The following is a 71,107-nucleotide window of genomic DNA, read 5'->3' as shown; positions in this document are numbered from 1 at the left end:
TATTCCTTCAGAGAATTGCACTTCTTTGCTTATATCAGTGACCAGAATTGCTGATGGTGTACTGACAGTTGTCATGGCAAGTGGGTGACTGCGTGGGATAGCAGACATATAGCCAAGTCAACTGCTTATGCAATTTCCATGATTTCAGCAAGCACAGAAGACTTTATTATGTGCTGCCAATGATCTTCATAAAGTGCCAAAGAGAAAAATGCTCTTCTGTGTCAGGCCATGGCTGTTTCAGTATTCCCATTCATCTGTTTTCATGTCCAGATAGTAAAGAATATTCTGTGCAAGCTTTACTGCCTGCTTCCTGGCAGCCTTACACCGCTCGTCACCTTGAGGATCAACAGCATCCAGGGCTAGAAGTTGTTTTGTAAGAAGTTCTTCCAGTCTCATGTAATTTTTATCTGTTCTGTTTCCATCAAATGAAATCACCTCTTTCTGAATTTGAGACAAGTGTCCAAGTACAGTCCAAACTGCTTTATGAGACTGATGTTCAGCAGCAGTTTGCTCTGGATACATTTGCCTTTTTTCCAGTGCTTCCTTCAAATCAATATATGTTATAAGAGTCTGAACTTCAATTACTGCTCTTCTCCTGGCCTCTCTAATACAGGGATTTTTTCCTGGACTTACTTCATCTAGGTGGGCAATTAGTCCCTGCAACTCTGCTTTGGACCCCAGATACAAATCAGAAGCATTCTCTGTTTTTAGAAGTAAGGAATGAACTTCCTTCATCTTCTTACGGATCTCTTCTATTTTTAGAATGGACTGATTTTTTGCCAAATCATAAGCATGGGTAGAATTTGCTTCTTCATCCAAGTCCAGGTATTTCTGCAATTTATTGATCTCTTCTACTACTTCCTTTCTGTAGTTTCTTATTTCCGTGCGACCACAGACATCTAAAGCATCCAAATCAGCAATGAGGCCTGTGAGCACACAGGACAGATGCCTGCAGGTATCATTACTACTCACTCCCATTAGAAGCGCAATGAGAGTTCCTCTGGCTTTGTTCACATCACACATTACAGAGTTAATTTTGGAGACAGAAGGATGAGCATCATTGGAGAGTGGCAGGGACAGCTGTTGCTTTACACCACTCTCTATAATCTCCTGAACAGCACATATCTTTGTCAGAGTGCGGTATCTTGCTTTGCGTAGAGAAACTTTCCCTCCGGTTTTCACCTGGGTAAGCCTCAGCACAATGTCCTGAATTCCTTCTTCAAATTCATCACTTATACAGTTTCCTCCTTTGTAAAAAGGTGTGATCTCGCGTTCCACAAGTGACTGTGCCTCCTTGAATAAAGCCTCTATTTCCAGTCTGCGCGGATGGTTTGCATTTTGTTCCAGTTCCTTCAGCAGCCTCTCAGTTTCCTGGGCAGCTCGCTTTCTGGCTTGCTGAATATCCCCCTTCCCTTCGGTGTCTACAGAATCTATTTCAAACAGCTGTTTTGTAAGGCTTCTTTCCAATTTCTTGTAATCTCGGTCGGTAGACAGACCGCTGAAGACAGCCACTTGCTGTTCAATCTCTTTGACTTCTTTCTGTATTTCATGTAACCGTTTTATGGATGGGTGTTGGTTACCCATATCCATTCCTCTTCCCTCGTCCTGCTTCAGATGAACTACAAGGAAAACGATAACAAGACTTGCTTAAGTGCTACACGAGGACACCTCACAACTTCTACATTCTGAAGCATTTCAGCATTACAGCTATTTTAAGTACCTTCACCAATACAAATAAACCACTTGGCTGATGTTTCACAACCCTTTAATTTTTTTACACCTTTCTCCCGGTCGGGCCGCAGGGGCGACGCTTTAGTTGCCACACGCCCAGCTCTAGGATGTTCACCCCCAGCCTTCCGCCCTGCAGCTGAAGCCGCCGCAGAACAAACAGGGCACCCGCAGCCCAGGGGAGAACCCGCAGCGAGGGGGGAAGAGCGGCCGAACCCGACCGCCCTCGGGCGCCACAACCGCAGGGCAGCGCTCCTTCCCCGCACATACCTTGCTGCCCCTCAGGACTCGCCGCCCCCTCCATGGCCGCAACCTCCCGCCTCCCCCGCGATGGGGCCCGGCGCAGCGCGAAGAGGAAATGACACCGGGCCACCACCGAGGCACCTGCGGGAGGCTGGTCCCCACCGGCCCCGCAGCGAACCCGCGCGGCGCCCGCGACCCGCCCCAGTCGCTCACTCACCCGCCGCCCGGCGAGGAGCCGCTGCCCGGCCCGGCGCTGCGCCACGGGCCGAGCGCCGCGAACCGCCCGAGCCCCGCCCGGCCCGGCCGCGCAGAGGGAGAGGGAGGCGGAGGCCGAGGCGGGCCCGGGCCCGGCCCCGACCTGGCCCCGCCCCGCCCGCAGCCCCCGCGCGGCAGCGTCGTAAAGCGCCGGGCCATGGCGGCCGCCCGGGTGCTGCGGGCCGGTGGCTGTTACCGCCGCCGCCCCCTCTCCTCCGCTTCCTCCTCCGCCTCCTCCGGCAGCGGCCGCGCGGCTGAGCGCAGGGAGCGGCCGGACAGCGTGGTAAACCGGGCGGGGGGCGGCAGCTCCTGCGGGGGCCGAGGGGGAAGCCTCGGGGAGCCCCGGGGAGCCCTGAATGGGGAGCGCTCCGGCTGCCTCCCGGTAACGCCGGCGGGGCGGGGGCGGCCGGTAACAGACCGCGGTCCCCGCGGCCTCTGGTTTTGATGTGTTTGTCGAGGCTCCCGGTGTTGTTTGTTGGAGGGGCGCTGAGATCTGGGCTGTGGGCTAGCGCCAGGTGTTCCCGAACTCGGCTGGGGCAAGCACACGCCTGTGTGCTGGCACATGGATGCAGAAAGAACGCCGAACTGAGGAAAACTTAGAATCATAGAATTATAAAATATGCTGACTTTCAACGCCCCCCCAAGGATCACCGAAAGAGCAGCTCTAAGAATCGCACCATTGAGAGAGTTGTCCAAAAGCTCCTTGAGCATGTCATGCTTGGGGCCGTGATCCCATCCCTGGGGAGTCTGTTCCATTGACCATCACCTCTGGGTGAAGAGCCTTTAATATCCAGCCTAAACTTCCCCTGACACAGCTTCACCCTGTTCCCTCGGGTGCTGTCACTGGTCACCAGAGGGCAGAGATCAGCATCGTAAAAAACTTGGATACTTGCTAGTTCCATCCGTGAAATATTTTAACAGAGTATCAGTGGTAGAAAAATGATAACAAAACAAAAAAAAAATCTCACGATTCATACTCATGATAAGAGTTAACGGTATCTTCTCTGTAGTGCATTTGTAAGTAAAAGTAAATTGTAAATGTACGCCATTGTTTTTGGTCACAGTAAACAAATGTGCTTTGTTTCTGAACTCGCTATGCTTGCATGCTTTAAGGTTCCGTGGCGTTTGGGAATTTATTCCGAGCTGGAGCTCTGCAGCGGTGCTGATCCCGCGTTGTGTCCGTGTTTCGCAGGGCCCGGGTTTCCGCCCCCCCGCGCACTCGCACAGCGACTGGATCGGGCCCCCGGACAAGCTCTCCAACCTGCGCCCCGTCATCTTCTACGTGCCCCCCGAGGAGTCGGCGCTGGAGCGGCGGCTGCGGGAGGCGCGCCAGGAGGCCCAGGCCAGCAACCAGCGCTTCTGGGCACGGCACAACCGCGCCTTCCGCCAGGTGAGCGCGGCCGCGCACCCGCTGCGGCTGCTGCTGCTGCTCAGCGCCCGCCTGCCTGCCCGAAACCGGGGGGCTCGGCCTCTCTGAGGTGGGGCTCGGTTCTGCCCGCTGTTAATGCGCTCGGGGTCACGGAGGAAATTATGGTTTTGACGTTCATTTATTTAAATTGTGCACAAAACTAAAAATCCCACGTTTTATTGCTGCCTAGTGGCATAGAGTATTTGCCTTTTTCCTGTCTTGCACCGAATGTATAAAGTTGTAGCGGCCCTACGTGCAAGGCCTGTCTGTGACTAGAGCAGCTGAGGAAAATGATTTCATGGCTGGTTTTTCTCTTGTCATAAGTGAGAGAAATTTGGTGTAATTACAAAGACTAAATGAGGATAAATGATATGTCCCATTTCATTGGCAGCATATCTTAGCAAGTCTAAAGTGAGTGTCTTTCCTGATTTTAGCATCTCCCAACCAACGTGGCATTTTTTGGAAGAACAGTAACAGTTCAGTAATTCATCACTGTTTATGATGTTGTACATCATATCCTCTTAAAACTTGCAAAGATCCCAGAAAAAAATTAAGCTTTTTTTTTTTTTTTTGTTTTTAAACATAACTGTTTTTTTAGTCCGTAATACTCACACACAAATTATTATTATGCTTCCATCTAAATAGTTTTAATTTTTTTTAGGCTGCACCTTTTCCTCTATGCTCAAAATCTCAGTTATATTGTACAGCACATTTCCATAATTTGTTTTATAAACTGAAAGTTTGACTCCTGTCAAACAGCACTGAAGTTTGGCTGTAGCTTTACTCCACAAATCAGTTTTATAAGTATCAGTAGGATACTTGCATGAATTAATTGATGCATGCAGGTAGCAGGAGCTAAGTGACCAGTTTAACTAACTCCCTGGACTAAGTAAAGTGTTTAGTTGACACTTCCAAGTGTAACGAGTATTGCTAGTTATTTCAAAGGGTGTTGAACACCACATTGCTATGTAATTAAAAACAATGGTTAACTTCAAGGACTGACTACATCCCATTCTAATGTGGAAAAACGTGTTTTAGGAAAAAGAAGAATTTATTTATTCAAGACTGAAAGCCAAGGGTCTGGAAATGAGAGATGAATCAGGTTAGTGAGATCTTTGTTACTAGTTTAGGATGCATTCTGAATTTTGCTTAACTTTGAATTTTGTTAGTTTATGCTCTTTGTGTTCTGCCACAAGTAAATCTTAGGGGTAGGATTTAGAAGTGTTTTCAGAAGTATGATAATAAAAGAGACAAGAAGCTTTTCAGAGATGTGCATGTGGGGGTCAGATCATCTGTTGCACTGTTCTCCCCCTAATTCCTTCCCCGCAGCCAGAGGGAATGTGCTGAAATCCTAGCCCAGTAATATAATAATAGTGCAGCCTAAGGAGGAAAGGACTTCTTACTTTCACACCTCCTAAGCCAGTGAGCTGAATGAGATAAACATACAGAGCATTTGCCTCAAGTGCATGTTATGGTTGGCTGGATAAATTCACAGTCTTTGGCTTCAGGTCCATGGTGGGTCCATGGAATACAGTATTTTTCCTTGAGGGAGAGTAAGGCAGCTTCTGGGGAGTTGGCAGCTGCTATCTGCCTGTCTCTGCCTGGGCACAGTTGCTGTAAAATAGTTGTCCCTCTAATTCATTGTGTGAAAATGAAAGCAAAATGCCTTCATAATAATAGTGAATTGGGCGTTGTAGTATGAGGTTGAACACTTTGTTCACAGAATAATAATCTGTTTGAGTTCAGTGAAGCATCTGCTTTGACATTCTGTATGTCACAGACCATTATTTTTCTTTTCTGTTTGTATTCTGATGATCAGTGTGTGCTTGAGGAGTAATTTTAATTAAGATCTATGTTGTTTCAAAACCACTTCTTTTATATTGCTATTTTGTTGGATTTTTTGTTTTTCTTTTAATCTCTATAGAGGAAAGTGACCACATACTTCCATTAAAAATAAATCTAAATCAACTGCATGCCTTTGGTCAGCTATTCTATAATACAGCTGTGAATGTTTGTAAAAATAAAAACATACATGAAGAGTTGGAACGAAACTTACTTTCCTATGTAATGAATCAGTTTTGCTGATACCAGTATGAAGAAAGAAATTAACTATAAGTATTAAGCTGGCAGCCTTCAAATGATTTTATAGTTAATTTATCCCATAGTATACATTGTGGTATATTAGTTTTTAAAATAGTGACAAACAGAACCAATCAATAATTTACATTTCTGTGGTCAATCTCAAGAGCCTTAAAATGCATTTTGGAACAGTAACAAGTTGAATATTGCAATTCCATTTCCCTCATCATATCCATGTTCCCTGGGGCATTGAAATTTGACTGTCATTTTAGGGACATTTTGTGCCAGAAGGGTTGTGTAGGAATTGTCTGGTAGAATTGAGAATATTTGCTGGTTCGCAGGATTAGACATCTTGTGCTGTAGCCACAGGTCTTCCTGGACCTTTTATATTCTGGTTATGGGTGACATATTCAAAATCATCTTTTGTATTTGCTTCTTCTCAAAATAATTGCTTACTAGATTGTTTGGAATTTTGACATCTCAGAACATAAACTTTTTGCCTGCAGTTACTTGAAATTTATTAACAGTAATATAAAAAGAATTACATCTGAAAATACCATGTCAATTGTGGATAGTGTTCTTTTGATATTTATGGACTTGCTTTAGGGGGGGAAATTGTTACTAAATGCCCTTATTGGTGCTCTTTAGACTTCAGCCTGTGAGAAATTATTTTATTCAAAGGATAGATACTTCTAGATCTGTGTACATTTTCCTAGGGGTTCACTGGTTCCCTAAGTAGTCTAAGAGCTGATAAACTTTATCACTTCCACAAGTAATAGGGGTTTAAGAACTATACCAGCTTCAAGATGATCAGTATTTTTCATCTGCTGTGCTCTCTAGATAAGTTTTAAAAGGTTGAAAGTTAAAGGCATATTAACTTGTTCAGGTTTACACAGAAAGCTTATAGGAGCAAGGAGTTAGACCTAGCATTTGAAACCAGTGTTTTGATCCAAAGAATTGCCTTGACTTTTTTACACCAAAACCTATTTTCAGGTCAAAAAGCAACACTGAATGCAGAAGAAATGGCTGACTTTTACAAGGACTTTCTAAGTAAAAATTTAAAAAAGCATTTGCAGTACAACAGGTATGTAGAAGGTATTTATGTTGACATATATACATTACAGTCTAAGTGAAAGGTATAAGATCAAGTTTAAAATTTGAACATTTTTTCTGTAATTGGTAAAACAGCACAAACCCCTGTAATTTTGGAAATTTTTTTATGCTGTTATTAGCATTTGACAAATCTGCATTATCATTTGAGTTCTGCCGCTTATTGTTGTTTTAGTGGAAAGATAAGCTCAAGTCTGAGACTTAAAGAGACAAGATCAGGCACATTTTATTATCTTGGGGCACAGGTCTTTTCATGCTGCTAATTGAAACTGATAAATATGCAAATAGACCACTTGGAAGTTCTATATAACAGATTCTAACTGACTGTTAAATAAGGTCAAATAAATGTGATTTATCTCAAAGGAAAATCATTTAATGGGAGTAATATTTAATAATCCTGGGTCTGTTATTTTGCAAGTGTCTAGTAAAAAAGTGATCAGCTTTTGAGTTTGACAAGGCATAAACTGATCACTTGTCCTGGGTAGAACCTCAGCTACAGCTTGGTAAAAGCCTACATCCAACTCTTCACAGCATCTCCTGCATTGTTTCAGTGTTACTGTGTGTACAACAACTCAGTAAAACTGGATTTGGGATCTGAAAGGGTTGAAAAAATACTTGCAAACACACATACCTTGCAAGTAGTGGTGCACACTTGAAAAAGGGCTAGAAATGAGGGAGGAATGAGAAAGTGAAGGAAGACAGCATTTAATCCAGGAATACTGACCACTGAATGTGAAAGCACAACTGCAGTTTCCTCTCTGGACTGGATTGGGAGGCTCAAAAGTGTCAGGTGTGACTGGTTCCACAAGGGGTAATGCTGGTGAGAGTTCTGCCATCACTGCAACCGATCTGTAACAAATGGTGGCTTAAGTTTCTTCGTGTGTATTGTGCATAAACCATAAAATACTATCCTGTAAGAACAATTTAACTAACACATATTTAAATATAAGATATTATCTTATCTTGCCCATGGAAGGGCAAGGAGGAACCTCACCATAATTCAAAGTAACAGTGTGAAAAGATGCAAAGTAAGAAATTGTTTTTAGTGAAAAGACTGTCAATACATTGCCTGTAATTGATAAGTGGGAATGCAAATAGTTCATCTTAGAACTGGTTACCAGTTGCCATTGTTGCAGTGACCTCAGGATAGTGTCCCATCTTCAGGGGAAGATAATTCAGGCTTTGTGCTTAACCATGACCTTCCTTGCTGCTGACTTGTAAAGTCAGGTTGTGTCAGCTGCATTGTTGTAGTAGGACTGCACAGCCCTGAAAACAGCAGAGCTTTTTATAGGCAGTCTGATTTTGAAGGGTCATATTTATAAAAATCTGTTTATGTATTTAGCTGTATGTTCTTTTGCAGTATTGCCAGCTGGACTGAAAACTGGCAGCTGAAGTGTTGCAACTTCTAAAATGTAGTTAAAATTGAAGCAATGACTGTGCATCAATGCCTTGAATATTTAGTTTGGGGTACTTAGACTGGAAATATAATTTAATTTTGGAAAAAAATTCAAGAAGGATATAGGAAATTAAATGTGAAAGGGGAAAAGAAACAGTTGCAATGTTAGCATGATACTTTATTTAACATGACAATTGAAGAAGTAGCTCAGTGCTGCCTGCCAGTGTGAATTTGGCTGCTATCCTCACTGAGAGGTTGGTATCTCAGGCTTATGTTAGATCTGTGCATGCAAGGTTTGCCCCAGACATCTCAGGAGAAGACCTAAATCCCAGTGTTCTGGTTCCAGAATTCTTCATATCTTATTGCTTCTTGTGAGCATTTTACAACATGGGAATGAGATCCTTGTTAGAAACTAGAAAAAAAAAATGATATTACTTTAATTTGTAACAGGGGCAAAGAACTTGAAGCAAGTTTGCAGAGGTTAAGAAGGGCTGATGCTGACTATACTGTGAATAATTTTAATTGGTTCCAGAAGCCATGCATGATTCATAAATATTATTTAAAGATATAAAGAGTAACTTTGACAATATTAAGGGCATTATCTTTAAAAGATACTGCAGTAGAAGGGTAATGTTGGGTTATATAATTAGCCTTTGAAGTGTGATTTGGTTTTATTTTTTGCCACCCTTGTATGAGACCAACTCTACCCTTTTTAACACAGGCATCTTCATCCACACACAAACAAATTTTACCTGAAGCACAGCACTGGCAGGTAGTCCAGATAGCTTGGTGATCTGCTTTACTGCTGAAACATGAGACATGGTTTTAACTATTTTATCTCAACGGATTTCAAATACGGTTGCAACCCTGTAATCCAGGTGTAATCTGTTCCTGGATGTGGATATCCACATAGACTTTTTCATAGGTTATTTAACTCTTATTAGGCAGGAAAAGTGTTACCACAAAGAACAGAAAATGCAGGTCATCAATGAAATATCATTTGTCAATGTCAAAGGATATTTTAATATAATTGTGTATCTTTTTCATGTTGTTGTTCTGTGTACTGATGATTTTCTTGGCTTTGGAATCCTAGAGATTGGTATAAACGTAACTTTAGGATCACATTCCTCATGGGACAAGTAGCACTGGTGAGAGCTCTGAGGTGGCTTCGTCGGAGAAAGAAAAATGTAGAACAGTAATCACAGCTCCATGAAGAATGCAACACTATATGCTATAAACTTGTGGTTCATAGTAATGTTCAAAATCTGAATGATTGATGCAATAATTACTTGAATTTGTTTGTTAAACTATGTAAATAAAAGTCAACACTTAATTTATAATCACTATGTAGATTTCCTTTACCCTTTATTCCAAGAATATCTAAAATATTTGTCACTGAAACACAACGAAGAAAAGCTGTTCTTTGTTCCTGTCAGATGGAATAGGTAATGAATGTCCTGTTTTTACTATAGAGTTATGGCTGCTAAATAATGTGGCATTGTGTGCTGCACCTGAACTCTGGTCTCAGAATGATGTCTCCACTAACTATATTAGTATATAAAGACAAAAATGCCTCATTTTGCAGCAGCTGCCAGTCTGGGGCAGTAGCTATCTGTAAGTAATACAATATGGGTGAAGGAACAAGTTTTATTTGAGAGTATATATACAATCATTTTAGAATAATCCTTTCTTCAGTGTGATTATCTGCTATTTTTTGATAAAGATTTAAGATATGAGTTCATATAAAGTGTTAATGCAATAGGATCTTCTTGGATTTTTTTTTAATTAAGAGAAATGTGCCTCCCGTGGACAAGAGCTCCTCTGATCCATGACTTGTAAATGTTTTAGTTGCTGAGCAATTTAACAAATGTGCTGCCTGTTATTTAATCTTGATAGAAGATGAAACTGGTAACTCTTGTATGAAGAATGACACAAGTATGCACTGCTTTCTCCTGGTTCATTTCTTCCAAAAAAATGTGCTGTTCTCACCAGCTTCTCCAAGGCACTGAAAACAACTTGCCTGAGGGTTGTTTTTGTGGCCTCCAGGTAGGTAACATCAATTGGAAGGAGCTTGGTTCAAGTGAAGTCCTAAAATGCTATGCCATTTTTTAATTTAAAAGAAGTCTCATTCCTCACTATCTTCTCTCTTTAAATTACTTTTTTTTTCCAGTACCTACTAAGAGGATTCTGTTAGAAAGAATGTGTGCTGTCAGATGAAATGTTTTCCTAAAGCTGTGCTGTAGGGAAGGTTCTGCTTTTGGAAGCATCATCTCAGTAGCCATTGACCTATTTTTCATATCTAAACATGACATGGTTTACTCACAGACTTTTTCAATTGGAGCAAAAAGAGCTTTGTCCACATCAACTATAATAATTTGTCTGCAAAATGAAATAAATGTTACTGATGCAGTAGCAGATCACAGTGTTTCATACAACTATGATATTATTGGGGCTAAAGTGGCCACTGAATTGTGATTTTATGTGTTATTAATAAATGAAAACAGTCATTAATGGTGTTTGCTGAGATAATAACCAACACTTTAAAAATATTTGTGAATGTTACACTGCATCAGTACTGTAAAGGTTATATACTTATTAAATATTTACAAAATGCCATGTTTAGGAAAATAAATTTTTGAAATAGATTACTGTGGGTATGTAATATAATTCTTCAGGGCTTTATGGTAAATTATATCTTACAGTATGTAAGCTTTGACCACAATGGGAATGCACACTTTAATAGGTAGTTCTGATGTAAAAGAGTAATTGGATAATACAAGAAAATATCCCAGAAAGGGAGAGACCAGAGCCCCAGTGGACTGGTGGTTAATGGCCATATGTTCTGACAGCCTGTATATAACATCCCTAAGGTAGTTTCACATTTGCTTTAAATGGGTAGAGGTCAATCAAAAGCATTTTCATTTTCTAAGCTGCTCACTTCCATTAACACGGATATTTTTGTGTCTGCCTGCTGAACCAGATCAGGAAATTGATTCACTACTCAAACTAATCCAAGGAAAAAACTGTTCGATGTCAGATGAGTTAATGTGCCTCATCATGCAGATATGTGTTATTTGGCATGGGGGAGCTGTGGGAATTCAAATGGAAGGTTTTGATTGTGCTTCTGTAAATTCACAGTTAAAACTGTTTTCTGAACATGTAATTTTAGTGCTCATCACCCAAAAACAGTATCAGCATACACTGGACCATGCTAGCATGTGAGCTGCTTTGTCTTTTAAATACCTCCAGGGACAGTGACTCAACCACCTCCCTGAGCAGCCTGTTCAGCTGCCTGACAACCCTTCTGGTGAAGAAATTTTTCCTAGTATCTCAACTTCCCCTGGCGCAACTTCCAGCCATTTCCTCTGCTTGTGATTTGGGAGAAGAGCCCAACTCTCACCTCTCCACAACCTCCTCTGGGGTAGTTGTAGAGAGCAGTAACACTCCAGCAGTAACCTCCCTGCCCTTCCTGAATTGAGGGGCCCAGAACTGGACACAGCAGCTGAGGTACTGAGTACAGGGGAATGGTCACTGCCCTGGTCCTGCTGGCCACACTTTTGCTGACACAGGCCAGGATGCCACTGGCCTTGGCCACCTGGGCACACTCTTGCTTCATGGTCAGACACTACTGACAGGACCTGTGCTTGTCCTCGTTGACCCTCACACCATTGGCTTTGGCCCATCAATCCAGCCTGTTCAGAGCCCTCCTGCCCTCCAGCAGATCACACTCCTGCCCAGCTTGGTGTCTTCTGCAGACTGAGTGTCCTTGATCCCCTCATCCTGGTCATTGATAAAGATATTAAACAGAACTGGCCCCAACACTGCACCCTAGGGAATGCTGCTTGTGACTGGATGCTAAATGGATGCAGCACCATCCACCAGCACTCTGGGCTCAGCCATGCAGACAGTTTTTAACAGTGAAAAGTGCACCCATCCAAGCTATGAGCAGCCAGTTTCTCCAGGAGAATACTGTGGAAAACACTGTCAAAGCTTTACTGAAGTCTAGAAGGCAACATCCACAGCCTTCCCCTCATCCTCTCTGCAGGTCATCTTGTCACAGGACATTGGGTCAGTCAAGCAGGACCTTCCATGTGATCGTTCTCAGGCACTTCTGTGGTTTCCAACACATCAATATCCCTTGTGTCACTGCTGCCACATGGATCTTCATCCCCAGTGTCCGTGAGATAACAGATGGAAGGACCTCCCCAGCACACCATCTCTCTGTGTTGCTCCCAGGCTATCTCCAGGCCTGGTTTTATCCTTTTCCCCCTTCAAATTCATTAGGATTCAGTGTGGAGTGCTGAGTCCCTTCATCTAAAACCTATTGAGGGAGTGAGATATTTATCCATTAGGTAAGTGTTGAGGTCTGATTTAAATAGACTTAAAATATCTAATAGAACCACTGTGAAAAGATGTTATTAAAAATAATCTGTCTGAAATTTTGAATCTCATTACTAAAACCTACATGTATTTACTGAGATAATTACATTTTCTGAACAGCCAAAAGCCATATAATTTTCACCAGTGTTGCATTACTTTTGTTTTTTTCCTTGACTCAGAACAATTGCAATAACACCAGCTGCTTTTACATATTATTGATCATAAAACCTTTATACATCAAAGGAAAGCCAAGGAGATGCCAAAGACTACTAAAAATAAAATTTTTATGTGTACAAAAGCCTGCTACAGTAACTGAAGCTAGTAAAATAGATCAAAGAGTGACTTTTCTGTGCATGTTTTCTGAGTATAGGAAAAATACAGGGGAGTGTTCTTATCACTTAAGTATTTAGCTAATCCTGTCAGAAGGAACAGCAGTCTTTCATATTCAGTACTGTCAGCATATGCCTTTTTAGTCGCTCTCATGTGCTCAGTATGTCCACAATAAAGCATCAGTATTTTAGTAATATTCAAATAGTTTTAGTTTGTATTAACTTGAGGTAGTTTTGTTTTGATTGTCTGCGTGGCATTTTGCTATTCACTGAATTTCTCTACTGGAGCATTAATTTTGATAAAATATGAGAGGAGAAATGGGAAGTGTCAAATGGGAATTATACAGCAGACTGACTAAAGGCTGGGTTAAAGCGATTGCAGCATCTTTACATATGATTAATAAAAATTTGTACTTAAAAAAATAAGCTTTTCTCAAATTCTTTATGATATTTAATAGCAATGATAGCAGCTATGGAGGAGACAGTTTCTATTTAACTGAACATTCTTAGGGATAATATTAAAATCTAGTTCAAACCTCAGATTTGCTGTTTGGAAACTGACCCTTCCTGGCCCCATTTCAAGTGGACTGTCCTGCTTGCAATTTTTAGCTTCCACTGTCACTAAGCAAGATTGGTACCCTACAGGGTAATCATATTTAGCCAAACAAGAACTTAATTTATATCCTGTGCAGAGCCCACAGGCCAATCTTTTGCATAAAGACTTGAAAATTGAAATGTTTTCATGAAAGGATAATATATGCCTGGAACTGTAATATGCACAAGTAACATTTTCATACTAAAAATTATATCCACTGATCACTGTAAACTGATTCACAGAATAATAAACCCATAATTGAATATTCAAGTTTATTTCTCAAAAAAAATTAGTAAGGGAAACACATTTTAGTAAGGGAAGCTCATTTTATTTCTTAGCAGTTTATGTCTTCAGAAGAGTTTATAAGTGCATGGAATGTAATCATCTTGAAGCACATACTCATTAGTATTCACAATTATATATTTCACTTCTTTGTGCCTTGGCTTTGCATTCATTAATGGATTAAGATTTACCCAAGTATTGTAAGATTTACTTGACAGATATATTCAAACAGCAAATGCTGTGGAAATGCAAGGAGTAGTACATTGGGCTAGAAATAATAAAGGCAGAAAAATACATAATCCCTTTTCAAGTCTGATCTTACTCAGAAGAAGTATTACTATGTAGTGACTTATCTACAGTCCAAATCAGTTCTAGAAGCCAGGTAAATGCTCTGAAGGCATGGTCCATTTCATACATTGGCTTGTGTTTGTGGCTTGCAGTTCAAATACCCATTTAATTGAGTTTCTTATATTTTGCAGGGAAAGGCACAGTGATTTTGCTTTCTGGTGTATGCAGGTTCTCATCGTTAGGGTGATCCCAGGTGTGTTGTGACTGCTTGAGACAGCAGGAGGCAGCAAAAATGTCTCTGTGCATCTCCTGAGGCTGCCAGGAGGCAATTAGCACCAGCCTAAGGCACAGTGAAGCTACTGTGATGGACCATGTGGGGCATGATTTTCCAGCAGCCCCCCTGCCATCAAGGCTTTCTGGCATTCAGCAGTGCTCTGTTCACACCGCTGCCTCCAAAGAGCCCACTGATATGATTCAGCTGCAGACTTGGCTGTGATACTTTCATCAGCTGAGCCAAAACACATTAACAGGCAAAACACAAGTTTCGGAATCATAAGAAATTCAGGTCACTATTCATATCTCATTGTAAAAGAACTTCCTGTTGACAAATTTTAAGAAATCCTTGCCATGGAAAAATTCTTATATGATGATTGGGGTGTAGCATACATTGGCTGTTTTTAAAGGGTTCCAGAAAAGCTACAGACTTTAATTCCTGGAATGACTCAAATAATTAAATTCTTGGGAGAGAGCAGAGGGGGTATGTGTTGTTTTGCAAAACAGACTTTGTAGTTAAGGCTATTTAAGAAGACAAAATCCATGAATTTCAAATTTCAAAAGGGTCTGACTGCCTTGATTGCTTTCCAAGTGATTGTATTATCATGGAGTGTCATAGAGAAAATAGCTGGTATGACACAGCATAAATATTCTGCAACAAACCAAGTCAAGTAATTTCTGACCTTAGTAGCTCTACAATAAATACTTAGGAGAAAACACTTATTTGTTCAAGGTTTTATAAGAATGGAAGACAAAATGGAAACTAAGTTACAATGAATATGTAAGAAAATGTCTTCTGAATTTATCAATCTTCTTTTCACATTTACCAAAATAGCATTTCACTTTTACTGTCATGTCTGGAAAACCTCCATTTTCCTCAGGCCTCATGAAAAATTCCACCATGGAAAACAGAACAAAATACTAAGCTGACATATGAGTAAATAGCCACAGGTGCCAACTTGTGCCAAGGAAAAAATCCAGCTCACTTCAAAGAAAAAAAATCAGGTCTGCCATAGGATATTATAGAGCAACTTGAATTGACAAGAGATGCTCTAAATTAATTTTGTTTGCTGCCTCTTCCCTGGTGCTGCTTCTGCTGCTGGGCAAAAAGGGGTCTGTTCAGTGGGACACCTGAGGGCTTGCTGGGCATGTCTAAGTTACCACAGTATCTCAGCCCTAAATCTGAGTACCAGAGGACTGAGTAAAACTGGCTGGTGCTGGGACAATGTGACTGAAGAGCTGCCATGGTGCAGAGCACTTTTCCATCTCAGGAAGATTTTTCTCAGGATTTTAAATCATGAGGTTCACAGTTTGTCTAAAAGGAACAAAGCAGCTTCTAACTTACTGACTTGAGTCTATAATTTGCAGGTATTATCAAACAGCCACCCAGCACTCAATGTTCAATTTTGTATGTAATTAACAATGTCATTTCCATATTCATAGCTACTATATGTTTACATGTAAATCAGAAAAGCAATCTCACTTGTTTACAATATGGACTTTGGTTTTGGGCACTACCCAACAGAATTCATAACCAAAAATTCATAACCAAATTCATATGAGTGTTCATATGACTATTCATTCAGAATTCATAAATAAAAAGAGATAGAAAAAAAGTGAAATTAATTAAAAAGATGGTTAACACAGCATTCCAGCCTCTTTTGGCTGCAAAATGAGTGGGATGGGAACTGACAAATGTGTGAACCATCCTTTAAATGAGTTTAGAGTGCTTTCTGCATTGGTGCACAATAAACCTGGCAGCACCATTTTACAGTTATGTAGTTAATTACAAGGATGTGGGGCACTTTAAACTGCTGCCCACAATGGAACCATTTACAGGGTAGATTTCTGGTCAGTGTTATACACTGGGGAAGGAAGATACAGTTATTCATCAGCCTCTTCTGTGTGAGTCATGGCAGCTTTCAAACATATGGTGATGGTGTACTTTGTGGCCCTTCAGCATGTAATATGAAGTGTAACACTGTGTAGGCAGTGCATTTCACTTTCATGGCTAATTTATATTTATCAGTTGTTTCCAGCTTTGTCTTAGTTTTAACTGAGGCATGTGTCAGTTCCTGTTTGCAGCTACATTATCTTCCATAGGTGGACTTTGATAAAAACCTGCTCTATATATGTCTTTGAAACAATTTTAATACATTTCAAATTGAGCTTTCATTAAAATAATTATTTTAGATATTAAGGATTAATCTTGTGTTAAAATACATGGATTCAAAATCTAAAGTACTGCATATGGCATGTTCCAGCAATTCCCCAGAACTTTCCCAGGAGGCTGTAGTTAATTGGTGTGGCAGAGTGAACCGCTCTCTGTAATCAAAATACCTCCAACTGTCCAGGTGTTTTGGGTGACAATGCTGTCATAGATAACCATGGCAGCATGGATTTTTTCCTTCAAGGAAATTACTACAGGGTGTACTCTGTGAATTTTCCTATGCCCAGCTGGCCATCAAAGTCAAAGGCCAAGGAGTCCTGCTTTAATTTCTTATTTATAATTGTCCTCTGAAGTAAAATTGTAGCCTCAGAATATCTGTAATGACCTACAAACCAATGAAGTTGGTAGCCTTCTTAGCCAGTTGCTGCATAAATTACCTAAATTGAATCTAGTCTTTGGCACAAGGAAAACCTTCAGAATATTATGTGATGCAGCAGTGTCTTCCAAACTTGGCCGACTAATTTCATCCCCTCACTGTTTTGTTTTTTTTTTAATACCTATACTAGTCAATAAAAAACCTCTACACAGATGCAGGAGGAATTGCTTTCTTCAGAAATAGACACCTACAAGGCTACTTTCTAAGGTCTCCTTTCACATCCCCTAAATACAGAGGGTACACTGAGTGTGGGGAGGCTAGGTTGGAGATGGGCCCCATGGTGGGAGATCATCTGTCCTTATCCTGCATCTGCTCAGTTTCCCAGGAGACAGGATGAGGAACAAAATATCTAGCACAGACAGTTCTGTTTGCTATTGATTTTTAGAGTGACTCTGCCCTTCTCAGCCCCATGTCCTGTCTATCATCCATCTTGCCACAGGCACATTCAGAGAAGCCATTTTCTGTACAGACATAATTGGTCATTGGCACAGAAACGACAGAAACTATTGTCACACAGCAGAAGCATTTCCATTTCCCTTTCCCTTGGGGCAAACTCTATTACCATGAAGTCCCCAGTCCAGTGCAGCTGGGTACTGCCCCTGAAATACCCTCTTAACACAAACTTAAAGACAAACTCCAACTCCAATGAAAAGTGGATGTACAATGGCCTCCCACAAAAAATGAGAATTTCCAATCAACCTTGAATGCCAAGTGAATTTGGTATAATTCCATAAAGAGCATTAGCTAAGGAAGAGAGAAAAGCATTTAACGGAAGAAAAGGGTATAGAATTTTGGCAATTACTGTGTGCAGAAAAGGAATACATCAAATGTAAGGGAGACTTACTGGTAAATCTGACTTGGGAACAAACATTTTGGATAGTGACCATGGCACAAACAACTGCAGCTCTTTAGGCTCAAGAAAGATGAAGCAAAGAACAGCAGAGAAGGGCAAATTGAATAATCAGGGAGATGTAGAATCTCTTTTAAAGATATTAAGAGTTCAGTTTGTTTAGCCAAGCAAATTGATGGTCATGAAGGGAGAAAGGTGTGCAGATTCTGCAACACAGGTGAGTGGAGGAAGAACCAGCTAAGAGAGTTAAGCAAGAAAGACCCTTCTTTTTCTACAATAATTTAATTAAACATATAAAGAAGAAGTGTTACCTGTGAGGACTTCCTTAAAAATGCAAACACATAGAGAAATGGGGCCAATCACTAGCCAGGGAAAAGATCCAGGGAAAAAATAACACAATTTGGCACAATATCTGTATGTATATATTACCCTTGAGAATGCTCAGTGAAGGAGTCTTGGGCAGGAAGGGCAAGATGCCTGCTTGGTTTTCAGTGGACTTTGATAATTACATTTAGAAAAAGACCTGATTAGGTGGTTACCTGTAATGACTTTTAGACTTCAGAGATTTAGTTGTCTTTCTTTCAACAGTAGGTGCAAATTTCTACTTGGAAAAGGTCACATAGAGCCATACACTGGCATTAGCATTTCTTGTGATTAGCTTATGCATAAGCTTTAATAAAAGGCAGATCTGAAAAATCACAGCTTCCTTCTTCTCTAAATGTATGTAGGAACCTCAGTGAGAATAAAGAGAATAGATCTCAAATATCTGTGTGAGGAAGCACCAGTTTTCCTGGTGCTGAGGCAAGTTTATATTCTAGCCTATGCCTCTGCCTGATGTTGATTGGAAAAAAAATTAGTGATTTTCCTACATTTTCAAAGATTCACTTCACAAAATAAGAAAAATTTCATACTCCTTAATGAAATTATCCCAGATTTACACTAGTGTGTCACTGAAATTACAGCCCTCACAGCCCTCACAAGTTGGCTGTTTTGTTTTGGGTTTTTTTTAGGAAAAAGCATTTTTCATAATGAAACTCTGGAGGATTTAATGATAAAAGGTTATCAGTAGGTCTCCTTTGCTAAGGATCCTGCAATGACTACTGAAATTACCAAGGAAAGAGTCTCACCTAATCTAATTGCAAGTAATCTGGCAGCCAGACTGGATGAACTAGCAGAGCTCTAAAGGAATGCTGACAAACCATATAGGTAATTAAGAGCTGGTGTTCTAAGAAAGGGAAGGGGAAGCAGTAAGAAAGCAGACACTTAGAAATCAGTAAAGGTGATCCTTTTTCCCCCTGCTTTTACCTACATGTTCCTGGGTTTGAACAAAGACACATGATTTTGTGTTTGGAAGGGTCTGTTTGTTGTGTTTGTGGAATAAATTTTTTTCCCCATCAATACTAGGCCTTATCCTAACATAAAGGTAAAAAAGGGAGCTGAGTCATAGTTGGGAAGTAAGGATATAGGAGGGTGAACAGGAAGTACTGTACCACAGACAATGTTATTATTCCAGTAGTGGCCAAGTGTGATATTCCATCAACAGCATGTTTTTTATTTCCTCTGGGGGATCTAATACACTTCTGCAATGGTTCAGTGGCTGAGGTAGGTGAATACAGAAATAAATGTAACTTCCTGTGACTCATATGCAGAGATTAATAATCCTCATAACCTTGAATGAGCAACTGAAACCCCAGGGGGGAATAAACTCACTGAGAAGTGAAAGTATGGAGGAAGGAAAGGAGGAACCTAGATGAAATGTTATCTTTATTCATGCATAAGCACTAAAAGTCATGCAGAGTGAATATGGAGAAGAGAATATTTCCAAGCCAGAAAGGTGCTGGTAGTCAACCATCAGCTAACTATGGAGCATGGAAACAAGTGAGGAAGAAAGTTGGTTCATCTTTCAATGAAATGAGAGGTATGACAGAAGGCAGAACAGAAATTGCTGGTGGAGCATAGTGAGTGTAGTGGTGTAAATATTCCTTCGTAGAGGTGGCAACTTATTCCTTGAATGCAAGGAGTAAAAATACAAGTCTAATTATCACCACAAGCTCTCTGTAATCCTTAACCTGTTCAGAATTTTAATGTTTAAAGTAGGATCTTGGAGAACACTGATAATGTCTGTAAACTCATATAGCACAGAGTATTAGAACTTGTCAAAGGGTGGAATCCTTAGCTCCTTGATCACTTACTACTTTGAAGATAACAATGGAAGTCGGGATATATAAATATAGCTGTGTTGCTGAAACTTTCTAGTATTTTCCTCTATGTTCACATTAATATTGACATGCAAATTCTCTAGCTTTCCAGTGGTTATTTTAACTGTATTACCTGAGGTTTTCATAACAGAACTGTTTTAAAGCTAATTGAATGTGCTGCTTAAACCTTTCTTTCAGTATATTATGTTCTTTAGTAGCAGCACAACTCTGTAATGACTGAAAATTAAAAAAATATCTTGTTAACAAAATATCCAGTGCAAGTATCCTGCTCCGTTTTAAAAAATACAACAGAAATTAACTGTTAAGACTTGAATTAACACTGCATGCTTTATTTCCTTGTTATTTCTCTGTGGAGAGAAAACAGCAGGGAAAAGCAAACTGGCTTCCATGTGTTAATGCTTCCTAGAAATCCTTGTGACTCTGAAAAAGGAGAATTCACTTGCATGTAAATAAAGCTTATTGACTTGGGAAGCAGGATCATGATCAGTGTTTATTTTACTTAGAATTAATGCTTTGCCTGACAGTGGGTTCCCAATGGTAAGTTCAGGCATTTGACAATGAGTCAAGCAAAGCAAAATACACTCCTTTTACCCCAAAGTGCCTGAATTTTCTGACAAAAGGTAGCTCTGCATGCAGTAATTGTACATACGAACAAAAGAGTTGGGCTAAAATTGTGCCTAGGACTGGGTACTTGACATTTCTGAGTCTTGAGCACTGGTTTTTATGTCTCCTCTTTTCCATAAAGGATGTTCTTGTAGGAAATACAAACTAAAACATATGCAAGTGTCAAGTGGTTGTGATGAAAAACCAGACAGGTTGCTGAATCTGGCCTTTCAATATTTATTATTGCCAAGATGCTTTTAAATAGCACTTTAGCAGCAGTTGAAATTACTCCAATATAGTACTTTATTGTGGCCATATTTCTAAAATGATGTCATAGATTTTATAAACTATAAGATTAGATTGAAAAAAAATTAAGTTCTCTTTTGGTGGGAAGATCTCTAAGAAAGAAGGATGTATTTTTTTAGTACAATGGTGTGCTGGTGGCATTTGGCCACTGTCAACCCATCACAAACTGTAAAATAAAATGACCCACACTTCTTAAATGAAGTGAACCTGAATTTCTTTAGAGGCTTGCCCCATTTGTGGATGTCAGTTAAGCTGACCTCAGTTCACTGTGTGTATTTCTCACACTGCTGCACTTCAAAAACCACAGAGCTTTGTGCTGCATTAGTTGAACTGTTTGCTTTTTGCTCTCCCACTGTGAATTACAAACCTCTCTCTCTCTTCTGGGGGTAGAGGGAAATTGGTATATTGAGACTAAAGAATCCAGCATTGTAAATAAATTTGTTTTGGGGTTTTGTTTTGGTATGCACTCAGGAGTCTGCAGAAAACCATGGTGACTTTGCTGGTGATAGGCAAAGGATCATAGGAGTCACCACCCTTGGAGGTGTTTAAGCAAAGACTGGCACTTAGTGCCATGGTCTAGTTGACATGGTGGTGTTAGGTCATAGGTTGGACTTGATAATCTCAGAGGTCTTTTCCAACCTAATTGACTCTGTGATTTTGTAATATACTAGAGACAGCATGTCTCGATAATTTAATAAAAAAATCAGGGCTTGCAGCATAACTAGTTCCTTAAGAGAAAATGGAAATGTGGGCAGTGAATAGTTTTTACTGCTAGATGAACCTGGATAATTCTCATGTAGATGAGACAGGAAAAACAAGATCGAAATGAAGAGGAACTCTTCGGATATTTCAGGTCAGGCAGTAGCTTGAGGAAAAATCATCTTCACCAAGTCTCTCCTGTGTCTAACTTCTGCTGTGTGCCATAAACAGAGAGGAGTAACACTGCACTATAGCTCCATTGAGCTAATCAACCTTCCTGCAGGAGGGAGCTTATAGTGTGTGCTGTTTATGTGGGAAATTGCCAGGATGCATATACTTGATTAGCCAGCATATTATGAATCAGGGTCATAGCTGGAGTAGTTGCTTCGTTCAGAGATGTTCACATCCCTGGGGTAAGCAGCTAATTGCAGGAAATCTTTTAAAGCAAATGTGTGATAGGAAGAAAGCAATGAATATTGTTTATTCAAAAGGCAGGAGTGGTTCCTTTGAATCAGTTCTCTTGCATAATTATGTAATTAGGGCATGTTCTATTTTTAATTAAATCTCTTGCATATTCATGAGAATAATCTGAACCTGTGAACCAATTGGCATAACTCTTTAAAATGTAGTTTCTGTAAAGGAATGCCCTTCAATCTTTTTTCTCCTTTCATATTACTGTGCAAAGAGATATTTCACATTGTTATAATTAGATTGTATTGCCTGTTAAAACTAGAATGTGGTTAATTAAACCATTAATATAAAAATGACAGAGAAAAGTTTTAAATGGAGATGAAGAATGCAAGAAAGTGCTGCTTGGAAATACTTGTATCAAAACTGGGTTTTGCTGGACAGCTTGATCTGTGTAAGATATCAATCGGAGAGTGGAATTCAGTAAGTATACTTTATTTCCCTCAGCTTTTCCAATCCAGCAATGATTCTCTGTATTTACAGTCTGAAGACTATCCATGTTCCCCTAACTTTGCTTTGTTTCTTATGGGCTTCTGTGACTCTTCCTGTTCTTCTGCCTCTTTGACAACATGAGCTTTGATTCCTCTTCCGACTTTCTGCTTATTCTTAGGAGCCTTGCTTTCTCACCCGACTCTTGTTCTCACATCTGCTATTCTGTAGACTTGCTCAGCATTGTACATGAGGGCAAACATATATAGGCTCTGCTTTCCTTGAATATTTTAAACATTACCACCTATGTGAGGCTGCATATATTGATTTACCACTATACCTCTATGTTCTTCTATTAGGTTATGATTCATACCCTGTATGTAGTGCAGGGGCTAAATGGTCATTGCAGGTCCCCTCCCACTGAACAATGCTATTCTATTCTATGTGGAGCTCAGGTGATAATGCATCACAATACAACTCTTTCATAAAGTTAGGTTGTCACTAATCCCCAATGATTTACAGTGTACATTTTACAGCTTTGCAATATTTAATGTTTTGGGTGTTTGGTTTCTTTGGGTTTTTGGTTTTGTTGTGTTGCTTGTTTGGTTTTTTTTAAATTGTTCTTTTAATTTTTTTTCTATCTTATACCTCAGTTCCTTCCATCTTTCATTTCTGGGCTTAACTTCTACCTAATGGAAAATAACACAAAGAAAATACTGTGGCTGTTCCTTCCTCTCTAGCAAGAGTGGGAATGAAATTGGAAGCTGCAAAGTAATAGTTCTTGTGACAAGTGTCACTGAGTTCTCACAGAAGTCTTACTTTTCATGTATAAACCTGTGTAAGAGCAGGGATCTTTCACTTCCACGCAGAACAAAGACAAGAGCGTTGAAATATATTGGCAACACTCACTGAGCTCTATGTGGTGGGCAACCTTCAACACAGAACTTGTCCTTCAGCTTATTTCTCTGTGGATTGCTCCATGAGCCACTGCACACTGCAGAGATTTTCAAGCGCATTTCATGAAGTCATGGTTGGAAGAGACCCTCAAGATTATCCAGTCCAACCATCCACCCAGCACTGCCCCTGTGCCCCCATGACCACTAAACCACATTGCCCAGTGCCACATCCCGGTGCCTCTTAACTCCTCTGGGCTGGTGGCTCCACCACCTCCCTGGGCAACCTACTCCAGAGAGTGATGAGGTTCCTCCTGAGCCTCCTCTTCTTGAAACTAAACCAACTCAGGTCCCTCAGCCATTCCTCATAAGACACATTTTCTAGACCTTTCACGAGCCTTGCTGCCCTTTGCTGGACACTCTCCAGCACCCTAATGTCCTTTTCAAAGGGAGAGGAAGATTTTCCCAGTGGCATCCAACTGAGATGGGGGCATCAGTTTCACGAGTCCTGCAGTCACCATAACCCTGAACATCTTTCCACAGTGGGTCAAACCAGCGCCAAGAGCATCAGCAGTGGAGCGAAACCGCCCCAGTGTCACCGAGGCGCCCTGAGGAAACGCCGGGATCCGCTCTCCACTGACATCCACTTGAGGCGGACGAGGCAAATCTTAGCAAGGTTTAGCGTGGCCCGCACTGGCAGCCTCGGGGATGCACCTGAAGCCCTGAGCTCCTCCAGAGCATCCAGCGCGGCGCTTCCCCGCTCCCGGGGAGGGACGGCGCCATGAGGGGGGGCGCTGGGAGAGAAGGGCGCGCGGGCGCTTGTGGGAGAAGGGGGGGCGCCGCCATGTCAGGCGGGGCGGGAGGGGAGGAGGGAGGGGAGCGCGGGGCGGGACAGGGGCGGCGGCCGCAGCCGCAGCAGCAGCAGCCGGGGCGGTGGTGGCGGCTGCCGGCAGCTGTCAGCGCCCGCTCCGCCGGCGCCGACCACCGCGGCCCTGCCAGCGCCTTGCGGGGAGCACTGGGTGCGCCGTGGTGCTGACTCGCTTCTTTCTCGCCTTCCCTCCCTCTCTCCGGTCCTCTCTCCCCCCAAAAAAACCCTTTTCCTTCCTCCCTTTCGCCCGCCCATCGCTGACATCCTCCTCCGGCCGCCTCCCCGCCCCGGGCTGCGCGGCCCCCGCCGCCCCAGCGAGCGCTGCGCACATCGCCCGAGCTGCAGCACCGAGCGGTGAGCGGGGGGAGCCGGCGGGGCCCGGCGGGCCGGGACCCGGGGTGTGTGTGTTTGGGTGCGGGTGTGTGGGGTGTTCAGTTCCTCTCCTTTTCATCCGCCGCTGCGCAAACAACAAAAGGCTGCGCGGGCCGCCCGGTCCCCCCGCAGCGCCGCCGCTGACAGCCGGCCCCGTCCTTTCCGCGCCCAGGGCGGGGTGGCTTTTTGGGGAGGCTGTTTTTGGGCGTTTTGTCAGTTCTGCTCAGCGCCCGGCTGCGGGTAGGGGTACGTGCCTCGGGATGGAGATCGGCTCGGCTTTGTCCCCGTTTCCTCTCCCGGCTCCCCTCGGTGCTGCGGCGGGCGCCGCCCTGGGAGGGAGCGGGCAGAGAGGGCTGGGGAGGCTTCGGCCTGCGGCTCGGGGCGTGCGGCGCTTTGTCTGCGCTGCCCCCGGCTTTGGGGCTGTGCCGCTGCCAGGTCGGAACTGGTGGAAGGCGAGGCTAGGACAGGTCTTCTTTGGGCTTTGTACATAGTTACCGGATTTATACATTGTAGGTCACCTGCCGTGCCGTAGTCGGAGGCGATTCATATAGACTTAGGTCTTGCCTGGATTTCTGCACCTCCAAAATAAGGCAAGCATTGGTTAGAAACACGTTAGTCTTAGCAAAAATATAGAATTTATTTAATTGATAAGTAACTGTATCTTTAGAGCAGAGATTGATTAGAAGGACACTTTAAAACCTTACCCATTTTGCTTTCGTCTTTCTGATATTTCTAAGTAACGAGATGCCAGATTTGTAGATCTGCATAGCAGTTGTATGTAATCAGAATAAGGAAACTTCTTGACACTTTATTGAATTCTGTGTTCTAGGCATATTGAAGCACATTTTAATGACCAAGGTGGCATCACCTAGTGTAATTCTCCTGTGTGGCTTTTGAAGGTGGCTAATCAATGATGGAGCTCTTAATCCTTTTTTTTTTTTTTTCTATTAAGTGATTTCTATTAATGGATATGATGTAAAAGTAGTATCAGTACTCAAGATAATGGTCATGAAGTCAGAATACAGACTCAGAAAACAAAACTGGCTAGGAAAAAGCAAAAGTCTGTTTTTATAGCTTGCTTTTAACAGCAAAATTGTGAGCCAGTGTCATTCATCTAACATGCTTTCATGTTTAGACATAAAACTACAGGAAACTAAAACAGTTAAAATTCATTTTTAGCTGTGTTGTGCTTGACAGAAGGTTTAACGAAAATTGCTCTGCAAAGTAATTGTCTCTTTCACTTCCACTTTTGCATTTGCTCATCACTTAAATAGGAAACTTAGGCACAAAAGGTGTCCATTGGAAGTTAAAGAGGAGCTGTTGAGATTTTAGACAGCTTAGTATTTTGATAAAAAAAAAGTCCTACAAAACTGAAAGCAGCACCTTTTAGAGTGCACAGTTGATTCAAAACTCTTTTGGAAGATAGCTTTATCTTAATTGAATATAAATTCCAAAGCTTCAGCGAAACATGATAGAGGATGTATAACCCTAGGATTACAGATACAATTGGAAGTTACACATTCAGCATTTACTGGCAGCAGAGAGAAAGCTGATCCATCTGGTGAGGCTGAGCAGAAGACCTTGTAAGTCACTTGCACAATTATTTTTGTGACCACATGGTTTAGGAAGACCTTTTCCATGAAATTAGAACAGCTATGGAGAACTCTGACTGTTGCATTTAGGTAGACATTTCACATAATGGAGAAGCATGTGGGTAAATGCAGGGAATTTAAATTGTCTGTTCCTGAAACTCGCTCATCAATGCAGTATTGCTTCTGCATCATGTTGCAGTTCAAGTTTGGCAACCTTCATGTTTCTGAAGGATGATGATGGAGCTGGAGAATTCCAGTCATCAGAAATTCTAACAGCAATTACAGCACAGATTCCCTTTACTTGCTACCATATATAGCTAAAACAGGGAATAAAGTTACCCCCCAAAGGTCCTGTGAAGTAGCCTCATGGTTTGTCAAATTCCTATGATATGGTTAGTAATGCCTTATTAATGGAAATGGATTCTTTTAAAAGGTCTCTAATATACAACAGAGGACTCACATACATAATTTGTAATTAAATATGCAGGAGTCCCAAACACAATCTGAATGTTTTTGACATAGAACAAAATACACTGTACAGATGTTTAAGGCATATAAGGATAATTGCTGCTTCCTATGTTTATGGAGAACTTGCCATGCTAATGTCAGAAACCTCTCACTCATGTGCTGCTCATACAGTACACACATCTCTCTCTCTCTGTCTTTTTGTGTATGCATACATACCTGCATATGTCTCTTATTTAATTGGGACTTTGGGGAAATACTGTAGCCTTATATTCAGTTCTGAGTCCATTTAATGCATCTTCTGTTTCTCTTGAAATGTGGGCTTGTGCAGCCACTCTTTCATCTCTTCTTCTGTTTGACTTCTCTGGCAGACATGCAGTTGAATTTACTCTGGGATTAATAGCATCTCTCCAGCTGCATAGCTCATGATTATTTTAAAACTCAATTCAGTGTACAAATACTTGTAAAATAAAGTTTCTATAAGAGGAGTAAAAAATACAGAAATTTGGGTAAATTCATAAATAAGCAAAGTGTATTTTTGTATTCAGTGTTGAAGAGCAGAGTCACAGATCGTGATGGGGACAAGCATGGTAGGTCTAGTTAAATTAACATTCTTAGTAGTCAGTGTGCCTCCAGGGTGCTGTTCAGTATGACACAACTGTTGTAAAAATGCACCAATTCCATCATCATCACAATAAAGTGGGTAGCCACAAGCTTTCTCTTAATTCAGCCTTCATAATATTTCATATTTCCAAAGTATTTCTAATTGTTTTACAAGAACACAGTATTTACCTTGACCAAAGTTGAGGAAAACATTTCTTTTCAGTGTTAACTCTGATTTTCCTTTAAGCAAAAGCATGATGAACATAATGCCTAAGATATATTTGTTGTACCCAAGTACCAGTCAGAGACACCTTGTTCACTCTAAAAAGAAATCCTATTTGACTTCAAAATAGAATTGGTTCTAGTAGTTATCCTGAGTCAGGGCCAGTTTCAGGTGTTTTTGAGGTAATAAAGTCTTCCCAGTGTTTTATTTAGTGAAACATTTTCCTTTCTGAAAGGAGGATGTAGAAGAAAGTGTGGTTCCTTTGAACAGTTACTAAATAAATGCCTGACCAGAGAAAGGTGCCCTTTTTCTGACTTGGATTTGCTGAGATATTTGTTGTCGTCATCTTCCGGGATTTAAATTGGGCACTTCATTACGAGGATTAGAGCCAGAATTGCAGATGCTTTCAGTGATACAGGAATTACTTCCAGAGGGTTCTATATGAGATGTTTTGTAGTCATGAGGCATGAAATGACACTACACATGGGGCTTTTTTGTGCTAGACAGTTAACATACTTTATAATAAGAGGCCATACTAAAGGGCAAGCATGAGGACTGAAGGTTGTATGTATGCTTCTAGTACCCATAATACATTTGGGAGTGTGAACAAAGGATGAACACTAAAGCACAGTTAACATTAGAGATGCTAATTTCTCTAAATGTATAAAGACAGTCTCTGATAGTTGACAGTTTCTTCAGATTCAGCTATGAAAACAGATGCAAGTAATAGTATCTGTGTGTTGATTTAATCACTGTTTGTTTCTTTGAATCCAGCTTATCTCCCAGGGATGCTGCTATTTAACTGCAATAAGAAACAATCTTTACTCTGGAAGCTGTATTTTGGCATTCGGCATGTATGTAGAGTTAAAATGAATTTAGTTTGTCAAATACTTATTATTGGTAGTGTTTCTTGCTGAAAATGAGGAAACATGGGATCATGCCATCTTGTATTTCCAATATGCTTTCCCTCTGTTGTCTGCTTAAATGGGTATATTTTGTACGTGGTTTCTCAGTATCAAGTCTTCCTTAGAAGTGAAAGCAATAGAATATCTTTTGTGGGTACACTTAAAAGTGAGCAGTTTCATATTTTAATTACTTTGTAAATACCCACCATAAACCAAATTCATCGTGTTTAGATTTTCTTTCTGGGATTATGTCAGAAACCTAGCTGATTTTATTAAATTTTAGAGTGATTAGAACAAAGGATGTTGCCAATCTAGTGGGTAGTATTGGCTTCCTTACATATCTGTAGGGTTGGGGTGGTGGCTAATTATATTGCATTTACTATGGGATATACCCCAGCAAACCATTTGAAAAGTTAACACTGCACTTACTAATGTTCAGAAGTTCAAGAAATGTCTGCCATAAACCAACTTTCTGATGCTACTTAAAAAGTTATATCTACAAGTTAGTCTTTTTAAAGGACAATACATATATTTTTCAGGATTACCAGATAAATTATCATCTTCATTCTTATCTGTGTTTGTATGTAGTAGTTAATGTTAACAAAAAATTAAGATTACTGGCAGTGTGCTATGGTTCGAACTTGTGAGCCATTCCTCAGTGCAGAGGGTGGTGGTTTTAAGCTTTGTAAAGGATTGCAGTAACTGCATTCCTGCACTGTATCTTGAGTTTGCTCCTTCCAGTTGACAGTAGCTGAATGATTTGCAAACCATGTCATACAGATTAGGGACTGGCAGGGAGGAGCAGAGTGTGTGTTGGTGTGGTTCTGCTGCTTTCTTTTTGTTTTTCTAAACAGAATATTGTTTTAAGATTAAGTGCTTTTATGGATGTTCCTTTATCAAACAATGTCAGCCTGAATAGTGTGGGAAAGCCAGAGTTTGTCTTTCTCTTTTGGCTTGAGCAGCTTCCATTTCTGTTGTTGGCTGCTGTTACTCTATGGTCCTTCCTCTCTTTGCCTTGAGTGGATTTTAGTATATCCCCACCTTCAATGTTTCATTTGTTCATGTGCTTAAACTGGATGTTCCACCCTGCTCTCCCCCAGCTCCCAGTCACATTTAGTGTGTGTTTAAAGGGAGGAGGGTTGATGAAAGAAGTGGTTTCATCTCTCCCTCACAGTGGCCGAGTAGTCAGATTAATCCATCTAGTGGGCTGGTAATATGTGAGGACATAGGGGAGGTTATAGTTTTGAGCTAGGAGGGGGACTACAACCTCCTATAATGTTTCTGTTGACAGAATAGGACTCTAAGGATGTAGATGAAATGTTCTTCAATCTCAGTACTGGTTTATGTAGTTCCACTGTCCAGCTCCTTTTACCCTTGTCCTCATTCCATCAACACAGCTTGCTGTATGGCAGCCTGGGGAAATAAGTGTATTTTGGTTGTGTTTATGGCCTGAATTGAAAAGAAACTTCTTTTCTGTCCCCTCACTTCTGACAGTAAAATAATCCAGTAAAAGGCACATACCTTTGTTCTGATTTATTATGGACAGGGATGCGAATGAAATGTGTGGCTGGGTGAGGAGCATCACCAGGTTATGATGTCTAGCCATAGCCTTGCTGAGTGAAAGTGTGCTCATGCTCTGGTGTTTGCAGGAAGCCAGACCAGATGATTCAGTGGCTGTTTCTGTCTCTCAATTCCTCTGGACATAGAAGGTGTGTGGAAAATAAAAGAATGTGCTGTTGTTTATATTCACCATTTTCCTGGATGTAGTGGCCCAATTCAGTATAGTAGCATTCAGTATAATGAGTATTACTGTATTGAAACACGGAGGGGTGCAGAAGTCATGATGATGACTGGCAGTGTGTTAGCTTACATGATAGTGACTTAGAGGTCTTATTAGAGGTATAAGGGAATGAATCCCCAGAAAGGCATGTTAATTTTGAGTAATGATGTGTATTGGGAAGATCAGATGTGTGAACCTGAGGACTATGGCTGTGGTAAGGCAGAATTGTGTTTAACAGAGAGGATGTAACAAAACTGCTTAATAAGATTCTGGTCTGGGAGCATTCTGGAGGCACTCCCAAGGGCTTAAGAAATTGTACAGAGATGATATGTAATGTTTTCTTATGGTATTTATAGGTGTCATAGCCAGATGTCCGAATTTTAAAGAATATGTTACCCATTCTATACCTTTTGAAAAAGACAAGAGGCACCACAGCGTGACTTTGTCTCAGTAATTTGCTGTTACTTAAATACATCTCCTTTCCATTGTTCAGAAAACAGATAAAGGCTGATTAATGAATCAATTACTTTTCTTTCAAATACTTTTTATTCACCCAGTATCTATTTCTCTCCGAGGAGTTTTAAGAAAAAATCATACTCTGGATGTTGATTTTAGCCCACACTTAAAATACTGCTATTGGAATACATTGTTTAACTAAGGAAAAATATCTTGGGTTTGGAATTTGTGCTGAATGCAGGTGGAGAGCAAAGATGCACAGCCCATTTTTGAAGGCAGCAGTTGGTGGGGTTTGAATTACAGTGACTGCTTGTACTTTGTGTGGCCATTGAATCTTGATCCACACCCATTTGTTAGGATAACAAATAGCTTGAAAATATGCTTGCTGGGTTCTGTTTTTTCTTTTCCTTTTTTGTTTTGCAGCCTGTAGTCTGGCTGCACATGGAGCAATGCTTGCAAGCGCATGATACGGTGCTTTTAATGGCATGGTTGTTTTAGGAGGCCACTGTTCTGCCATCCTCGGGAGGGGGATGCTTTCAAAACAGATTATCCAAGTGAGATGGTTTAAAAAATAATATTCAAATGAAACTCTGAGCTTCTGTGTTTGTTTCAGTTAGTATGTGCTCTTGTTCTGTGTCAGTCCACCAGAAGAGCGGTGTGCTGCAGTAGGGTGGGGGGAACTGTCACGGGAGTGGTGTAGCCACAGTGAGGATTTCAGGGACACTCTGTGCCCAGCACTAGCTAAGGTAAATCAGGAAGGTGAAAGATCACTAGAGAAGGGGTTGGAGCTATGGTTTGGTCCTCAGGTGTGAGTGCACAGAATGTTAAGGTGCCTTTGTGAAGTGTTGGGTTAGGGCCTGCTCTATTGCTCAGCACCTCCTGGCCCAAGAGAGTTCAGAACATCAGAATAAAACCTCCAGGTTATGGAGTACTTAACAAGGAAATGATTTCCAACCTTACAGCTAAGTCATCTCTCTGCAGTCGTAGGTAAGAAACAGTGAGTGATATGTGGTTGTTTTTCTGTAGATGGTTGTATCCTTTGCTGTGCTTTCTATGAACTTAAATGTGTTAGATACAAAAAAAAAAATTCTCATAACTGGTAGGTGGCATTGAAAGTACTGATTTTGATGTAATATTGAATGGCTTAGCATTAATTCTTTCTCAATATTAAGGATTATGCCTGAACAGTTTAATTGTGAAACTTTTTCTGTGGTCTTTTTGCAAGAATTGGGTTAGTGGTTTTGCATTTTTTTTAATTATTTGAAGGATAAGTAGGAGGAAGACTTTTCCTTAAAGCTTGAAGAAGGACACTGCACAGTTTGTGCATCTTAATGCAAACTATTAAATAGCTTCAAAACCCAATGTAAGGATTTGTTAAACCTAAAGGCTGCTGTGTGCTGAAACAATGTAGTGGATGTTCCTTTTTTGTCTGCAGAAGAAATTGCTTTTTTTCTTGTTTCAGTCCAAATAACCCTTTTCTTCAATGTCATCAAGCATGTAAGATCATTGTAGTCAGTACTCACAGCAAATTGTCAGCAGAGCTTCCCACATAGATCCAGTGAAATGAGGCAAGTTGTGGCCTTCTCTGCCCTTCCTGGATGCATTTTCTAGAGCTTTATGGGTATGCTATAAAAGGTAGATTTGGTTAAGATAATAGAATTGATGTTAGTAAGTGGAAGCTGATGGCGTTTCTAATGTATTCTGGAAGACTGATTTGATGGGAACATTCCTGTGCTTCTACTTAAGTGCTGTTTAGAGATTAGATAAATAGATAACATAAATGGATGCTTACTTTGATTAGTCAATAAAGTCCAAAAATAACAATGCAAAATGAAAGAACTAGAGTCAAGCTGAAAAAATGTTTTGTCTACACTATAGGCAGCTTCAAATTGTAAGACAGATAGATTTTTACTGTATTTCCTCTCTTATCCTATGTGCTCTAACCCTATTCCAGTATCAAAGTCTCTCACACCAGCAAGAACCAGCCATATCAAGACACTTATCAAAATTCATTGAAGACCTGTTTGCACAAGGTGGCCAGTCCATGAAGAGCTAAGTGCTATTTTCACACAGAAATCAATGCAGATTCTTGGAATATTGAGGAAAAAAACTTTGTAATTTGATAGTGATGATGGATCTGTTACTCAGACTTTCTTGACAGTGTTTATTTTAAAATACAGTCAAAGTTTCCTTTCAATCTACTTAAAGTTGATATTTTATGAAGCATTTCTTTGTAGCTACAAAATGCTAAACTAACAATACAATTTTTGAACAATTAGCCTAGATTTTTCCTGATGTATCTTTGATTCTTGTGACAAGACTTCTTAATAATTAAAGGTAATTATAACTACTTTTTAAGTGGTTACATCTCTGCCTTCTGATAAATTTAAGTAAGTTTATTCTGTCTTTATGTAACTGCTCTTAATACAGTCATGATCTCTTTTGTTAAAGTGAACCAGCAAGGTGGGCTTTGCTGTCCTATGCAGAAGGCAAATCTCCTGTGGCCTAAACTGGTATGTTGTGTCAGTGTTTTAGGGAAGGCAGAAAGCTCTCCTTCTTCAAGATGCATTGGTGGCTGAAAGTGTTTATTAGTGCTCACAGAAGCTAAGGAAGTGCTTGCTTTGCAGACGCTGCTTCTGTTGACACAACAGTGGTACAGAAGGGAGACAACTCCCTTGCTCCAAGGGGTAGGAGGCCTGGAGATTTGCAGTCTGCCTGCCTTCAGAGATTCCATGAACATAACTAAAATTAAGAAAAAACGGCATTAGATTTTGCCCAACAGTACCAAATGGCAGAAGAAGGTTGTGTTCAATTTTATTATTCTGGAAAAGAATGGGGTTTGGATCTTGCCACAGGGCTGTTTCAGATTTTGAGTAAGGAAGTTATGTACCACCAGCATGTAACAGATGATAGCAGCCTCGATTAACAAAGGGTTTATAAGCTGTACCTTCTTGAAAGTTTGGGTTTTAGTGTAGTTCCTCTGGACTCCTGACTGGGTCTGTGAACTGCCTTAGGCACACACACCTGTCAGATTTCTTTTGCACTTGTTTCAGCTTTGACAAAGAGTAAACTTTGATGTGATAACAAATGCATAGAAGGGTCTTAATATCCATCCAGTTTAATTTGAAATCTGAGATATTGGAAGGGCTTGGGAATGTATACAGAGAATGAAATTTTCTCTTACATGCTTGTAATACATCCAGACCAGTTGTAGTATCTAACACTTCTCAGAGAATCTACAGTGATTTTAGGATATGTTGCTAGTCTGTGTTTCAATCACTATACTTTTAGGCCTTTGGAAAGGTAAAATGCAGTTGATGAGATATGCAAAAAAGAGGATACTTTCCCTTGATTCCTTTCACACAAATAATTGGAATAGGTATAATAATGTGTAAGGGGCAGTCACGTCATCTGAGGGTCTCAGTCTGCTGCAGTATGTGAACAGGAAAAGCAAGATGGGATTTGGCCTGCAGCATTATGGAATTCCAGATATGTTTGAGTCTAAAAGAGATTTTGGAATTAGATGGACAGGTCATCTGGATTGTCTGCAATTAAAAGGATACAGATTTGCTGTATCATGATAATTGAAATGCTAGCTAGTAGCCAGTGTTTATTCAGTGCAGTACGGTCAAGGGATTGACACCATAATCTTTTCTTTAAGAGGAAGAATAATCCATGTAGTTAAAGAAAGCTTTTGTGTTACTGAATACTTTTATACTGTATACAGATTTTTAACTCAATTAACTATTTCAGCAGGAAGTAATAAATTTCATGAAAAGAGTTTGCTTGCTACAGAAGAAAGAAGGCTGAGGGTTGAAATAACTCTCAAGGCATTTTTGCCAGTTGTCTTTGAAATATGCAAAAGTATTTTTTCAAAATAGCGTTAAATTTGTTATCTTTAAGAATCCAGGTATGATTTCTAAGAAAGTATTCATTAGTGTTGAAGTAGCATGCTTCAGAAATCTAAATCAAAGGACTCTGCAGCAGAGCAAATCTTCCTAGCTTGTACTTTCTCAGCAGTGCAAATCATCTTAGCTTGTGCTTTCTCAAAGAGAATTGTCAGCATCACCCTTGCTTAGGAGCTATTTTTGCTATCATATCTTTTTTTTTTTTTTGCAAATATGGTTTGTTAGTCTGCGTTTCTCCATAATAATTTTTTCATTTTCCAAAGAATCTGAAGATTTCCCCTGAAAGGTATGATTTTTAATTCTTTTAATAGCAGGCCCTAACATTAAAGCATTTGAAGATTTATAAAGGTAGATGTACAGTGGCTGTATTCTTCAGCTAAACAAGTACATAATCCTCTTCACTTAAACATAGTTTAATGCAGTGCATGGGCTTATTGGTAGCCATTGGGGTTTCCTAGAGGCTGACAGTGTTTTTATGCTGCTGTGATGCAGGGGTAGAACATGAGGCCACACAGCCTATTCCCACTGCTGCCATGTGGAGAGTAGGCTGCTCCTGGCAGTCATAAGGGAAAAACAGCAGCCTTGTTGGAGATGTGGAAATTTCTGCCAGTATTCAAGGCTTTTTTTTTTTGTTGTTGTTTTACTCCTTTTAGTCAATCTGTCCTTTACTTATTGTTAATGTCCCATGCATTTCTTCAAAAACCTCTGGGTTTGCCTTTAGAACTGTCAAAACTTTATAAAGGTTGAGTGTTTGTCCAGTTTACTTACCAACACAGACATTTTGTGATGTTAGGGCTGTAGGTCAAATTCCAGATGTGATTCTGAGCTTTTCTTGAGATATGTGCCCTTGACATTAAAGGACTACAAACGTCCTTTTTACACTATTTACCTAGCATACCTTCACTTTAAACCTAGCAGTAGGGCAGATTTCTACATTCAGGCCTAGCTCTGAATTGAAGGCTGGCAGGAGCACATTAAGACTTTTTTTTTTAAATTTCATATGCATACTATCTGGTAATTGGTAGAAAAAATGACTCCACTTGGGGAGGGGGAGTTTCTCTGTAGCTTAATACTGGTTGCTAGGTTGTGTGCAACCCCATGCTCTTACCTGCATGTGGTCAGTGATTTACAGCCTCCAGAATGTGCTGCTAATTGTCCTCACCGAGTTATTTTTTAAGGTAGCTCGTGTACCTGTGTGTTAAATGCTGAAGGTGCTTTCTGAGCTCACGCATTTGGAAACCCGAGGCAGTGCAGAAGTGCAGCAGTGTTCTGTTTATAGAACTGGGTCAGCCAGTGTGCCTTAAGTCTGACCTCCACCAGGACACTGTTTGCAGGTGCAGTTCCAGATTTTCTATTTTATGCAGATTCAAATATAGATGATGGGAAGAGTGATGACTAGCGCTGGCAGGAAAGCTGCAGTCCTGAATATGTCAAGAGGGAAAAGCTACTTTCTTCTGGGAGTTTAGAGATCATGTTGGAACAAAATTCCTCACTGTAAGGGATAATTTTAAGTAAAAGGAAGGGAAATCAGACAAAAAGGGAAAGATAATAAATATTCCTTATGAGGATATGACTTGTGACAGCAGAAACAGTCTCACAGGTAAAGAGAAATTTAACATCTTAAATTTGAATAAAACAACAGGTAATCATTGTTCTTTCAGACTTGGAGATTCTGACTGAAAACCATAACAGCAATATAGTCCAAATTGAGTGTTTGTTATCTGAGTGCTTTACAAATACCTTTCTCAGCGTATGAAAGGCATCTGTGAGTGATTCATCCTTGTCATTTCTGCTGTTGCTGAGCTGCCGGCAGGAGGGGTGCGGCTAATACAGTGTTTGACACACTGCTCAGTCCTTCCCAAACTGTTTTTCATCTCTTGCCTTTGTTGCTCAGTTTCTTTTTGTGCTTGGAACAGCCTGTAATATTTTGAGGGTTGTTTGAGCAGGCAGTTTTCCACATTATGAAGATTAGCTCGTAGTATTTGAAGATGGTGCCTTCCATGATGTAATGAGATGTGTTCTTGCTCTGAGCAGGGAATTAATGACTTGTAATTTGCAGCTCATACAAAATTGAAACAAGTACATGGCAGATGTAGGATGCTGAACCTTGCTATTTAATTAGGAGGAACTAAGAGTGAAATTAGGGTTAAAAGCCTTGAATAGACTGATTATTGTTAGGAAACAGTGAACTGTTAGGTCCCTATTAGAGATACAAAAAGATCAAATTAGTTTAACTTTTCACTGTAACTTCGTGGAATTTGCAGTGCATGTAGGTGACAGAGCCCCTAGGTATGGCTTGAGCCAGTCTTGCAGCAGCTTTTACTGTTGGGAAGATGATTTACTCTTTTATATATGCAAGCACATTATTGTTTCATTTTCAGCTATGTTGCCTGTTAGCTGTACATTCAGAGAAAATGTTTAGGGAGAATGTCACTTGGCAAAGCAGTTTAGACTTGGGTGTTTTATAATTTATTTATTTAAAATTGTATTTTGCAACAATTGTCATCAGATGCGAAGTACATTAAAAATTTATCTTCCAAGCTTTTAGTACTTGAAACCCATTAAATAATAAAAATATCAATACAGAGAGGGGAAGTCTTTAGGGATTCATAACAAGGAAGAAAAATTAGAATGTTTTTATTTATTTGTTTTTAGGATCCATTCTAATCTTTACTCAAGGAAAAATAAATTGTGGGTTTTTAGAATGAAATTCTTCCTTGATAAGTTTTCTCATGCATAGAGGGATTCAGACATGTTTTGGCACAAGAATATTTTGATGTGATCTGCAGGAAAACGACTCTTCTTTAAAAGCAGCTGAGTAGGAAAAGCTCTGTAAGAGATCTTTAAATATGAGGTGGAGAGCTTAGTAGCTGGCTGTAATATGCACATGTCTGTGGAAGAATTTAGGCAGAAATCTGTGATGTCAGCATTACTAGTGTAGTTGGTTTGAAAGTTTTATGGATAACAAAATACTTAAACTGATTAAAGATAACAGCCACTTAAGTTGTCTGTATATGATGAGATTATCCCAGTGGCTTTGCTTTCTTTGGTTCAGACTCTTGCTATTCTCAGTCCATTTCTTTGTTTTGAGCTTATGTTACAAAATGTTGTGGAAACCTCTTTAGTAGAAGGTGTTGCAGGGCTTCTTATGTTGATCTGTCAAAATTAACTATTTTTTGTGTGTTTTAAGGCAGTGACTTGATTTTTCTAGAAGCTGGAAAGCATTAAGTGACTTTTGGACTTCAGCATAGTCAATATTATCACAAACAAAGGAGGAGGATAATATTCAAGATTGACACAGACACATACTTAATAGGTAAATTTCTTAAGCCAGCTAGTGAGTCTGTAACTCTGGCTGCATTACATATTTATTTCCTCATCCAAAATTCTGTTTTATAAACCTTTGTACATCTTTATTTTGTTTTCAGTTGTACACTGAGCTAAAAACTAGTATTTGAATCTAGAATTCCTGCCCAGATAAAATCTGCGGTGCAGTGGAGTGCAGGACAAAGCTTACAGGAGCTTGAGAAGCCTTTGCCTACATTTTTTTCTGTAGGGAAAATGTGTAGGAAGAAAGGGTTAACATTTTTTGAGAAGTGACAATAGAAAGGCTGGCTAGGTTTTGTCTCCTTTCCTCTGTATACATCCTGCATAGAAACTTCATTTGTTTGCTTCCTGTGTGGCATTTGCTGCCTCAGGATATTCAAATCTAATTTACAGAGTCACGGAATATGCTGAGTTGGAAGGGACTCACAGGGATCATTGAATCCAAGTCCTTGCCCTTTACAAAGCCATCCCCAGCTATATGATTATGTATTCAAATATGGTGAACAGGCAATGATCTTTTTTAAAATACATTTTTAAAAAATCATGAAAGGGCCATACCTTCACTTATTACCCTTAAAGGCTATTAGATATTTATTCATGAATTTTACTCCAACAAAGAGTCAGATTTGATAGCAGGACAAATTATATGTTTGTTATCCTCCTGTTTTCTAAATTATTATACCAACCACAATCTATAAAACTGAACACCAACGGACACCCCTCAAAACTTATCCCAAAAGATTTATTCCTTTCCTGTCAGCGGGAGAGATTGGGATTCTAACAGTGTTCACTAGAGGAGACTTGAGAATCCCTCTGGCAGGCTGCAAGGACCTCCATGTCAGTCTGTGTCTTGATGCAGCTTTTGGCTTGGCTCCAGCTCCAGTAGATCCCTTGTACTGGTAGTGCAGAGGCAGTGGAAGCTTTTAGCTACATTTGGGTTGGAATGAGGCAGCTAAAAAATCTGGCACACTGGACTGGGACAGGAGGAATGTATTCATAAAGCAGGTCTGCTGCTGGGATGGGTTAAGTGTGGTTTTGCCCCATCGTGTTTAAACCTGCTTTTCCTCTCTTCAAAAGTTGCTGTGTTGGCTGAGCCATCCTTAGTTGCAGCTTCAGTTTATTCAGCCAGTACAATGGGCCTGTTAATTTATCTGTTAATTGATGGGTGTTAATTTATCTGTATTCATAACTTAGAATTAATTTTGTTTCTACTGAAGTGTTTAAAATGTGTAATTTTTAAAATACAATATCTATGTGTGCATTACATATATGTATGCAAACATCTTTTCATTTTTGCTGTAAAATGACAGAATATTGAGGCATGCAGAAGGAATTGCTGCTGTCTATGTTCACATAAGATACACAAATAGTCACTTCATTAGATGTCTCTGCTTGTTTTACTTCCTTATAATCAAAGGTTCAGTTCTGTGCATTCAGGATGGAAATTGTTAACTGAGGCTGTGAAAGTGTGCCAAGGCTACTTAGGGTTGAGTTGTGTGCTGAAGTTAATATAATCCATAACAATTTCTTATATGACTGTGTGTTAGAAGCATTTATTTGCAAATTTGGTCCATGTTAAATTGCAGTTCATTTTCCTACACAACTTCAGAGAGTCTGTACTTTAAAACTGTCTTTTTAAGCATTCTGGGTCATAGATCTCAGGTTAGAAATGGGAAATGTATAAATATCATTCTCCTCATCAGGTCTTCATGGGTTAATTTCTTATGCCATGCTAGATTAGTTGCTTTATACAGATTTATATGTTTCATATTGATATATTTTTGAATATGAAGTTACTGTATTGAATCTGGGTAAAACCAAGTTCACGATTCCCCAAATTCTGTGTTTTCAGACAATAGATTATTACAAAAAAACCCTATTGTCATCTACTGCTTTTGTTTGGTAACAAATGACTATGCCTTTTGGGTATTGTATTACAGGAGATCATCACAGAGAGGGTAATTTGAGTACATATGAACAGAAAGAACAGCCTTTGATTTTTAATATAATACAAAAGCATAAGAGCACATCCTTTGGCTGTTGTCATGATGTGTATATATGCACCTTCTTACAGCAGTTTTAATCCAAGACTCAAGTGGTTCTATTTTTTTTTTTTTTTGCTTTCTCCTAAAAATAGACTAGTTTTTGTAGTACAAAGTTTTAATACAGTTTTAATTCATTTAAAATGTTAGTTTGTCAATGCTTACCCAGATGTCTTCACATAGATGGGATAATTTATTGCTTTTGAAAAATCTTTCCTATTTTATTCTAATTTATACTTCCTGGTTCACTCAAAGATTTAAATAACTGAGGTATAGAGGAGTAATTTCTCAAGTCTTTATTTTCATTATAGAACATTTTCTGGTGACATTTAAAAATGGTCAAATGGTTTGTGTGTCTTCTCTCTACATTTTTACATTTATAAGCTTGTTTCTCAGTTCAGTAACAGCATGTGTGATAATTAGAGTATGTGAGTTTCTAAACTTTTTTGAGTCTTCATTTGCATTTGGTGGACATGCTGACAAACATCCAAAAAATACTATCTTTAGTGTAATGCATTAGATACTGATAAAATAGCACAGTGGAATGATTCTTGCTGCAAGGGTTGTACTATACAAACTGTTTTTTCTGGCATGAGACAGGTGTTGCATCTTCATTAAACAGCTGCATCTAGACCTGTAGGCAATTGAATATCTATGTGTTAAGTGTAGAGTTAAAATAATGAATTAAAGTTGTCCTAGGGGGTAGTTGTGATGTTCAAAATACATAGTGGCAAGAGCTTTTGTAGTCCTTGGGACAGGATGAGGCTGGTGTTACCTTTTTACAGGAGAAAGATGACTTTTCTCATGACTGACTGATGAACTCTTTCAGAAGACTGGGTGATATTTCTTCAAATTCCTCAAGCTCCATTTTGTGTTTTTTTTTTTTTTTAGAGAACTACAGTGACATCTGCAAATAGCTATATTTATTGTAGTATGTGTTTTATACACCACCTCCTTTGCTTTCTCACAAATCAGAATCCTGGAGATGCAGCCCTGTTCCTCAGCAGTTGCTACAAATTCTAATGCCACGTCATAGTCTGTGCTTCATTATGTGTTGGTTTTTTGGTTTATCTATGAGTGTTAATATTAAATCTATGAGTGTTAATATTAAATCTGGAAATAGAAACTGGAAAACTTGAAACTGTTCAAACTCAGGACATGAAACATTGTAAAAGTTGTTCACAAATATAACTGAATTCTGAGTATACATTTCAGACTTTATTCACTTACAGACTTGTATACTTATTTTATTTTTCCTTTTGTATTAACTAGCATACTCTTCCATTTCAGAATGTATGAAAACATGTCCACAATGGTGTATTTAAAGGAAGAGAAGTTGGAGAAACTTACTCAAGATGAAATCATTGCCAAAACGAAGCAAGTGATTAATGGACTAGAGGCACTGAAGAATGAACACAATTCAATTTTACAGAGCTTACTTGAAACACTGAAATGTTTGAAGAAAGATGATGAAACTAATCTGGTTGAAGAAAAATCAAACATGATTCGAAAGTCACTGGAAATGCTGGAACTTGGCCTTAGTGAAGCACAGGTAAAGTTGTGGTAAAAATGAAGCATTTCAGACATTTCTCCCCAGATATTAGTAATATGTTGGGACATTTACATTATTCTTGGATATAATGGACAAAAGATGCTGTAATTAATAGAGGTAGTTACTGTACATCGTGCTGTGTTACAGAACTAATTATGGGGTTAGTGTTACAGCACTGAAACTCATGACTGGGCTCCACTTGACATCAGTGAGACAGTAACATTTTCTGTTTAGACTTTTCCACATCAGGCATTAGGCAGGTAATGTTCGAGCAGCTCAAGAACTGAGCCGTGGCATTTTAACTCTAAAAGATGGCACAAGCACACATATAGTAAATGTATTTGCTCCAGCCTTTGAGCTTTGGTGTAGCCTTAAATGCATGTTTATATTCCCTTGACTCAGATTTTTTTATAGTAGCACATGATGCTTTTAGAGCTTAAGAATCTCTAATGTTTATTTAACATTTTACTAAACCAAAATTGAAACTAAAAGCATTTTAAATTTTAAGACCTGAGTACAGAATCTGAACAACTTTGACTGATGCATTAAAGAGAGGACTCTGAGCTAATTTCTGTGGACTTAAGTCAATGAAGATAGCATCTGCAGAAGATAAGTGAAAAGTTGTATGTTTATTGGGTTGTCAGGACTATATTTACAGTACAGCTTTATGATATTTTGTACTAAGTCAAAAACCTAAAATGATGTGATATGACAGTCATCACTGTAAAATGGCAGAGTGTTTGCAAATGAGTTGAAAATGCCAATGAGTTAGTTCTACATTAAAAGGCTTTCTGTTGGTCTGTAGCTGCTCAGACTTCTCTTCTGGATTGAGCTATTATTGTGTGGTGATCTGGAAGTTGTGTGCATTGGATCATGGTGAATTGAGACTGAGGGAATGAAATGTGGGTTATCAGACAGGGGAATGTAGAAGGCCTGGACAAACTGTCAGACCTTAGTGTATACATTGTACACACTTTGATGCCTTGTATAGGAGGAAAGTGCTAGAAGATACACGGAGTAAAATTGCAATAGTTGAGTTACCTTTAATGGTTGTTTGTAGAAGATGTGCAAGTGAATGAGTAACTTGTATGTAGTATTAGGACTCTGAGAAGCCAGTTCTGATTCTTGACTCTGTCAGGAGCCTCAGTTGCAGATGTTCCTGCCTTGTTTGCCTCCCATAGTACTTTGTGAACTGTAGTGGTGAGGAGCCAAAAAAGTCTGCATTTGCTGCCTTTGTTAGGAAGCCAATTACACTTCAAACTGCTGCTCTCAGACCTGATAAGGTTGCTCTTCCTGAATGCTTCGAGTTGTAACAGTGTAGTTTTGGGGTTTTTTTTTAATTTTTAAATTTAAGATACAGAAATAGATTTTTTTTTTGTGTTATGCATGTAGGTCTGGTGATGTGTTATTTCCATGAAAATGAAAATAAGTTTGCTGAAGAAGTAATCAGACTTTTCTTTTAGTTAATTCTAGTGAGTAAGACTACAAAATATTTTAGTTTGCCGTTGTAGCTTCTTCAGTGTTTGAATATGTTGACCCTATTATCACAATTTTCCTAAATAAGCTTTCTCATTATATAAATGCCACTGTTTGAATTGACCAAGTAATTAAAAATATGTAAATAGGTAGGTGCTGAAGTCTGGAGTTTTGGACTGGTATTAGGAAATTATACCTGGAGTTTTCCTTACCTTTATAGGAAAAATTAGTTTCTAAATATTCTAATGACTATTTTGACACCTGAAATTTCAGCTAAGGATACCATCTGTTTCCCATGAAATACTTAATTTAAAGCCACTTAAAGATAACTTTGTTTTTAAAAAAAAACATGAACTTGAGAAGATGAAATACTGGTAATTTGGGGATGTCTAACAGATCTGAAAGATTTGTACTCTCACCAGTGGTCCATTCTTGCAAGGTGGGCATTTTGGGACTGCTGCCAGCTGTCCTACATGTGTCAGTGGGAGATTGCATAAACAGTGAAGGGAGAATATCTTCTGCTGGTAGTGTTTGGCTTTCACTTAATAAGCTCCTTTTTCATTTAACTTTGCTCAGCAAAAAAAAAAAAAAAAACCCAGTCCAAGTAAGCTGCTTTTATGGGTGTTCTATTTTTTGCCATTAATGTGACTGTGTTTGAAAGTCTGCACTCTCAAGCTTATGGTTAGTAGCATAAAGTGCATCTATAAACTGTGTGTTAAGTTGCACATGCAGATCTCAGTCGAATAAATATCCCTTTGAAGTGTTACCATTATGCTGAGGTGTTCATCTTTTGGAGCTATAAGCATGTGTACAAATCCCTTTTTTGTCTGGAAGGTGCTAAATTAGAACTCTGTGTTAGTTCTTAGGTTATTTTTGTGATTCTGCAAGTTGAAAGTATTACTGCTCTATATTATGTTAATGGAACAAAGATTTCCAGTTCAGTAATCTAGTTCTAACTTTTCATGTATTTTAAGATTATATTTAATGTTCAGGGAATTCTGAAACAATTTTAACTTCTGATAGCGTCATGGAAAACAATTATTTAGTAAAGAGCTCCCCTAGGTTGGGACCCCAGCAAGGGAAGGACATGGACCTGTTGGAGCAAGTCCAGAGGAGGCACATGATGACAGTGAGGGGGCTGCAGCACCTCTGCTCTGGAGACAGGCTGAGAGAGGTGGAGAAGAGAAGGCTGCAGGGAAATCTTAGAGCCCCTTCCAGAGCTAGAAGGGGTTACAAGAGAGCTGAAGAGGGACTTTCAAAGGTCATGTAGTAAAAGGACAAGGCAGAATGGCTTCAAACTGAAAGAAAGTAGGTTTAGATTGGATTTAGGAAGAAATTCTTCCCTGTGAGGGTGGGAGGTAGTGGAACATGTGCCCTGTCCCTGGCAGTGTTCACAAGGCCAGGTTGGATGGGGCTTTGAGCAACCTGGTCTAGTGGAAAGGTGCCCCTGCCCATGGCAGGGGGCTGGAAAGAGATGATCTTAGGGGTCCCTTCCAACCCAAATCATTATAAATGGTAAAAAGGTTTAGAGGAAAATGAGAACTATATCTAAAAAGAAGAGGAATGGGAATGTTTACCAGATTTCACAGCTGACATAGGTTTAAATAATGAAAGCCTTGTATGTTATGAACAGGACTGCGTTCTAGGGGAGGTATGTCATGTGACACATTCTGCTTTTCAGGTAATGATGGCCTTGTCAAATCACTTAAATGCAGTGGAATCAGAGAAGCAGAAATTGCGGGCTCAGGTTCGCCGGCTATGCCAGGAGAATCAGTGGCTGCGGGATGAACTCGCCAATACACAGCAGAAACTACAGAAAAGTGAGCAGTCTGTGGCTCAGCTGGAGGAGGAAAAGAAACATCTAGAATTCATGAATCAATTAAAAAAATACGACGATGATATTTCACCATCAGTAAGTACCTCCATAGTAAAACAGTAAAAGCACCTTACATTTACATGTGTTGTAATCTGCCTGTTTAACAAGAAATAACAGATACATTTTATTTGTCCGTTAGATATATTTGTCATGAAAATACTACCTTCTACTAGTGTCACATAGTTTGCAGAATGATTCTGAGAGCTCATTCTTATTTTAAGAGAGTATGTATTTTACTGTCTGCAGATAATAAAATACATGAGGAACAGAATTGATAAATACTCACTTAGTAGCTTAAAAATGTGAAGAACTGGACTAAAGCAAAAATATCACTTCTATAAACTCAGCAGTTAAAATAAGTGAGAAATCTAAGCTGTGAGACATTTTAAATACCTAGAGGACTTAGCTTATTTTGACTGCAGGAAAAATACTTAATTTTTGTCTTGTGAAATCACTGTATAGCTTTTGTATTTGTTGAGAATTTACACAAGGGTAAGATGTTATTGAATCTCCTTTCAGGACCATCTACTGTGATCATCTGCCTGTATACAAGCCCATTGTGTTACGTATTCTTAGGTTCAGAGAGAAAATGGACACAACCTTAATTTACAGAAGGAACTTGCTACTTAAAAAGACTTCTGATTTATTTGCCTTTCATTTTATAATTTAATTTTGCTTCCTTAGGTTAGGTGGCACTGTAGAGAAGGATCTAATTTTGAGTCTTCAGATCTTCTCAGTGGTCTTGGAAAGTGCAGTTTTTCATAACTAATTATTTCAGCAATTTTAATGGTTGAAAATGGGTGTGATTTAGTCATGCTTAACTGACTGCTTGACTAATTCTTTTTAACATATTGTATGTGGTGAGAGTGGTTTTGGTCAGTTGCACCTGGAATTTTCAGTGCTGTTCTATGACTTGGTATTTGTAGATGGATTTGCCAGTGAAGCCTGTTCAGAAAAGGGGCAGAGGAGGGAATATTGGGCTTGTGATGTGCTGTATTGTCAGACTGTACTCTGCAGATTAATTAAATTGCTCCATTATTTGAAGTTTAATAACAAATAGAGTCAAAGTAAGCCAAGCATCTCTTATAGTTTTACTAACCATATGGACAGTCTCTGTTTCTAGCCTTTGAAATAGTTAGTTGTATAGGCTCAGTATGAGGTTGGAATCAACATTTAAAATTATGAATGTCTCATCTGAGATGTAGTCCCATCAATTTGCTGGTTTTACAGTGCCCTTGCTCTGCCATCATTGAATTTGAATGCCAGCAGCAGCAGTTGGCTTTTTGGAGCAGTTGGAAAAAGTTGTTGAATGGAGAGCCAGAAAAGTAAGAACATGTTCTGGCTCTTGAGTTTTCTCTTTACTGAGCTCATGATTTCTAGGAACTTCAACTATTTGTATTTTGCAGGCTCAACATTTAGGCAACAGGACTAAGAGATGGTCTGTCTCTTTGTTTTACATTTGAAATGATCTTTGGATGCTTAAAATAATTTTTAAGTGATGGATTGTGTAGAAATTAATATGGTTCCAGATGGAAACTATTGGAAATGAGCTTCCTTTCAAGTGTTCTTGTTTTGGGTTTTTATTTTTTTTTTTTGTTTTTGAACCTTCCAGATTATAATTGCAAGATCTTATTATTTGTACAGAAGTTGAGTACTCAGAAATTGAGATCTCTATTCCTCTCCCTTACCCAACTATAACTGTGTATGACTAAAACAGGTACCATGGACAGTGCTTACTCTTCTGTAGGTACTTTCATGAGACCTAGTGCTTTTGTGAGAATGGCAAATGTGTTCTTGTGTGCTTAAACTGAGACTGAAATCTAGGAGACCTCATTTCTATTCCTGGCCTTTCTGAAGGTTTCCTGTATTGTTTTGGCACAGAGTGTGTAAATACATGAAAATACAAGACTTATAAAACTTCAGTGAGAAATGTTGTTATTGTTAATTCTGAATGTGGGGTTTTCCTTTAACATTGCTGATTAACTGGACTGTCCTCTTATGCCTTAGATTTAATTTGTTGGGTTTGGGGTTGTTCTGTAGGAGGATAAAGATACGGATTCCACCAAAGAGCCTTTGGATGATCTATTTCCCAATGATGAAGATGACCAAGGACAAGGAAGTAAGTGTACTTCAGATTACATTGTTGGTGTGTTTCTGCAGTGCAGAATATAAAGATGCACTTTACAAAAATGTGTCCATGCTTGGGGATCTCTGCAACACAGCTGGGGTGGTGAATGCCTCTGCTAGAATAAGGAATCCAGTCATTGATATACATTCTGTACATTGCTATGTACAGAACTGGGGCCTAGGTTTTTTAAGAGTTTACTAGCTGCTGTGAAGTTCAGACTGATTTAAATTCAGAATTTCTCCCATTATCCTTCTTTGGGGCCTCAGAATGGTTAGTTGCAAGTGACTGAGGCAGATTCTGACCAGATAGTGAATTCTGTTAATGACCTTTTTAATTATCTGATTTGAGATTTTTGTGGCAGGTTTCAGTATGAAATCTTTTTCATATAGTCTTCTGTCCTTTGCTAAGGTTGTCTGCATTAGTTTTAATACTAATTGTGGAAGCATTGTTTGTCTTCAGGTGAGCAGGAGTGAGGAATATGCTGTGGAACTTGAGGTAGATGTTTGGTAGTGTGATTGAAAAAAGCTTTTGGTAGATAAGTAAGCTCTGCCTAGTGGGATGTGTTTTTTGTATGTTTGTAAACATAGAGCATGTTGATGTTGTGGAGTCAGTGCAGTGTGGTGGGAGCAGAATGGTTCTTACCGGACAAATGACTTGAGGGAAAATGTCTGAAGGGACCTACCTTTGCAATCAGCAGTTTCAGATTTCCTTTATGGGCATGCATACAAGGTACACTGCATTCTTGTCAGCATAGTGAAGCTATCCACAGCCAGCACTGAAGGGAAGGCTTGAAGAGTTTGCAGTGGGTCAGTGTTGATCATGAGCTCCTTCCTAGCTCATCCTTGCTTCCCTAGAATTTTGTAGTAGGAAGGTTGAGAGGCAAAGCTTCCTTACTTTGCTTTACCAAAGACAAACTTGACATGTCATTGATTTCTCTGACCATCCAAAAAATGCTGAAATTCTTCAGTGCTTTGGCAGGCAGTGACAGGATAGACTTGGACTTGTGTGATCCCACTGACATAAAAATGCTTCCACTTTCTGTGAGAGAAATTTTTGCTTAATAGAAAGGAGAGAATAAAGTCAGGCTCAGAGAATGATAAACTTGTTCTCTAGAGTTTAATGAAAATGAGCAAGACAGAATAGTCTAAATCTTGGAAATTGGTCAGGTGAAGAGAAAAGGAGCAGTACATTTTTGGAGGCAGTGGGAGAGTGAGGGTTGCAACAACCAAAGGTTAGGAGCTACTGGAAAATAAGTAGCTAAGCTTAAGGGTTAGTGAGTGAAACTTAAAGGTTGGCTTTGACTCAGGGCTTTTTGTCTTGCAGCTGTTATTTCTGGCATCCAAGGTGTTTCAGTCTTTTATGTGCTAACCTTGAATGTTCCTTGGCAAACAAAGGGAAACAAAAAAAAATTGTATGTTTAGAGAAGAAGAATAAGGGAAAAAGCTTTTCTGCAGGTATTCAGCTTATGAATGTTAGTGTTCCTTTCCATATGAAAACAGCAATATTTGTAAATGCAAAATTATTATATAATCTTGAGAACGGTTTGCTGAGCCAAAATGGTTTCCTGCTTTCTTTGTTAGTTTATTACATTTAGCCCTTTGAGCTATGAGAATTGTAAAAATAATCGTAATACAATACTGGACAGGATATGAAGACTAAAACAGTCATACTTCCACTGTCACTGTTGAAAACAGCCTGACTGCTGTGAAGTATGTTCTAATGCTAATTCTGTGTATTGAAGAAATAAAATTCAGTTAGTCTCATTTTGTGCCACTGAGCACTCATGTGAGATGTTTTATTTAGAGTCATCTTTTATACACATTGAAATTTTTTGGATTTTTTTCAGTTCAACAGCAGCACAGCAGTGCAGCAGCTGCTGCCCAACAAGGTGGCTATGAAATTCCAGCAAGATTACGGACCCTACATAATCTTGTTATCCAGTATGCTTCCCAGGGTAGATATGAGGTTGCTGTACCTCTCTGTAAACAAGCTCTTGAAGATCTGGAGAAGACTTCGGGTCATGACCATCCTGATGTTGCCACTATGTTGAACATACTTGCTTTGGTGTACAGGTTTGTATACTGACATAGATAAATACCAGTGAAATAGAAACTTAGTATTTGGCTCCAACCTTTTAACGTTCACACTAGGATTTTTTTCCCTGTTCTATTTTCCTTTTAAAATTATTATTAGAACCCTCAAGAAGTTCCTAAAATATTTGTATGTCTCCTTAGTCTTAAAAGTCAAACAAGTTGTTGTATTTTTGCCTATACCTTTGCTTTGGGAATGAAGCTGGTTTTGATACTTGGGTTTTTTTGTCTACTGAGGGGGCATGTCTTGATTATGCACTTCAGGGTAATCTAGGGGTAGAAATTGGACATCACTGTAGAAATAGTACATGCTCAGTACAGTCCTCAACTGCTAAACTGTTTACAGTTACAGGCTTCAGGGTTCTGCTTCCTAATTTATGAATATATTCTCAATTATTCTTTTGTAGTAGCATCTTTAGGTCAATAGTGAACTCAGCTTAATATTTATGATTTTTCATTCCTGAATCCCCAGTGTTAATTACATCTCTTTACAATTCAGAGACCAGAACAAATACAAAGATGCAGCAAATCTCCTGAATGATGCCTTGGCCATCCGTGAAAAGACTTTGGGCAAAGATCATCCAGCGGTTTGTATACATGCGATATCCTAATTTTAGTTTGGTTTTCACTCAACTTTTTTTCAACTAATTCTAATATCAAACTCAACAGGAAAGGTTTTAAGACCTGTCTTGTGTTTAAACAATACAGGTAGGAGGCCACATTCTGTTCAGTGCTGTTTCACCATAAATAATTTGCCCATAGTTGATTTTGGATTGCCTGTATTTGTTGTGGGAAATCAATTTGTGAAGAAAGATTGCTTACTCAAATCACTTTATTGTACTCAGATTGAAGGGGCACTTCAATGGTTTCATTTACTACTGCTTGTAAATGAAATGTAAATTAAGCATTTGGTAAATTCATGTGATACTTTCGTGGCCTGTGGGATGCAGGGCAGCTCAAAGTGTAGATGTGAGAGGTACCTTTGTAAGAGAAGAACATGTGAAGATGTGTGCACTAAATGACATTTCCACAAAGGAAGCAAAATTATTTAATGATTTAGGTTTTTCTTTCCTCTGTTGTGTATGTATGCATTTAATAATAATTACTTCTTCACTTGTAAATTTCAAGAGGTCTATCCTGCGCATGGAAAATTTGATCAGTGCTTTGCAGATGTGCTCATTTGTAAAGTATGTATATCAGCAGATTTCAGTGCACTTAATGTTTCTCTGCTGTTGACAGGTGGCAGCAACTCTTAATAATCTTGCAGTACTCTATGGTAAAAGGGGAAAGTACAAAGAAGCAGAACCGTTGTGTAAGCGAGCTCTGGAAATCAGAGAAAAGGTATGAGTGACAAATACAGAGCTTCTAAAGGGACTTTGTGAAGGAGAAAGCAAGGTTAAATGCTTACTTTTTTATGCTTTGGTTGGGTAGATCTGTCAGATAAACCCCAGAGTTAACAATGCCTGGTAGTTAGGAGTGTCTGAAATTCCAAACAGTAGGAAATTCCAGTAGTGCTACGGAATTGCTGGAGCACTCTGGGTATATGCTAAATTTTGTATTCTGTGAGAAACCTTCTTTAACTTTTTCCTTCCCCTTTGATAGCTAAATAGTCTTTGATTTGACAAGAGCATTGGAATTAAAAAATGAAACTTAGCTAAAATTTTTAAGTTGATTATTCTCTATGTGGATATTTATTTTAGCCCATGAGACTGCATCTTCTGGTTTATATAACACTCTCCATATAATACTGTTTTACTACATACTTTGTTCCTATTCCAGATTGTTCTGCATCATTCTCAGTTTGTGATAGAATTGAGTCATATTCATATCTTTGAAATGCAGCTTTTGCTTTTGTTGAACTGAGGAGGAATAAAACCAGCAGGATGTTTCTAAATGGTTTATTTCTAGACCCTGATGTGATGATTAGAGACTGTTTTAATTCAGTGTATTTCATTTCCAGGTCCTGGGGAAGGATCACCCTGATGTTGCCAAGCAGTTAAATAACTTGGCTTTGCTATGCCAGAACCAGGGTAAATACGAGGAGGTTGAATATTACTATCAGAGGGCACTTGAAATCTACCAAACTAAGCTGGGACCAGATGATCCAAATGTTGCAAAAACAAAGAACAATCTGGTAAGCCTTTCCCAAAGTAGACCTGAGACAAAATTTCTCATGAATTGAAATGCACTTCTATGTGCAATGTATTGTATTTCTTGTTTATTATAAAGACAAATAAAGCAATGTGCTGATATCTTTTGGGGGGTATTTTGTTTTTAGGCATCCTGCTATCTAAAACAGGGCAAGTTTAAGCAAGCAGAAACTTTATACAAAGAGATTCTTACTCGTGCTCACGAACGGGAGTTTGGCTCTGTAGATGGTAAGAAACTGAGTCCCTATATTTGAATTTATGTTTTATTTTTGTAGTTATGGAATAAAATTTGCAAGAATTCAATAGTGTCCTGATTAAAATTGTTGTCCACTTTAGGTGGATTTAAAAGGTGAGCTGATAGATGTGTTGGAAGTAATATTCATCATAAGAAAGCAAACATTTGATTCAAAAACATGAGTAGACTTAGTGGGTTTATGTTTTATGGATTTTGTTTGTGGCCTAATTAATCTTACACCCCACTAAACCCAACTTTGGTATTTTTATAGAAGCAGAAAGATGTACATCACTTTCCAGTCACAGGAAAAAGTCAGTGCAGGATTTTAGTGACATAAATAAAGACATTGTTAATGTAAGCTCTCCATTAACATATTTAAAGAATGGGGAAAATACCGTTAAATTACACTGTACATTGAAGTAATGTGCATTTTATAAACTAAAAATCCCAGTAAAGCATTTTCACTGCATTCCGTGACAGTAGCATATGCACCACTTAGTAGATGTCAAAGTAGTTGTTAGGATAAAAGAAATAAATTCATGTTTTCTAGCACAGAACTAGACACATGACAAATGGGTGGCAGTATGTACTAACTTCAAAGCTTCTCAGAAGTAACTGTTTCTAAGTTCAGATAAGAAAAGGAGACAGAATTGTAAAACTGTAAAAGAGGTATATGTTTTATTTATCTGCTGCTTGTAGTATGGACAGTAAGGGTTTTTTGGTGGCAATAGTATAATTCCCTGGTTCTCAGCTTCATTCCAGAGTGGTGAAAATCAAACAATCAATACCTTGTAGTTTTATTCTTCTACAAAATACTTTTCTTATCTCACCAGATGAAAATAAGCCTATCTGGATGCATGCAGAAGAGAGGGAAGAATGCAAAGTAAGACCATTGTCGTAAATCTTTTTTGGAACTTGTATTTGTTTAAGTTGCAAATCAGATTTTTTTTTCAACACTACCTTTGTTCTAGGGAAAGCAAAAAGATGGCACATCTTTTGGAGAATATGGTGGCTGGTACAAAGCTTGCAAAGTTGATAGGTGAGTAACTTCTTCACAGGACAAACAACTCATTAATTCTCAGTGTCACAGATTAAAGCATTTTTAAAAATGGAACTGAAGCAACTCCTTGGTTAGGACTATAAAAACTAAAGTATTAAAAATTCCAGGCATAAGGTTTTCAGGAATACGACAGCAGTTTTCAAGTCCTGAGGCTGCTTTTACTCGAGGCTGGTTAGATCCAGTAAGTGACATAAAATTGCCCCAGTTGTGTTCTTGGCAGTCTTTCAGGTGGCAGCGTAGGTCACCTTTCCTTCTGTACCACTCCTCTGCCCTCCCTGCCCGTGCAAGGCCTCTGGAGAGGGCCAAAAATGAGACTGCAAATAACTGCACCTTTAGTTACCTAGCTGGCACAAGAAAACAAAGCTAAACTGCCACAACTAAGCATTACATGAGTTGTGTGAATGACAATGTGTATTTAAAGTGAAGGAAGAGAAACAAGGATTTCAACTTTGGATTGTAGTTGGTGAAATGTTTTTTGTTTGCTCTAAATTTGTTCCATTACTGCAGCTTTTTTAACATGTAGGTGGTGCAGTGTATGAAAAAACCTGCAACTAGTACTGATAGTCAGTGAGGATTTTTTCTTTATTCAGTATTTGAATGCTCATGTTTAACAAGAATCAGAGCCCTTGTACTGTTGAAATATCTTTCTTTCTCCATCCTGAGTTCTGTGTACAATACATTTTATTGGTTTGTTTTGCATGTACTTGTTCATTCTAATGCACGAGAAGTTCTTTTCTCTGATAGTGGAGGAAAACTTCGCTCAAAAATACTATGATTGAGCTAATTCTGTGCCATTGAAACAAAAATGTCTTTTTTGTGAGACTTGTTAATGAAATGGGCAAGTTTTTTGCTTTTGTTGTTCAAGCACATTGGAATGTGTAGAAACTGCAAATAGGTGTTAAGTAAAAGCTGATGAAAGAAGCTGTTAATTGCTTTTGTGACTAACACATGCTACATGTGGTCTCTCTAATGGTCTCTCTATGCATGAATAAGCATTTTTTTTGGAAGCAGCAATTACTCAGTTGGATATGCTCATCTAGAGCTAAATTTTCACCTTGAGGTGCAGCTGAGGAGCACAAGGTTTTGTCATTTCAGTTTCAGGGATGTTAGCTAATCACAAAGACATTGATACACTTTGAAAGGGGCCAGCAGGTTATTGTGTGTACATGAAGTACAGTATAGTGCATTTCAAGCAAGAATAAATTATTACAAAAATATGATAAGCACTATATTAATTTAAGCTTTTATTAGTTTAGAAGAGTTTGCTATGTGAGTATATGTTCCACATAGAGTTATTTTTCTTTTCTTTCAATAGTCCAACAGTAACAACTACTTTAAAGAACCTTGGGGCACTTTACAGACGACAGGGCAAATTTGAAGCTGCTGAAACATTAGAAGAGGCAGCAATGAGATCTCGTAAACAGGCAAGTATGAAAATTCACCTTAATGATGTTTCTGCATTGTGGTCATGCAGATTTTCAACTTCATGTATGCAGAATATAGAAACTTTCAGTGCCTGGTTGCCCTCTAATTTCAGACTGAACTGATGATAAACTGATACATCTTAACACTTGCAGTTTGGTTAATTGTTAGGGCAGTGGCACCATGTACTGGGGACATGATTCAAACTAGGGGTGAAATTATGTGGAAAATGAAAGACAGAAAACATTGTGTTGGCCAGCAGTCCTCAGTTAATTGGCTGCTTGTCCTGGGAAACAGACGGTAGCTGGGGGAAAATGGGGAGGTTCTGCTGGAAATCTCCTTTGCCAATTGTGCTGTTCTATTTTTAAGAAGGAGCTGTCAGAATGAAAAATGTTCAGTTGCTGCATACAACTGACTAACAGAAACCTTTTGTTACTTCTGTAAACTAATGGGGTAGATATTACAGTTTCAGTGGGGACTTCCTTTTAATGTAGTCTCTTTGTGCACTTGGATCTACTGTTCAAGTAACACTTTCTCCCTTCTCTTAAAAAGTAGAAGTTTGGATTTGTTGGAGGTTTTATTGGCTCTTTATTTTTTCTTTCCCTTTTGGATAGTTTGATAAGTGACTTATAAGACAGTTTTAAAAGTGTCTAAGACTGGACAAGAATACATGGGTTGTCAGTTGGTGTTAAAATGGAAAGCAAAGTAAGAAAATACAAGTAAAGAAGCATCATGAATGTTCAATTCTAATTTCATTTTTTAATATGAGAATAAGTAAGACTTGTATTTTTTTCTAGAAGCTTGCTGCTGCCTCTGTTTTTAAGGATGCTTCAGAATTTCACTGTGCATCCTATACCACCATTTGATGGGCAGAAAACTTGAGAATTACATTGATGGTTCATGATCTATATATTGGTTAAATATTTAGCTGGTTGCCAGATTGCTTCAGATAAGTGACACGAATGAGGCTTAAACAAGAGATGAGAAAGGAAGAAAAAAATGGCAAGTCAGTGAATTCTCAAACTATTAAACTGTTTACTTCATGCTGTTTTGATCCGTGCAATTTAGAAAGGGCAACTCAGCTGCTCTCTGAAAGCAGAATTGGAGTGATGGAATTGTGGGTCAGTTTTACTTCTTGCTCGGCGCAGTTGTCGTGTGTAAGTTGTAGATTAACAGAGCTTGTAACAAGATAAAGCCTCTTCCCATTCTATCAAATTCTCAGGGTCTTGACAATGTTCACAAACAGAGAGTGGCCGAGGTGCTGAATGACCCTGAGAGCATGGAGAAGCGGCGGAGCAGGGAGAGCCTCAACGTGGATGTGGTAAAGTACGAGAGTGGCCCTGATGGCGGCGAGGAAGTGAGTATGAGCGTAGAGTGGAACGGGGTAAGTACAGTACACAGTTGGACAGAACAGCCTAGGCAGTCATCACCTAACAACTAGGGCTGCCACTCACCAGCCTGCTGTGCTTTCAGGAGTTTCCTGCTTGATCTACCTTGTATTTTTTAATTTTGCAGATTCAGTTAAGAAATGAAGAATAACATTTTGTCTGTCATAGTGCTAAAACCCTCATAATATTTTAAAACAATATTTTAAGACATCCTTTCTGTTGCTGTCCCAAATGGTGACATTTCTGCAAGAATCCCAAGCAGTTGTATCTAAGGCTAAGTTGTGTAATGCTGATTGAGTGTCCTGGTTGTGGTCTGGTGTACAATTGCTTGTCAGTGGTTTATTTTTACTGGTAGAATATTCTTGCAATTAACTCACTTTTGCTTTTTTCCGTTTGGTGCTGTATTTGCTTACAATTTAAATGTCTATTTAAAAGATACTCCATCAGTTGGAATCACAAAAACCATTTGCTGTGGAAATATACCGAGAGTTAGCAGTTTCAGAGTAAATTAAAATGACCAGTCTAACACTAAAATAATTCTAATCTCCTCCTTACCAAGCTTACTGGAGGAAGGAACACAGCTTTCCAAGCTGCTATACAGTCCAATTGAAGAGGCACTGCCATCACATAACAGTGTGATGGTGACTTCATGACTTTCCCATATTAAAATTTGTCTGGAGCCAGGGCTTGTTCCTATTTGTTTCCCATATATTGGCTTCACTTTGTTATACTGATTGTCATAAAGTAAAAACATACTTTTTATATATATATATATATATAAAAAGTATGTTTTTACTTTATGTATAAAAAGTATGTTTTTATATATATAAAATGTGATTACATGTGCATTTTTCTAACCATTGTTTTTCTTTAATTTGAAGGACAGTGCAAGCTTTCAGTTATTACCTGGCTTATATAGTTTGCTTCTGTCACCAGCTTTCCCATGCTTTATCCCATTGCTGGCAATGGGATACATATTGCACTCTTAACTAACTCCCAGCTGCAGTTCTGCTGAAAATACTCTCTTAGATTATAAAAGTGGTGTTGCTTTTGCTGTATGGGAGGGGAAGTAGCCTACTTTGCAAGATTGAATGTTCTGAAGCTCCATTTCTCTTACAATAGCAATCTTTTTCTCCCCATCTTTTTGTAAGCCACATGAGACAAAGCTTAGCATTCCAAAGCAACCTTAAGAAAACATGTAGTGCTTTAGTCTTAAAGGAGAATGTTCTTTCCATCTTTGCTTTTGTCTCTTTATTACTGTTTTCTTGGCATTGGTGTTCTCAGTGCCAAGACAGTCAATCAGCATCTATTGTGAATTAATACTACATCATTAATAAAGCCAAAGTCAGGTTGAATAACTCTCTTTTTAATTCTCATTTTGCCCATTCAGCATTAGAACTGTGTACTGTACTCCTCCCTTAATTTTCACTACACTTTGCATGACTGTATATTCTAAATGGATTAAACTTGTTTCTGTTATAGACATTAATGCATGCAGGGTTTGGATGGAAAGGGCCTCCTGGGGAAAAGCAATAGACAGTATTTCTAGGTCAATATTTGAATCAAACTCAGTGATAAAATTTGCTGGTCTGAAAAACTAAATTTTGACATCTCAGGGTAAGCAAACTTCATTTTTAGTGTGCTGAAGTGGCATTGCTTCATTCTCATCTTCGTTATTTCTTTTTTCACCTCTCTTAAGAGAAGGTATTTTGTATTACATGTTCTACGTGAAGTGGGCAACTCTCTCTCCCTCCCCCTGCAAGTGTTTCTATCTCAGTGATGTTCTTTCCTCTTCTTTATATTCTGTAGTTTTTTTTACCCTTGTGTATTCCCTCCAGACAAAATACTCCGATTCATAAAGTGTTGTAGGATTTTTATTTGTGTCTGCAGAGCCTGAAGAGAGGCTTTTTCCATTAAAATTCTTTTGAAGTGGTCAAGCTGACTCTGAGAGAATAGGTGGATAATGCAAAGGGACAAACTCAACAAAATTCTGTCAGAAGATGTAATTAAGGGCCTTCCATATGTAATGTAATCCATAATAAGCATTGTAGGCTTTGATGTAGTATCTTACACTCTTAAAAAAGAACAGAAATATTTATTGAAGTAAATCAGCCAGTAACTATTAAAACAGACACATTTAAGTGAGGTGTTATAGTGCATCTTTACACGTCACTTTTAAAGTTCATGACTTAAAGTGAACAGAAGATACTTGAAATGCAAGGAAGTACTTGTTCTTAAAAATGTAAGGCCAGGATTGGGGAAGGCCAAGATTTGGATCTCTTACTATACTTTTATATAAAAAATAACAGTGAGTGCCTGTAACTAGCATTTTTTTAAACTGATCTGGCAGCCTGCTGCGAGACAGATGAAAATCTTTGTGTTACTTATTATGATGTTTGTAGTTTGAGGAATTATCTTCCCATAACTCTAAGCCATATGCTTCAGAGAGACAGGCTTTTGGGCATGTAAGTGCACTTCAGGTGTGAAGGGAAAACTATGGATTTCACTACTATAGAGGAGAGTTACTCTTGTTTAAATAAGTGCCAGACAGAGGGATGCTGTAGCAGACAAAGTACAGGAGATGGTGATGGTAAGCAGCAGTAATAAGGTGATTCTCATTCTAAATGACATAAAAATTGGCAATTAAACTTTGCCATAAAACCAGCTTATGAGTTTGGTTTTTGTTTACTCTGGAATCAGGAATGGAGTTTTTTAAATCCTGAGCTCATGTTTTAGAAATGTTGGGTTAATCAAGCAGTCAGTGTTTAACTTAAGAGTTTGATATTTTTATTTTAGATTGGAAGTACCCAAAACCTTGTCTGCTTATTCCTACTTTTCTAGTTAGGCTTACTGTATAGAGTTATACTCCATACCTACCAAATTTGTCTTGCCTTTGGATCCTTTTCACTGCTCTAGTATTCCTGATTGCAAACCACAGGAATAATTAGCCTTTTCACTGATCTAATACTCCTGGCTGTAATTTAGACTTCAGTTTATTCAATCCTGCAAAGCTGAAGTTTGTTTTTAAGTGTAAACAGCATACACAGTTTGGTTTGAAACATAAATACTCAGTTAGATTTAGATCTTCTAATCACTCGGTAGCAAGGCATTTTGCCATTTCCAAGGATAATTTTAATTACTGCTCATTCCAGTTGTTAGAGGTAAAGGCTCTCAAGACAGGTATCATGAACTTTTCAGTAATAGTCTCTGTACCTGCACAAAGAATGAAAAGTGTGCAAGTTGAGCTACAGTTTATTTTAAAGGTGCATTTTTTTCAGCTGCCCCTCACTGCATTAGAGAAAATCCCACTTGGATTATATATATAGACACAAACACAGATATGTTCTAAAAATACTTGTGAAAGTGAACTGACCCAGGCCAGTTGGATTCGAGTTCCTTAAGGGAATGATGAGAATTTTGTCTGGAGGTTAGGTGAAGACCTCTTTCTTCTTGCACTTTTGTTTCAAGGAAAATTCCTGACAGAAGTTAAAGCTGAAATGAATGCACTTTGCTCTATTATTTTTTTTTCCTTTTTTTTTGTGTTAATGTCAGCTGAAAAAGAATCTTTTTTTTTTTTTTTTTTATGAAATGTAATAGCAAAGCTATTTCTTGTTAAAGGTGTTTTGTATTTTATACAAATTTTAACTTGAATGCACAGCATCAGTCATGCTCATTTGTCAGTCCCATCTCAGTGGTGTAGGTGAAACTGCATAAAGATGTAGGTTCTGGTAATTGCAAGGGCCTGCACTTTGTACTTAAGGGCTGTCCAAATAGTTACTCTGGAAAAAAAAAGTTTTGAACATGACCTAGAAATACTGTAAACTAATTGTTCAAAATTGAAAACTGTTGAATTTTTCCCAACAGTTTGATTCAGTTTTTCTCTCTCCATTTCTGACAGGCCTAGATGCCTTTTGTGATTCTTATACTGTCTCCTGCATGACGGGCGTGCACCATCTTCAAGCTTTAACTTCTCTCTTCAGTACTGACTGCTGTGTTTTAGCAAACCCCTTAAGATTCTTGTCAGAGCTACACTTCCCTGTAAACTGGCCATTCCTTCAGTGCTGGTGTCGTTTTTGGTTTTCTATTTCTGTACCTGTGTAGCTTTGCCAGATATGTATCTAGTCATACCAAATGTTACTACAACCATTTGCTGTGTAATACATTAGTAAAAAAACCAAACAAGTAACAATGACCTTTATAAATAGCTGTTCACTATGGAATAAAGGTAGTTAAAAGTATCACACAAGGTATTATTGAAATGGCATGATGGTGATCTTTACAGGAGAAAAACCAAATCCGTAAAAGTAAAGCATGTTCTCCAAGTGCTTTAAAATGTATTTAGAGACCTATTATATGGTTAACATCAATATGGAACTCTGGATGTCTTCACTTACAATTATTCTAAAGTAGCATTGCTGTTTAGTCTTTGTGTGAGATTTTGGCAATTATGCTTTTCTCTACTAATCTTGGTGTTCAGTGATTTGTGTATTTGTCTTTCTAACTTCTAATAAACTCACTCCAACTCAGGTGTCTGTCTTTGCTTAGTAGTGCTTTTTTCTTTTTCAACTCTTCTTTAATAATCACATAGGTTTTCTGTGGAATAGGAAGTGGTCACTTCTAATCTTACTAAACTCGTGGGGTTTTGTAAGAGCAAAACCATTTTAAAATAGAATTGTAGTCACTTGCGAGTTTTTCTGGGTCAGCACAGCAGTGTAAAACATGAATGCAATATATGAAAAATTAATTTCATTGTGGTTTACTTTTTTTTTGGTAAAAATTAAAAACAAAGCACAGGAATTTGAGTATAAGTATTCCTGATCAGAAATATTTTTGTTTAGGGATTTTAGGGTTAATTAAACATGTTTGCAACTAATGTAGATATTTAGAAAGATCGAAACATGTTTTTTCTTAGACTGATGGAATGCTTTTGCTTGGGGCTTGTACTCTGTTAACCATGGTGTGCTCATATGAAATGGTGGTGCTGAATTGTTGGACTACTGTGGTGGAGTTTTATTAATGATGAATTGTGGCTTGGGCATGCCTTCACATTTAGAAATCTCTTTTACACCTTGGAAGGAACTCTTTTGCTTTGGTAAAGTTGTAGCTATATGGTATTACATGTTTAGGTAAATGTATATAGTATGAGTATTAACAGCAATTAAAAAGTAATAATTCATCACTGAAATGTTTTCAGTCCAGGCTTGGGGGAGGGCAGCAGGCTCTTGCAGTTTCACATGTATCCAATTTCTTTCAGGATGGCACTGGATCTCTAAAGCGCAGTGGTTCCTTTAGCAAGCTCCGAGCTTCCCTTAGGCGCAGCAGCGAGAAGCTGGTTAGGAAGCTGAAGGGAGGAAATTCCCGGGACAGTGAACCAAAGAACCCAGGGTAATTCATTCTCTGTTCTTGGCTGTGCTGCTGTCCCTCGCTCTGTGCCCCACTGGAGCCCAGGGTAGCTCCTAGGGCAGTGTTCCCTTCCCTGCTTAGCTAACTGCATATCATACACAGCTATATCTTAGAGAAAAATAAAATAGGAAATAACTTCTTAAACTTCCGTTGTAATTCTGTAACATCTGAGGATTTATATTTGCTTGTAAGAATTAACTCTATGGAAATTTTTTTTTTTTTGCTGTTTTACCTACTTGAAGATTAGAAAAGCTTCATAGAACTACTAATACATAATAATTACCTGCAAAATTATTCTTTTCACACGGCAGTGGAGACTAATAAATGTTACTGGTTTTTACAGTAAGAGCGTGAATACACTAAACCTGCAACATTCTTGATATAGCTTAGTATCTTGATGTATTCTTGATATAGCTTTATATATTGCTGTGAGCATAAAGAGAATTACCAAGTGAAGCCCCTCTTGGTTTCTATTTTTGGAGAACTCAGATGTCAGAGAGCAGAGGAGAATGTTGAAAAACTTGAGCCTAGTTATGCATCTTACTAACATTTTGGCCCCAGTGAAGTCTGGTAAAAATCCACATTTCCTGAGTCTGACTGCTCACTCTTCCCAACTTACAATATGATGATAGATTTGAATATATGTAGTAATTCTAATAAATCCATAAAATCAATCATCACTTAATGGCTGCTGCAGAGAAGTTGAAATGTTAAAATGCACCTACTACTTTTCACAGTGGCACTTCTGGGTGTTCCTCTCACCCCCAACACAATTGGAGTCAATTTAACAGGGATTTTTGCCCTTGTTGTGAAAAACTAGAACTCATTTAGTTGACAGGAGACTGACAGTGTGAACTTGTGCTTTAAAACAGCCATATTGGAGAACGTGGGATAACTTCTGATGGAGCAGCTGAATCTGAGTAAGGTAGATGATGATGATGATGGTATTACTTAAGACAGTGACCTGGAGGCAGGGTCTCACTGTGTTTCTGGAAGTGCTCCACTGAAGTTTTGTCTTATGGTTTTTATGGCTGTAAAACATGAAGTACAGCAGCAGTACATGTAGAATTTGCTTACTTGCATATCTGTTTCAAATTCAGCCTGATATGAATTTTAGAGTTGTTACTTAAAATTTCACTGCCAAACACTTGGTGTTGAAAGCATTGAATAGAATTGAAGGTCAAAATTCCTTTGCATTTATTGATCAATCATTAAGAACTACCACTGAGATAAGAAGTTGGGAATAAACTATGGAAAGCATGAGTTTAGAAGAATGAAATGTGTAAATGTAAAATGCTTTAGGGAAAACAACAAAGGCAAGCCAAAATAGAATAAAAGGGAGATTTCCTTCTTTTTTTTCAGTATTAGCAGTTTTATACATTGGTTTTCTATTTGATTCTGTCCAGAGTTCATACATCATAGTTCAGGTATATTGTTGTATGAATAGATACATTTATCCATAGCTAAATTTGCATTTTCTCTTCATTTTTGTGAGACATGGAAAGACTTTCAGTTTCACAAAAGCCAGGAGGTTTATTCCTTATTCTCTGTAGTATTTATAGCTAGCTCTTGCTGCAGGTAAAGTAACTCCATGTTAATAGATGTAGAAAATTATGCTTACATATAATGGAAGATTATATTAAACTGAAGATTAAAACAGGCTTTGCAGTGCCTGTGAGAACTCACCTGCCTTGTTACTGTCTGCACCTGAGTTGTGTTACCTGACCAGAGTCCTCTTCCCACGCTATCATGAGTTACACTCTGGGGTCTGTGGCACCAGATGAGATTTCCTCAGATGAAGACATTAACGTGACACAAAATTGAAAGCAAAGCAGTATCTTCCTTGCTTTCCCTTTCTGACAAAATCATCTTGTCTTTTGATGTCACCACAGTTCTCAAGGAATAATTTATTCTTAAAACTTGCAATAAGTGTATTACATTGACAGGCTTTTCTGTAGATAGGCACTTTCAGTATATAGAACAATAAATATAATTTCTGTTCTTGTAATAAATAAATAGAGTTTTTAAATTCTGATTTATATTAGTTGGTTTTAATAGCAAATGCAGAGATTTCTGGTATTAAACACCAGCTTTGTAGGTCGTAAAGCATGACTTACATACTGATATTCAAAGAAATAATTTTGATTTCATTTTATGAAGAAACTTTAATGAATAGAATTAATTCTTTTTTCTTCCTCTAAGTGTAGCAAAAAGCATATTCAGTTGTTACCATGCAGACCTTAGGGTTTTAGTGTGTTTGATAACTGAATATTTCAATACAGACATAGCACACATATAAATCTTCCTTGCTGTGAAGGCAGCCACTTTAGCTAGAACACTTCTGTGCCTCCCTCCTTAACAGGGCATTCCCTGCCTGTGTCTTGAGGAAGGCTTTACTTTGAACTTGATTTACACCTCTTATTTATACTCTGCTTCTTTAAATAGGAATTGACAGGGCTGGTGTGAGCACTGACTGAGAAATACTTGAATAACAATGACTCACAGGATGAAGGAAGGACTTTAGTGTCCATGTTGTTACTTGATACAGAAGGCTGAAGAGAATAAAATGGAAAACTCATCAGGGAAATTGCTTGTTCACAATCCTGCAAATGCCTTTTTGACAAATAAGTATCTTAAAACTGGTCTTTGAAACATGCAATACCTGAAGGATGGTATCAGTTCTTCATCATGTTTCAGAATTCAGTTCTGTAATAATTTAACTTTGATTAATTAGTGTTATTTTTTCACTTCAAAAATATTGACCACTCAGCAGAACAGTTAAGATTTCTAATCTAAAAAACAAGCTTTCATTATTGCTATCATTTACGCACCAAAAAAAATGTCTGCATGCTCTTTGTGGAGTCATGTTTGTAACGTGGAGGGAACTAAAAGTACAATTGCCAGACTTAAAGTTCTTAAAAATGTTGATTTAAACAAACCCAAACAAATAACCAACCTACAAAGAAAGTAGTATTTCAGGTATGAATATTTTTTTAATAGGCACTTTAGCAAGAACATGTGTGAACTTTTACTGCTGGATTTTCTGTTTCCTTGGAATGTTTTCCATAAACCTTTGTGCTCTTTTGGAGAGTTTTTTGTAACATTTTGTTTGTTTTACAGATTAACTTCCTTTGACTTCCATATATAACCCCTGTTGTACCTGTTTCCTTGAATAAATGAGAGGTGTACACCATGCATGAGTCCTCGCTTTGTTGTTGCTAACATTCATGTCAGATGTTTTAAACTCTGTGCTTCTGGCTTTGGAAACACCCAGATTTAGTGCTGGGGAGACCCAGCCAGGCTGTGCTGTGTGGCACCTGCTGGCTCGTGGTTTGGTTCATTGTCCTCCTAAGCTTTTGCTTTACCAAAGCATTTAAAACTTGTGCTTTGACTGTTAGCAGTGTTGCTTCAGTAGAAAGGAAATCTGGTTTATATCTAACTTGCTCTGTATGGATAAACCTTTCCATGTTACTGGAAGGCATTGGAAAGTTTGCTTTAGCCAGTTGTCCCAAGCTGCAGGTAGCACTGCAGGGTTAGGGCTCATTGTCTTGTGACCAGTTCATCAAATATGTATTCAAAGCCCTCATTTAGTTCTGAAATAGTTAAAGAGCTTGTGAAAAATTAGAGCAAATGCAGAATATGCTGAGGAATGGACAGGCACTGGTGTAAAAGACATCAGACATTCCATGACAGGAATCTTAGGGCTGATCATGAATTTCATGCTGCACACTTGAAAATATTTTATGTTAAATTTTGTGTATATTTGAGAAATGTAGGTAAATTATTAATCCTCATTTAAAACAGCAGCAGATAGAACAGTTAATGCAGTGATATTTTGAGTGTCAGTAGCTCCTGGGTAGGTGATGAATTTTTTCTACTCTTCCATTGCTTTCCATACTGTATTCCAGGGTGCTTGTTACCTGCTTGGAGTGTTGTAAAGCCAAAAGCACAACCAAAGTTAACAGCAGCAACCATCTTATTTCCTTTCACTTTGAAATACTTAAAATAAAACATTTTAAAATGCTTTTAAAAATTTATTCTGAAGACTTAACTAAATGAGGCAGAAGTACCAAACTAACTTTTGTTGTAGCCTTTTCAAGGTAAATGCTGCCTACACAACAAACTCGTGTTTCAGATGTTTTTTCTAAACTATTTGACTGTTTTGATGCTTTTGTAAGAAGCCACACAAAATTGAACCTGAAAACTAATTAATTGAAACTCCGTGTAAGTTGCTGTATTAATTTGATGCGCTTTAAAAATGGAGATATTGAGTTAAATCAGTTGCCTGAAATGTTTAAGCTGCAAGGAGCTTGTCATTTCAGGGGGGTTTATATGTAATTAGAAGTGAATGCAAATATATTTGAACTTCTGTAGTTGTTACCTTAAAGGCTGTGCCTCAGATCAGTTTTGAGGCATTGATCCCACTCCCTTGACTGTGCATTGCTCGTTGTTGTACTTGTGTTTTTAGAGCTGTAGTTTTCAGCCATTCTGATTGGTTTATCCTTGCATGTTCACTGTCCTGGTTGCAGCATGAAGCGTGCCAGTTCTCTGAATGTTCTTAACATGGGTGGCAAGGCTACTGAAGATCATTTTCAAGTAAGAAGCCCTACAATACTCTTACAAAAATAAATACTTCTAGTAGGGTTTGGGATAAAAAATAGTGTGATAAATGATAAACCAACAACCTCACAGTGATTGTAAGATCCTACTTCAGTAAGGTGTTTGAAGGCTGTGCTTAAGGCATTCTCTGACACTTGTGAATTATGATTAATTTTAAGAAAGGATTCAAGTCTAACCAGGAAAGAGCATTGGCTTTTATGATACCAAGCAGTCTCTGGCTTTGGACTTCTATTACAGTGGGTAGAAAACTTCTGGAATATTACATTCTTATAAAAGCAACTTAAAAACGAAAGAACTGTTGAAGCCAAATATTTTCAATATTTTTTTACTTCAGCCCATTTATTGCAAAGAGCCCTGTCATTGTAACTGCTGTACATTACCAGGTGCCCATAAACACTTCAGTTGTTTCTGAGGTGGCACAGGAGCAGTCTCAAGAGCTTGTCTGATCTGTGTTGTGCTTCTGCTAATGTAAAACCTGATTTTGCTTAACTGTTCATGGTGTGCCCAAGTGCTACTCCTCATTGCCTGTTTTTACCTAACAAATCACTGTTTAAATTGTCAAATGAGTGAGCAATATTCTAAACACTGCTGTGTGTTTTACTAACACAGTAACTGCTACTAATTTTAGGAAGATAAAACTGCTTCTCTACTAACAAAACTGTAGGTGAGGATCTTCATCACCTAAAGCAGCAGCGGGAAAGCCCCAGCTGTGGCTCTTGTACTCCTCAGTGGTGTAAAGGTGTTGGAGCTGTGTGATCCCTAACAAGTGTGCTGCAGAGTTCTCTGTGGTTGAAGTGTGAGCAAAACTTTGCTCAGGGTGAGGTTCAGCCAAAACAAGTCCAGGGTAAAGCACAGTTCTCTGCAGCAGCAGTGCCAGGGGTGTCAAAGAGCCATGTCCCAGTTGCCTCTGACTGGATGGATCCCCAGTATGTGTTTAATTGGTGTCACTTCCAGAGGAGGGGCTTTTTGTTGGCGTGTACAACACAGTAGTAAAATCAGTTCTTTCTTCTTGTGAGCTTCTGTGGTCCCTCCTCTATTGATACCCATGGCAATTCCCATAAATGGGCTCTTGCATTTCTGAGAAGGCTTAGGCTGGACTGTAAAGGTGTGTATACTTTATAGTATTGCTAGTTAAAAACTGGGGGAAAAGATGTTTATTGGACTCCGGAAAGCATCCCCGTATCCAGCATGAATGGTTCTCAGTAGTTCCTTATGCTCCCATTCGTTAAAACTGGTACTTTGTTTGTTTGCTTGAACTATCTGAACATCTGCTTAATTTCTTTGTTTGTTTTTTTCCCCTTCACACAGGAACGAAATAATTGTCTGACAGACTCGCGAGCTCTGAGTGTCAGTCATTCTGATCTGGCGCATTGAGATTTGGGACAGAAGCTAGCTAATATTCCTGTGTGAATAAAGAAGCACTGAGACCTTCAAAGCTTTGGTTCCTCATCCTTGTCTATAGGAACACCTAGTTTGTAGATGTTGTTGTTTTTTTTCCAATGGACTGCTGTTTTTACTTTTTAAATAGGGACAATTTTAAACACAGCATTAGTGAGTGTTTTCTTCTGAGGGAAAACTATAGATACATATTGCTCGTTGCACTGCCCCTGTTCATGCTACTTACATAAATTTCTTTAATAGATCTGACTGTTACAGCAGCCAAAAAAAAAGAGTAAAAGAACAAACACATTCAATGCATATCAAAATGCAACAGTGTTGGAAAATATAAGCAAACTGTGTGGCAGTAAATACATATAGTGCTGGAATGAGAAATGGATAAATTTATGTGCATTACTGTAAAAATTCCAGTTCAAGCATTCTGTAGTGGTGGGGTTTGCCCTTGCACCACTGATTCTTGTAATGGTAGAAGCCTTGGCTAGCAAAACAGCACTTAGACATGACTGACTTAACCACTAGACTGAGCTATTAAATCTTACAGAAGTGATGGCTGGGGGTAAGTTACATTTAGAATGAATAGCAACACCTGTGACCATAACTTCTGATATTGTAAGTCTTAGGGCACAATAGTCAACGGATATAGGATGGTTTGTTTACATCAGGAGAAATGGAAAAAAACCTTTACTTTGTGTGATTGAAGAATACTCAAGTTTTTGGACTGCAACTGTCCCAGAGCAGCTGCTGCTGCTTTCAGGGGAGCATCGAGCCTCAGGTTGACTTCCTCGCTTGTCCACTGGAATTCACAGTACCATTCTCTGTTTGCTGAAAGTGCCCAACATTTCCTTATGCTGATCCCAAACCTGCCTTTTCCCACACCAGCTGGTGACAGCAGAAGCAGGCACTGCATGCCAGGATGTCACACTGCAGAGTGGCTGCTCTGCAAGGAACCACTCCGTGCTGAGGGCCCTCGTGGAAGCACTCGATGGCTGTAAGTGACCTGTGTGACCACATACCCACGTTACAGGTTAATATATATATGCTGTCTGTATTCAGGACTGCTGCTGGAACAAAGTATGTATGTATGTTTTAAGGATTTTACAGACATTAGGATTTCCTTTTGCTTTTCTGTAAAGCTTGTAATTTTGTTCATCTTTTGTAAAAATTCCTATTTGTGTGAAGTTGGATGAGAAAGTAAAAAAACCAAGCAGCGTGTGTAAAAATGTATTTGTGGTCATAGTTGTGAGTTGAAAAATGTCGAACAAAATTAACTTTGGGGAAAGCTGGAAAATTCATTCAAAGTCAGCACCAACTGAAGAAGGTAAAATATAGGAACATAGGCAAGTTTTAGTATTTGAACAGGCTGTGAAAAGTAATTAGAATTAGTACTTAGTAGGAATTTTTGACTGGGTTTGCACCTGGTTTTAAGTTGGTTACAGTAACTGATGCAGAAGTTGTCTGTGTAATGCACTTAACAATGTTTACCAGGAGGTACCGTCTGAGCATCTCTGCAAAGGAAGCTGTGCGTGGTGCACCTGCTTTAGAGACAGTGTAGGAATGGTGAGAGATGATGCTGCTAATAATTTTGTAGAAGTTTTAGCACATAGTGCAATTCATTAATGAACTCGAGCAGGAACAGGTTGTTGCTCGGTTTTCTTAACAGTAGATACTCATATAATGTTGACTCTTGAGTTTTAATCTTTTTATTAAGAGCTTTTTATATTAAAAAATATGTAATATATATACTTCTTTTTTCCCCCCTAAAGTAAAACGTGCTCTATGCCCCTGCTGGCTAACTGGGCTCTCTGCACAAAGGCAGACTGAGCTGGATTTGCTGAAAGAACCGTGTCAGGCTGCCAGGCCAGGGGTGCCCATGTGCAGCCCACACCCCACTTGGAGTCTGGCTTCCCAAAAATACCCACAGAACTATTCAGACACAAAACTGTTTTGGTAGTAAGGAATTACTTAAACTGAAGGATGTGATTCCCACATTCATCTTTCAGCTTTGAAGTGGAATGATTTTTTGTAACCTCTCAAACCCCCAACCCTGTGTAAATAAGCAATAAATTATGTAACCATGCCAAATGACAATGTACAGTAAGTTTCAAAGTGCAAGACTCTGGTATGTTGATGGTGATAGTGAGGGAATTTTCCTGGTCAAGATCTTGCTGGTGGTGGCATTACTAATACTGTGCTTCTGAATGTTTTAATCCTTTATATAATATTTTAAAGTGTGATGGAAGGTTAAGTTGTTGAGCTAATGTATATTAAATAACTTTTATATTTATAAGGTTCATTTTTTTTTCTGAGAAGAAACAAATTTCAAGACTTCTTTAACCCATAAATCCTTGAGAATGTAGCCAAGTCCTTACTGTTAGGAGCCAGTGAGTGTTAGCAGTTTGAGAACTTCTAAAAAAACAAAAACCAACTTAAAGTCAACATTTCCTGTTTTTGAAGCATGGATAAGTTACTGTCAGGACATGGTTTATGTACATTTGTATTTCAGATGGGCTTCTCAGTTCACTTTTACACAGGATTTTCTTTCTGGATTTTTCTTTTGTAAGGTTGTAGTTATAGCTAAGAATCTGCATAAAGAACATATCCAAAATATCCAGTTGTATGATTCTGGGGTGTCTTCAGCACCAAACTAAATCAACAGCTCTTGATGAAACAGAAGACTGGAAAAGACCTTCAAAATTGACAGATACCTTGTTAGGAGAACTGCAACCTTGGTAGTGCAGTTGTGTTTTTAATCTGGCATTTTTGTCCTTGACTAAAATTTTAAGGGTGAACTCGAATAAAAATGTCACGAGGACTCCACGTTAGGCCTCAGATTCTCCCACAGCCAGTGGTGAGTCTGGGTGTACAGCAGGATGTGGGATGAATCATACATGGAATTGTTACTGATGGAAAGGTCCCTGTTGCCCTTCTGTCTCTGGCTGTGTGCTATATTAGTAATATTTGGTCTTGAGTTTAGATCTTACTAAATAGTCTTGTAAAATGTAATTGTTTCATGATTTGCTCCTCTTCTGGAGGAGTAACTGACCTGTTGTGGTGTGTCTGCACTTACACAATGCAAAAAGAGTCAGTTATCTACAGTTTGTACTTTTTCTTACAGTAAATGACACCTTCATCCCCCAAGCACTCCTGAATCACAGTAAATTAAAACTGTTTGGAGCTTGAGAAGTATTTGTACTTAAATTGTATCATTTGAATCCAGAGATTTTGCAAATGGTGTGGTTCTGTTGTAAATATCTAGTAAAAGGTGTGTGCAGTGCTGCATTGACAGTTGTGTTTACAGTAGTTGATGATAGTTGGTTTTTGTTACGTAGGTCACGTGTTGTGTCTGGAGCCTGCTAAGAGAGTGGCATTTTTGGTCATGTTAGTCTGTACTGAGAGAATAAATGTTAACAGATGTGATGCTGACAAGTTTAGTTTCATTGTCATCGATTTACAGAAGTACACGGGGGGTGTGTGTGTAAATATTTAGAATTGAGGAGTATCTCAAACATCTACATTGGATTATTTTTTTCCCCTAAAACCATTCACAATTGTGCCAGTATACTGAATAGTTAAGGTCAGTTGTTAAAAAACCTGAAACAACAAAGCAAGAAGCCAAACAGACTGTGGGGGTCTGGTAGAGGTCCAAAGGCCCACGCTGGGGGGGTGCTTGTGCTCACAGTGAAGTTGCAACACTTCCTTGGTTACATCTGCTTTTAAATGAGAAATATTTAGGGAACCATAGTTTCTCAAGTGTCATTTAAGATTTCTTTTCCAAGTGTAGAAGAATGTTTAAGTAGTCTTGCAGGTTAAAGACTTAATGCATTCTAGACTGTAAATCTTCTTTGTAAAAACTACTTCCTTTTTTTTCTTGTATAGAATACAAATCACAGTTGTGAAACCCAAAGATGAATAAAGCTCTATAAAGGGAAGGTTCTTAAATTGCATTTATTAAAACTTATGCACATTTCAACACTTTGACACAAGGCTTCAATAGACAGGTGCTGTGTTGAGTTCCTGGGAGGGTTTGCAGCTCCAAAGCTGCCCTTGGGTCAGATGGACAACCTGGGCTGTGCTTGGGGGGTTGGACTGAGGGTTGGGGCAGGAACTGGAGTGATGGAGTGTTGGCTGTGAGCCTCAGTGGGGCTCAGCTGCATTTGAGATTTCAGGGTTTTTGTGTGCTCATGAGCCAGGAGACAAACTGTAATGTACTCTGACTTGGCTGGAGAGAAATAACCAACAAACCAACGGGATAATTACAGAACACTTGAGCAGGCAAAATGTTACTTCTGTTTGTGGGTAAAAATGTTTTTCACCAGATAAACTTGAACT

The 71,107-nt window shown here is 38.8% G+C and overlaps 3 protein-coding genes across 12 annotated transcripts in view; 2 read left to right on the top strand and 1 right to left on the bottom strand.

Moving 5' to 3' along the window:
- The window catches only part of BAG5 (BAG cochaperone 5), a 5,444-nt gene extending 3,158 nt beyond the window's left edge, over positions 1–2,286 (bottom strand). Inside the window, exons 1-2 of one of the 2 annotated variants that reach the window (XM_053944678.1) lie at positions 2,189–2,286; positions 1–1,619 (exon numbers count right to left, since the gene is read on the bottom strand). The exon at positions 1–1,619 is cut by the window's left edge and continues 3,158 nt beyond it. In XM_053944678.1, the coding sequence (XP_053800653.1) occupies positions 238–1,590 (1,353 nt within the window). In that variant the 5' untranslated portion in view covers positions 1,591–1,619; positions 2,189–2,286 and the 3' untranslated portion in view covers positions 1–237. Of the gene's footprint in view, positions 1,620–1,998; positions 2,141–2,188 lie in introns of those variants that run through there. The other variant, XM_053944677.1, reaches the window with a different exon arrangement.
- A 45-nt stretch (positions 2,287–2,331) lies between these two features.
- LOC128789130 (cytochrome c oxidase assembly factor 8) lies at positions 2,332–13,305 on the top strand. Of its 2 annotated transcripts, none has more exons than XM_053944686.1 (5): positions 2,332–2,509; positions 3,419–3,616; positions 4,673–4,736; positions 6,707–6,797; positions 12,265–13,305. In XM_053944686.1, the coding sequence occupies exons 1-5, from the start codon at positions 2,384–2,386 to the stop codon at positions 12,521–12,523; spliced, it is 738 nt and encodes a 245-aa protein (XP_053800661.1). In that variant the 5' UTR covers positions 2,332–2,383; the 3' UTR covers positions 12,524–13,305. The 2 variants fall into 2 exon arrangements, with proteins under 2 accessions (XP_053800661.1, XP_053800662.1); XM_053944687.1 differs by lacking the exon at positions 12,265–13,305 and adding an exon at positions 9,313–9,559.
- An 11,026-nt stretch (positions 13,306–24,331) lies between these two features.
- KLC1 (kinesin light chain 1) lies at positions 24,332–70,707 on the top strand. Of its 8 annotated transcripts, XM_053944675.1 has the most exons (17): positions 24,332–24,661; positions 25,193–25,269; positions 41,271–41,532; positions 44,690–44,920; positions 46,925–47,003; positions 48,859–49,084; positions 49,602–49,689; positions 50,342–50,443; positions 51,063–51,236; positions 51,381–51,480; positions 52,321–52,370; positions 52,459–52,526; positions 53,863–53,971; positions 55,192–55,353; positions 60,612–60,742; positions 65,290–65,356; positions 66,689–70,707. In XM_053944675.1, the coding sequence occupies exons 3-17, from the start codon at positions 41,272–41,274 to the stop codon at positions 66,752–66,754; spliced, it is 1,914 nt and encodes a 637-aa protein (XP_053800650.1). In that variant the 5' UTR covers positions 24,332–24,661; positions 25,193–25,269; position 41,271; the 3' UTR covers positions 66,755–70,707. The 8 variants fall into 8 exon arrangements, with proteins under 8 accessions (XP_053800650.1, XP_053800649.1, XP_053800651.1 ...); XM_053944674.1 differs by lacking the exon at positions 25,193–25,269; XM_053944676.1 differs by lacking the exons at positions 24,332–24,661; positions 25,193–25,269 and adding an exon at positions 37,908–37,927.
- Positions 70,708–71,107: the final 400 nt, after the last annotated feature.

This window comes from Vidua chalybeata, chromosome 6, assembly GCF_026979565.1.
Source record: "Vidua chalybeata isolate OUT-0048 chromosome 6, bVidCha1 merged haplotype, whole genome shotgun sequence".
Lineage (NCBI taxonomy): Eukaryota > Metazoa > Chordata > Aves > Passeriformes > Viduidae > Vidua > Vidua chalybeata.
The sequence above is the reverse complement of the archived record's forward strand: the minus strand, read 5'-3'. Positions and strand labels throughout refer to the sequence as shown.

Excerpts from the sequence above, each read along its gene's own strand:
- LOC128789130 (XM_053944686.1), top strand. The coding sequence starts at position 2,384 with ATGGCGGCCGCCCGGGTGCTGCGGGCCGGTGGCTGTTACCGCCGCCGC. Across the intron at positions 2,510-3,418 it reads GGGAGCGGCCGGACAGCGTG|GGCCCGGGTTTCCGCCCCCC; the intron begins GTAAACCGGGCG and ends CGTGTTTCGCAG. Across the intron at positions 6,798-12,264 it reads AAGCATTTGCAGTACAACAG|GTCATCTTGTCACAGGACAT; the intron begins GTATGTAGAAGG and ends TCCTCTCTGCAG.
- KLC1 (XM_053944674.1), top strand. The coding sequence starts at position 41,272 with ATGTATGAAAACATGTCCACAATGGTGTATTTAAAGGAAGAGAAGTTG. Across the intron at positions 49,085-49,601 it reads ATACTTGCTTTGGTGTACAG|AGACCAGAACAAATACAAAG; the intron begins GTTTGTATACTG and ends TTTACAATTCAG. Across the intron at positions 49,690-50,341 it reads TGGGCAAAGATCATCCAGCG|GTGGCAGCAACTCTTAATAA; the intron begins GTTTGTATACAT and ends TGCTGTTGACAG.